The sequence below is a fragment of the Echinops telfairi genome, unplaced genomic scaffold (assembly GCF_000313985.2).
Source record: "Echinops telfairi isolate 266 unplaced genomic scaffold, ASM31398v2 ScPeMD7_7467;HRSCAF=8505_1, whole genome shotgun sequence".
NCBI lineage: Eukaryota > Metazoa > Chordata > Mammalia > Afrosoricida > Tenrecidae > Echinops > Echinops telfairi.
In genome coordinates this window covers 30,492,848-30,564,550 of record NW_022111368.1, presented here as the reverse complement: position 1 = coordinate 30,564,550, position 71,703 = coordinate 30,492,848, and the positions used below count along the sequence as shown (strand labels likewise).

The following is a 71,703-nucleotide window of genomic DNA, read 5'->3' as shown; positions in this document are numbered from 1 at the left end:
TACTTTTTGGTCTCCTCTGTCCCATGAAGGTAGCAAGACCATTGCGTGCACTTATCTTTAGGAACTTTCTAGTTACAGCGTCGAATGTAGACTTGCTCATAAGAAGAAGACCACCTTGCTCTGTGTTTGTGTTAGTCCTGTGTGTTTGTTGAGGGGAGTGGTACTCGTGTGCAGGAACGGGGCAGAAAAGGAGGACGGGGGTCAGAGGACACATTTGGCATGCAGTCGGACTGGAAGCTAAGGCAGCCCTGCAAGTGGGAAGAAGGAGAACAGCATTTGTGAGGGTGACCGGGGCGTATGAAGCTCTCATCCTTGCTGTCGCACAGTATCAAAATTTGGGGCTGCTGAGAATGATGAGGGCTGTGAGAGGTGGAGGTGGGGTATAAATGACTAAACTTGAGGGACTCCATGGAAAAATCCTCAGACCAAGCCTCAGTAGAACCTGCCTTCTGGCGGCAGTTGGCTTGGGTAATAAGCCTGGAGGTGGTGAACAGGGTAGACAGAAAGCAGTGCGTCCTCTTTGCATGGTCTGTGGCCCAGAAGTCACCATGGGCTTAACTGACCTTGCAGAAGAACCACACTCAATAATGACTGGAATTGAATTGCCCTGGAGAGGGGGACCGGGGCACCAGCCCATTTCAAGTCAATGTAGAGGGCGAGAAGGAGGACGTGTAGGTCCACCTGCTGCACGAGACCTCGTTAATGTATTGAAAAGCATGGACGACACTTTGAGGACTGAGGTGCGCCGGACCCAAGCCATTGACCCAGGCAAGTCCATTGCCTCATAGGCCTGTGAAAGTCGGACATTGAGTAAGGAAGACCTAAGGAGAATTAGTGCCTCTGAATTATGGGGCTGGTGAAGAATATCGAAAGTACTATTGGGTGTCAAAAGAATAAACAAACCGGTCTTGGAAGAAGTGCAACCAGATTGCTACTTCGAGGCAAGGGTGACAAGCCTTCATCTCATGTACTTTGGACATACTTTCCGGAGAGACTAATCCCTGGACAAGGACATCATGCTTGGTAAAGTGGAGGGAATACAAAGCAGAGGAAGGCCTTTGACAAGACAGATTGACCCAGCAGCTGCCTCCGTGGTCTCAGGATGGTGCAGGACCAGGCTGTTCCTAGGGTCCCTGAGAGTCGGACTGATTCCCAACAATAGACCAGGTGCTACTACTGTCTAGGTGCTAGACGTTGTGTCAGAGTCTGGAGAGAGAGGCAAGCATGTGGCAGTCCTCGGGGACTCCAAGTCTAATCGGAGAGCTGTACAGGGTTCTACCACGAGGCCCCTTCAGATGGGACACTGGAGGAAGGGTGTGGATGCTCATGAGGACCGGGAAGCCTTCGAGAATGCCTCACCTTTGTTCTGAGTCTTACAAGATGAGCTAGATGTCTTCAGGGGAGGAGGCAGGTGGTGTTCCGAGCATTCTGTACAAAGGGACAAAAGGGTAAAAGGGCATGACCGTGTTTGAGAAACTGCAAGGACGCTGATTGTGGTGAAGCGTAAGGCCAGATGCCTCCGGATGGGAGGGGGTAGCTGGCAGGGCCCACCCGGAAGGGCTTTGCAATCCATGCTGAAGAGCTCAGATTTCTCCTGAACAAGGAGGGTGGGGGGGCCTTCAGGCAGAGGAGGGACATGAACAGATGTGATTGTTACGAAGCAAAGCCAGTTAAGGAAGGTCACGGAGGAGGAAGAATTGCAAAGGTGGACAATGGGGAAGTGCAGAAGGAATGTAAGAATGAATGTGGGAAGAAGAAGTGGCCACTGCTGGCCAATCCAGCACAGAGGTCACAAAGCAAACTCAGAGGCGTCCACTGGGCTTTGGAATTAGGAGGCCTTTGGAGGCTTTCATGAGGGAAGTTTGAGTGGAGTTTTCAGAGCAGAAATGGCATCTGTAGCAAGCTGCTGATGAAGTGGAGGATAACCAGGGAAGGGAGGGAATATGTCCGCTGGTTTGAGAAGGTTGGTTTGGAAAAGAAAAACACGAGGGAAATATCTAGAAAGGGACCCAGAATGTGAAGGGAGGATAATGATGTGCTAGTTATATATTAATATTTTCGTAACATGACGGCTGAGGTTCCTCCATGGAGGGGAAGGAGACTGTGGGAAGTTGACAGAGACAAAGAAAAAGGAAGTTGAGCAAGCACGTCTAAAACAGATCCAGCAAGTAGACACCAAAAGCCAATTTCCGACTTGTGCAGGGAGCTTTAAATCACACATAAGGTTACGTCAAGAAGTGTTGCTAGTAGGCTAACACATCACACGTGCACAGGTTTAGTCCCAACCAAATAGGTTCACACCTGTGTCTGCGGGCAGGTTTTCTCAGCCACACATTTGTCCTCGGCTCACAAAGATGCCTGCAAGATCAAAAATACTTTTTCTGCCACGGGGAAAAAAACCAGTGTTTTGAAGTCAGATCTAATATTAAAGTTTAACACATCTCAAATGGATACCTTTCCAAACCACGGAGGCTTTGCAACAAGGATATAGGGATGCTGCTCCATTGAACACACCAGTGTTCAGATGGTTCAAGTGTTTTAAGGACGGTTGGAAAGACTTCAAAGATGAGCCAAGAGAAGGCAAACCATCAACTTTGGCCAATGAAGAAACTGTGGCAAGAATCCAGCAGCAGGTGGAAGAACTCTGTAGAATTACCATCAGTGCAAAAGCAGGGTTGGGATCTCACATCAACTGGCATTTTCCTTTTTAAGCACATATCTTGACTTCAGCAGGCTTTCTGCTAGTGGGGTGCCCAAAGTTCTGTGAGATCTCTCCATCAGCTTTTTAAGCAAGATCGAAGCCCAGGAAGACCCTTTTGTGGGACCAACTATATTGTTGGATTTGCCAATATGACCCTTAAAGTACTTTAAGGGTGGGTGGGTGGGTGGAGACTTTGAGGGGGTCGATGGGGCTAGTTATATTCAAGGCAGAGAGATCAGTTCAGAAGTTTGTGGTAACTATTTTAAAAATATTGAAATTCTTTTCTCAAATGATAGAACAACCATTGGGTCTTATTTCGAAGAAGTTCTCAGAAAAATTGAAAACTGTGTTATCAAGAAAAAAGGAGAGAAACTTGGCACCCAGAACTTCTTTTTCTCCCACGACCACAAAGTAGCTGCTCGCTCATCAAGGTTAACAAGGCAGTCCTACGAAAATTTCTGTGGGAAACCTTACCAGACCCAGCCCTGTTCTGATTCAAAGAACGCCGAGAACAAAGATGACCTTCGTCCCTTGAGGATGCCAAGACTGCGCTGCGGGCTGGTGTAAACCAAAGAGCACAGAATGTTCTGAGCGAAGGCCGAGGGAAACGGGAACACCACTTTCAGAAGTGTGTAGACCTAGATGAGGGACATGTCGAGAAGCCATAGCTTCACATTTTGATTTCTATGGTTTCTATGATTTTGTAGCAATACTTTTTGATGTACATACTCGGCTGTGTGTATAAGCTCTGTTGCCCTGCTGATCTCACTGCAAAAAACCCTGATGGGGCTGATAAGTATAGATCATAAAAATAATTCACTAAGAAAGAAACCTCTAAGTCACAATAGAACAGACAAAGATAATACTTAATTGATGGTTTTTCCTCGTAACTGCATCCATTTGGCACATATTACATTTTAAGAAAGGTGAGATGCGTAATGAGAATACAGGGTGGACTCAGGTATGCCATGTAGATAATTTTGTTGATAATTACTGAAAGGATTTTTGATGCGGACCTTTTGGTAACCTGAGACGTACCGTATTCATCATCTCAGAATCTTTATTCCCACTCAAACTAGAGATGAACCTCCATCAGATATGTACAACCACAGGCACCAGTTGAGAAATGGAAATCATTTCCGTTTTGGGAACATGGGTAGTGAACAGATTGCCACCCGTTTTGTTTGAGTAGATCCAGCACCCCTGGCCATAGGATACATTCTACAAGTTATGAATCTGAGACCTGATTAAATGCTTGCGGTGGGTGGGCTCAGAAGCCCAGGGCCCTTCAGCTATCTGGTGAGTGTACACTTTTCATAGGAAACGAATAGTTTGGCATATTTTGCCATCTGCCTTGTGCCTGCTCCCCAATATCTTTCATAAGAAATCACACTATGAACTTCTTGAAATTCATACTTTTCCCTGAGTCACAGAAACCGGCTCAGAGAAATCTGGAAGAGCTGCAAACACTCCTGAACTAGAACATTGAAACGGGATGTTCAGTTCAGTTATGATTTGCAGCTGAGTTACTTTAATTCAAATGTTATACATGATTTTGAACTCTAAGTTTCTTTTCTCCCTAAAAACACTACTTTTAATGGTTTGCTAAATATGAAGTGTGGTTCATGTGTTTTTTGAATTAGGTCAGAAGACAAAATTTCTTACAGCGGGGATGTCTCAATTTTGTGGTGAGAGTCAATGGTGTTTTCATTTTGAAAATAACCAAAAACCAAACCCAATTCACTGCCATCGGCTTAGTTCCAACTCACAGTGGGCCTACAGGACAGAATTGAACTGCCTACCTCGGGTTTCTCTTCATGAGAGGAGAATGTCTCATCTTTCTTGCATGAGGTTGCTGGTGGGGTTACTGCCAGCTTTGTCGTTAGCAGCCCCAAACATAACTAACTTACTCTACCACCTGGACTTCTTGAAGACATGGATATTTGTCTTTTAGACAAAACTTTAGGACCATGTATAGTATGGAGTCCCGGTGGCATAGTGGTTATTGAGCTGCTAACTACAAGATCAGCATAGTGGTTATTGAGCTGCTAACTACAAGATCAGCAGTTCGAAGCCACCATCCAGCTCCATGGGAAAAAAGGCTTTCTGCGCTTGAGCGCAGTTACAGTCTTGGGAACTTGCAGGGGCAGCTCTGCCTGTCCCACAGGGTCACGATGAGTCCGAATAGACTGGACGGCACTGAGGCATGGTCATGGTTTGTCGTTTCTTTTTCTTTGAGCTACAATTGAATCCTCCGAGTTTTAAGGCGGCTTCCTGCTGATTAAAAAGAGTATTTGTATAGAAGATTTATTGAAGTCTGTTTGTGCTTATCTAATGTTGGGAGGCAGGATAAAAAAGTAAAAGGAGGCTTATTAAGTATACACATTTCTCTTTAGAAAAGGTATATGTGGGGGTAGGTGGGAGAATGGGAAGAAGCAAAATTTATAATAAACCATGTTTATGCTTTAAGTGGTGTATGTGTTTTGATTTAGAACCTATCATTAATCAGTGGTAATGTTGTGTTGGGCAGCAGCAACTGGCTAGGGAAATATTTTGATTTCTACTTTATTAGCCCAAGCAAGATAAAGAGCCTGAGCCAGGAGTGTTTAAATCTCTACTGTTCAGACTGGGGCTTGGAAGGAAATAATTCACCAAGAGAGAAACCTCTAAGTCACAATAGAACAGACAAAGATAATACTTAATTGATGGTTTTTCCTCATAACTGCATCCATTTGGCACATATTACATTTTAAGAAAGGTGAGATGCGTAATGAAAATACAGGGTGGACTCAGGTATGCCATTTAGCGCTCCTTGGGGTTTCCAGTTTTACTAAAGCATCTTTTCTATGTGGCACAGTGTCTCAGTGCACCTTCAACCACAGGTAAGATTTCTCCTCCCCAAGGGGAAGAGCATGGGTTTCATAATTTGGTTGTCTGCATCTGGAAACTAGAACTTCAGACGGTGCGGACTGTCCACATTGATTTATTTGGAGATTAAAGGCATCCATTATCCCTTGTAAAGGTTGGTGAAAGGTTGGACTGTAAATACGTGGTACTGCATTCTTAGACCTTTGGTGTCTAGCAGTTGGTAGTCGCTAATGCTATCAAATGACTAGTTTCATTTCAGCAGGCTCTCGTGGAATGAATGTGTTCAAATACCATCTGGTAAATGACTATCCGTGGGTCTCAACAGAAACCCCACTACTTTGCCAAGAAATGTAATGCTAAAAGCGAGGCAGTGGGTTCAAAAAAGAAGAAAGAAATTACCCTGCTTTCTACAAAACTAACATTTTAAATAAGTCTGCATTTCTCTTCAGGTTCACTTTTGCTAAGATAAACAGATATGAAATCACCACAGGGCAAAACATTACAAAGGGAAAAAAAATCACCGCCTCTTACTTTTCCTAAAGTGACATCATTCGTGGTGACACATGGGTGTCTCTGCACATCCATTAGCCGCTCATCCGGCCAAGGGGCGATCTCCTTTGTCTTGTTATTGGTTTACATGTCCTCCTGCTGTAATGAACCAGAGCTGCATGTTTGAGGGCTTCTTGTAAAGAGCCCTGCCGTCGGAGGCCATGGCCAGCTCTCTGGTTTCAATCAGTTGTCCTTGGTTGGGGCAGAACCAGATTTCCTTTCTTTGGTTTCGTGGTAGCAACGTCACTTGCCAGGGGTGACACTGTCCCCACACGCTTCAGCCTGGGGAGCCAGCTCCATCCGCTCCTCTTTCGGGGCACTTTTGCAGATCTGCCACTAGACCGATCTCTTGACTGTTCTGTACAGAACTTAACTGTGTGTTTCCTCCAAAAGGGTTCCCAACCCCGGGTGCAAGCGTGATTACCTAGGGTGGCTAAGTAAATAAATAAACCAACATATAAATAAATAAACAAAACCCATGCCCAGAGGTTCTGACTCCACTGTCCTGGCCCAGCTTAGGGCCCACCCAGCTCGTTATTGGAAGAGACTCCCAGGTTAGTGCGATGCACGGCAAGGTGGCCTTTGGTGGCTGGCACTGCACTGACTGGACAGCATTGATAAGTAGAGGTACTACAGAGTGCCTGACCTTTTGGGATGCAATGTAGCCGGACTAGTAGCACTGAAGATTTGTGTGATACTGTAGCAGCTCAGCTGCTGTGAGTCTATTTTAATGGTTGAACACTTGACTATGAATTCAAAGGTTGGCAGTTCCAACCCCCTCAGAGGCATCTTGTGCGCATGGGCTGGCAATTTGTTTCTGAAAGATCATTGCCTAGTGAAGCTCATTTCTACTGACACACACGCAGGCCACCGTGAGGCAAACCCATAGGGGCCCCAAGTTCTCACCTTAGTTCAGCTGGTTGTGTTCAATGGCCTCAAGTTGGTGCTGCCGCCTAGGGACCTTTGATAGCCTGTATACCACAGACAGAAACAATGCCCCGCTCTGGGTCATTCTCACAGCTGGTAGTTCAGTTTTACTACTCTCTCTACTTTGGTTTGGGGCCTTGGTTGCTCACCCCCTCCCCCCACACACACACTCCCATCTTCTTCCCCCAAAAGTAAACTCACTGTTATTGTGTTCATTCCGACTCATAGCGACCCTATAGGAAAGAATAGAAAGGCCTCTGGAGGCAGGGGGCGTGGGGAGGAGGAAGGTTCTCAGAATGTAACTTTTTATGAGATGAGTAAGCCTCATCTTTCTCTGAGGTGGTGGCTGGTGATTTTCAACTGCTGACCTTGTGACGAACAGCCCAATGGATAACCCACTACACCACCAGGACTTAGTTGTCACATTAATAAAATGGTAGGAAGTCAGAGATTGGATTTTTGCCTGAAATTCAGGCACCTTGTAGCACCCCTATCAATGCCGTCCATTCAGTGCAAAAGAAGAAATTGCCTCAATTTGCTGTTGTATCAGCACAGATGAGGTTCGGGGAAGCAATCAGGAAGTAGCTAGGGTCCTTGTGGACAACAGTTGTTGGAGCACGCTCTGCAACCATGTGGAGGTAGGGATCGCTGGACCACATCCTGGCATCAGGACGTTTGTGTTGTAGAAATGCCACAGCTCCCCTCACGGAGAAGTAGGACCACCATGTCTTCTTTGTTCTCACTGAAGGGGTCCAAGGGCCTAGACTCCTTCCACGAGAGTAAGTGTGCTGTTGGTCCAGAGATCAGTGTGGGGGACTAGCAGCTCCATGGGAGCCCTGACACACTCTGCAGGAGGCCCAGGCCTGCTGGTGTCAGCTGTCCACATCAGCAAGGTGTGCACAGGTAGAGGCCCAGGTCTCACCTCTGGGACAGTACTAGGCATGGAATGGCTAGTTCACACCCTGGCTTCCTGGAATGACCCTTTCTCCCCATACCTAGCTAGGAGAGCAGCTGCACCTGGTGCCTGCACACAGCCTTCCTCCTGCCTCTGCCTCTCTTTACCATGCGGCTCCCAACTGGGGCTGTTGTTCCCTGACCACCTCTGCCCTGGAGGCCAGCCCAGCTATCCATGTGAGAGAAGTTGGTTCCCTTCACATGTATCATCACTGTGGACCTGCGGAGGATAGGCAGCTAACCACAGTGGCCTAGTGCTCCTTCCTCACATCTGATCTATAGTCTGCATCTGTAGTGAGAGTCTTTAAGGAGAACCCCCATAGGTGGATGCTCACAGCAACAGATAGGGAAATGAGAGTCTCTGGGTAGCACCAAGGTGAAGCACTTCACTACAAGCTCAACACCCCACCCCCCCGCCCCCCCCAGACACCGTGCAAGAGAAAACTGGTGATCTGTCTCTTAAAGGCCACAGCCTAGGAAACCCCAGGGAACAGCCTCCTCTTCACACACCAGGATGGCCCAAGGCAGACTTCACTGCAGAATGGAATAGAAGATTCCCTCATTTCTGGTAGCTGAGTTATTAAGGAAGACTGTCCTTCTCACATATCTGGGATAAATCACCCCAATGTTTTCAGTTTCTTTTCATAGCCTATGAGTTAGTCCCCCAGTATGGCCTGTGCCTTGACATGTCACACATGAAATTCCAGCCAAACCCATGGCCACGGGGGAAATTCAGACTTATGTATCGTGACCCTCTAGGACAGTGGTTCTCAACCTGTGGGTCGTGACCCTTTTGGGAGTTTCATGGCCCTTTCACAGGGGTTGCCCAGGACCATTGGAAAACACATATTTCCAATGGTCTTAGGAACCGAGACACTGCTCCTCTATCCGTCTCCAGGCGGGTCTGCCCACATGCAGATACGCCCACTGACGAGTACGCTGAGTGAAGACAGTTACCTATGCTACACCATGCTTCAAGACAAAATTTCATTTATTTGTCATTAGAAATAAATACTTCACAATATATAATTACATATTGTTTTTGTGACTCATCACTATGCTTTAATTATGTTCAATTTGTAACAATGAAAATACATCATGCATATCAGATACTTACATTATGATTCATAACAGTAGCAAAATTACAGTTATGAAGTAGCAACACAAATAATTTTATGGTTGGGGGTTACCACAACATGAGGAACTGTATGAAAGGAAGTTGAGAACCACTACTGCTCTCGGACAAACAGGCCATTGGCTTTGAACCACCACATCAAGGTCAGCATTCCAGCGTCTCACCCACCATGCTGCCAGGGATGCCTAGCCCCCACTCAGAACCTAAGTAAACAGCAGTGCTGACTCTCATCAAGCCCCTGTGGGTTTCCAAGCATTGACTGGACAGCAGTGAGTTTGGTTTGGTTTGGGGTCCACAGGAGGCCCTCCCTAAAGGCTAGTGCATGCACACACACGCACACTCACACACACGCAAACGTGTGGCTGCCAACTTTGAGGGGTTCCTTTCCTGGGCTCCACCACGGTCTGCAGGTTTCTGGGAGCATCTGTTGCAGTGGGGCCCGGAGCAGCCATCTCCAACCTCACGGTTCATTCCCATACAAAGTGACGGACTCTGGAGAGTGACCGGAGGACCTCTATCCGGGCCTCTCTGACCAGCAATGGATGACAAGCAGAGACGGGCTGCCTTAAATGGCAGATCTAGTCCCTGCAAGCCTGCGATTCCTGGAACCAACGGGAGTGAATGGGGTCAGCGGTAGCTTCTTCATTGTAACATCTGGCAAGCAGTTCATCCGGTCTATCTGCACCAAGCATTCCACAAAACATTAGCAGATCTTCAGAGCTGCTAGTCAAGTCTTGATCCATGGGTCAGAATGCTTCCAAATGCCCTTTCCTCCAGCCTGGTAGGCAAACGAATAAGCTCTGGATTAAACCCAAACAGCCAGTTTATGGAAAGTCTTGTTCATCTGCTGGCATTTGCATCTCATTCAGTCAACACTGTGTGTGCATAGGATGGAGCGCCACATGCATGTGTCACTGTGTTTGGTGCACAATCTTCTCATATTTGTGCAGGGCTGGGTCTGGATTAAGGAGCCTGGGTGGTGTAGTGGTTACTCATTGGGCTGTGATCCCCATCATGGGCAGTTAGAAACCACCAGTAGCTCCTCTGCAAGAAGACTGGGCTTTCTTCTCCCATAAACAGTCTCAGAAACCCGCAAGAGGGTCGCTATGAGTCAGCATTGACCGGACAGCAGTGAGTTGGAGTTTGAGGGAGTCCTCTGGTTGGACCAACATCATATTCAACTCAACACATGGCCATTCCTCACCTACTGCTATCAAGTCCATGCCGACAGGGTAGAACTTCCCCTGTGAGTTTCTGAGACTATAACTCTTCACTGGAATAAAAAGCCCTTTCTCCTGTGGAGCGACTGGTGGTTTCAAACTGTGACCTGTCGGATAGCAGCCTAACTCATAAACACAACCACTACACCCACAGTCTTACTATACCTGGGGGTGTACTGATGATGGCACCTTTCACACCACCTGGTGGACTTTGGAGTTCTTCAAGAATGCTTTCTGGTTCACAGACAAGGAGCCTGAGGTCTGGGAGGGGAGTTCTTTTCTTTCAGTTCTAGAAGGACACTTCCAGATTAAATGAAGTAGCTCTTAAACCTCTCTAGAGCAGTGGCTCCCAACATGGGGTGTGAAATCATCCAAAGAGCATTTCATACTGCCACTGGAGCCCCACCTCAAACCAATTCAATAAGCATCTGTGGGGGTGGAGCTGGGGCTTTGTGTTGTGTGTGTGTTTGAAAGCTCTCCAGATGTTTTGAATAAATTCACAGCCAGATTGGAGAACCTGTGGTCTAGAGAGCAGTGATTTTGAAACTCTAATGTCCATGTGACTCCCCTGAGGCTGTAGATTCTGATTTAGTGGGGCAAACGCCCTGGCAGGAGATTCTGCATTTCTAACATGCTCCTGTCTAATGTTGGGGCTGCCAGTGTTCCCCCCCACCACCACCACCCCCACCCTTGGCAGTAGTAATTCTGTATCCCACATTGGGGTTTCTCTCTTCATCTCCACATCTGCAGGCTGTCATTATGGGTCAGCAGGATTGGACAATTTCTTCCCATCACCATTTGTCCATTGCACCCCACCATCCCTCTTCTATCACCTCTTGGTTGGAGTGGTAGGTCCCCAGATGCCCTCCCTCACCACCCTCTGCTATCTACATTACCTCCCGAAGGGGCTTCCTCATTGCTTGCCTCTGCTGCATTGACTACACAGAAAGCTCTCCCACTCCTTGGCCGACATCCCAGAAGACCCCAAGACCCTGGGTTCCCATCCCCCCGCTCCAGGCGCTTGTGGAGGAAATGGATCCAATTCATTTCGGTGAGTCCAGCATCCAGCTCATCGCCCAACAGTCTCTCAGTGAACACTTGTTGAATGTGACAAAGAAGCCCCCAGCTAGACTGTATATGGCCAAACAAAGGCCTCAGCTGGCCTCCTTCAGATCGATCATCATAAACATTCCTGGGAGATTAGGCACCGGGCTTAAACTTCCCACTGGAGGGGAAAGAAAAATAAAAGTTGATCACATTTAACAAAGTAAGTGCTTATTTCCTGTTTGGGTGGGTGGTTCAACAGACTCAAAGCCGGCGACGGGGCAGGAATAAGGGACGGATGCTGGCAGCGATTTGAAAGTCTGCTTTCGAATCCGGGCTCTTCTCGGAAGCGGGAAAGACGGGGCTCCGGTGCAGGGTGCAGACGGCCCGTGGGGAACCTGGTCGGGCGAGAGACGGTCGCAAGCGCGGGAGGGAGCCGCGACCTGAGCGCGTGAACGAACTTTGGCGCGGAGGGAGGCGCGCCAGCCGCAGCCCTTCGGGCTCCCGAGTGCCCACTGGGGCCGCAGGCTTGGGGAAGGGGGCGGGGGCGGGGGAGGGCAGGTCCGGAGCCGAGGGGCGGAGGAGGGGGCGCGGTGTAGACCGAAGGAAATGAGCCAACCTTTTCCTCCCACTGACTCGGGCTCCTCCGGCGGCTGCGGGGCTCGGCGCGGCAGTCCTCGAACGCAGCAGAGGCCGGGACCCCGGCTCCCTCGCCCAGTCCCAGCCTTGCGCCCACTCCGCTGGGAGTTCTCTCCGAGGCGCCCGCGCTGGCTTCGGGGCCCCCGGCAGCGCTTTGTCGCCTCCACTCCGAGGTCTCCCGGTCCCCGGGTTTGGCCCGGCGCGTCCCCAGCACAGCCCCCGGAAGTGCGCCCCGGCGGCCCCGGCGAAGGTAAGGGGTGCCGGGGAGCGCGCCCAGGGCGCGGGGGTTCCCTGCGTCCCGGGCAGGCCCCGTCTCCCCAAAGCGCTCTTCGAACGCTGCTGCTCCGGCACGTCTGCCCTGCCGCTCCCGCTTTGTTCCCGCCCGCTCGCCCAGGTGTGGTAGGCTGCCCCCTTCCCTCGGCAGGGGTGGGGTGGGGGCTCTGCTTCTTTTTGCCCCCTCTTCTCACACGTCCCTGTGGGGTCCCCCGCCCCCTGTTCCTTTTTCTCGATTTTACAACTCTTGCGTGGCTTGGGAGCGCTGCCGTCGCGCCTTTCCAAATCTGGGCGCCTCTCTCGTTCCTGATCTCCGGGAGCTGGGGCGGCGCGTGGAGACCCGCCTGGAATCGTCCCGGCGCCCGGGGAGCTCGATACCCGGCTCTTAGCCAAGGCAGCCGACTCGCCGCGCGCATTTGGCGACCACCCAGACTCGGAAATCAATGGATTGAGGAGTGTATCAGCTATTTGAGGCGCACCCTAAATTCTCTTTAGGACACTCAACTAGTGGGGAGAGGGACCTTGAACTCGTTGCCGCTCCTTCCAGGGTGCCCTTCCGGAGTGGGGGAGGGAGGATCTCGAGTTTGAATTGGGTGGCTTGGGGAGGGGAGGCGAGCAAATTACCACTTAGCTTTTTACCCCTTTAAACTGCTGGAGTTTCACATCAAGCGGACGAGTAAGGACGTGTACCCCGGGTTACAAACGAGCAAGAGAGACGCAGGGAGGTTAAGGAACCACCCCAGGGCCACACCGCTAGGAAGGGGCCGCCGCCGGGGTTGAGCTCCAGCTGGTCTGAATCTCACAGCCAGCATCTCAGCTACAAAGGATCCTCCCTCCAGGCTAAACAGGAACCAGCTTTACTCATACCAACGGGTCAGTTTGTTTGTTTTTGAGCAACTACATCTTCACGCTGTTCGAATTTAAGCTCAAGTAACCTCTACTCCCAGTTCAGCGTTTGAGTGGCTAACGGGCTTGGTATGGGGCGGCTAATAGAAAGACTGGGTGTGGGGCCACCCTGGGGAGCCTCCGTAGAGAAACCAGGTGATCCGGTTTCCGAAAAACCAAGCCGTTCTACCTTGACACGTGGGTTCTGAGTTCAGAGTCCACTTGACCGGTTCTTATGCTCTCAGCCGAGTGCTGAGCACGAAGTTCTTGTTTTCAAACTCTTCTCCTCCATCCCTTGTCTGTCATCCAGCTTGTCACCAAGTCTGACATTCTGCCTCCGAAGGCTGACTTCCCTGAAAAGCTGGCTCTGGAGTGAGTGCTAGCATCCCACTTCTGGCTGGGGCTGCTGACTTCACCTTTCAGTTGCTAAATTTCCTTATCTGTAGAAGAAGGTTGAGCGTTTAAAGCTGGCGGTGGTTCTCCCTGTGGGGAGTGTGTGTGACTTCCCCCCAGGGGACCTTTAGCCCATTGCTTAGTGTTACCTTGGCTGCTTACCCACAAGGTCAGCATTTTGAAATCACCAGCTGCTCTAGGGTAGAAAAACACGCCTTCCCGCTAAAGTAAAGACTTACATTCTCGGAAGTTCACAGGGGCAATGCTACCCTATCCTAAGAGTTGGAATTCTACCCTACCCTGAGTTGGAAAAGACTAGAAGGCAGCGAGTTTGAGTTTGGGGCCTTTGGGCTTGTCCCACGTGAGGGATGAGGGGTAGGAACCGAAGAAGAGTGTTATTGCATCTGGTGACCCAGGGATGCTGCTGAACACCCCACCTTCTCCAGAGCAGTGTCAGCAAAGACTTACTTGATTTATCCTGCCTGAAATATTAGTGACTTCAAGACTGGTTTCATGAAGGTTGACATTCTTTCCAATGCTAATCCTCCACTCCAGTTTGGCCAGTTGTAGCAGCCTCTGCCCGAATCTCTCCCCTCCATCATTCTGTTGGTAAAATCACCGGTCATGAGACTGCCTTAATGTCCTTGTTGCCGGCCCTCCCTCCCAGTGTGAACAGCAGGGGAGGAATCTGCACATGTTTTACAAGCACCAACAATTCCTGCATATTAAAGTTCCAGAAGTACTGTTTTACAGAATAACATCTGACCTCTCACCTTGACATAAAGGCTTTTCCTGATGGGCCTCCTGCTACTTCCCAGACTCACCTTCTGCCCCCTCCCTTCTGCTCCTGCTACAATGTGCAACTTAATATTCACTTGGCGTCCCAGGGCCTGTCTTTCTGGAATGCTCTTCCTTCTGCTTGGCTGACAAATCCCTCATCATTCTCTGAGACAAGAGCTCAAGTGGCCTTCCAGGTGAAGCATTCTGCCGTTCTGGCTGAGAGCGTTCTGTTGCTCCCTGGCACTTTTATTTGTTTATTTCGGTGGATCTTGTTTGTAGCACTCACTGCACTGGGTAGAGAACCCAGGCTTGTCTCACCACACTGGTCGCTCCGTTCTTAGGACCCAGTGCAGTGCTGTGCTGTGTTGCTGGCGGTAGTTAAACTTCAGGGCTTGAGAGCCAGGCCATGGTCATTCAAATCCCAGCCCTGCCGCAATTTATTAACTCTGTGACCTTGAGCAAGTCCTTCAAAGCCTTATTGGTAAACTAGGACACCAGTGCCTTTCCTGCAGATTCACATGACTAGCTAATGGGTCAGTAATGGTTCATTTGAATATTGAAGGTTGACTCTGTGCCCTAGTCCCTGGGTGGGCAAATGGTTAAGCCCTTAGCTGCTAACCAAAAGGGTGGAGATTTGAGCCCATTCAAAGGTGCCTCAGAAAGAAAACCTGGTGGGCCACTTCAGCAAAAGCAGCCATTGAAAACCCGATGGGACTCAGTCAGCTCTTTTGTGACTGGACATGCATGACGTCACTGTCAGAGCCAACACCATAACAACCAGTTAACTCTTTTCCAGTCTGTGGCTCACATTTAGCATGTCATTGTTTTAGTCATTTCGTCCTCAGAAGAATTCTTTAAAGGTGGTGCTTCTATTGCCTTGTTTCTTTGGGTTTTTTTTTTTTCAGATTCAGAAATTGGCACAGAGAGGCCAAGCAATTTTCCCCAAGTCACACAGCTAATGAGTTATGGAGCTAGAATTCATATAGACAATTGGACCGCAGAGGGAGAGACTTAGCCCAACGCTCAGCTGAGTGCTCAGTTCATGTGAGCTGAGGTTTGCTGAGACATTAATGAGAGCCAGAGTTCACCAGGGTTCTCACCTCCACCACACGGTACCATTATTTTCACACCTTCTGTTCTCTCCTTGTGGCCCTGCCTCAGTCACAAGGGGGCAACTGGGCGCCACTCCCCAGTCACAATGCTGGGTTCGCTCCAATTGTCTTGATGTAAAATGGAGCCCTTTTTTCCCATTGGCCCTCAGTGGTCTTGATCAAGGTGAGACTGGCATCAGTTGTGTGGGCTTGCGCCCCGTCCCCACCCCCCCACCCCCGCCCCCGTGTTAGGTGGAAAGTCTTATCTCTTAGAGATAGAATTTCTAAGGAAGTTTAATGACCCACATGGGATGTTGGTGGCCCTGGTTTGGAGCTTGTCACTGGTTCTGTATGTGACATCAGATATTAGGCCATACCTGATTGCTTCTCCAGCTTGGAATCTTCCCTGACCCCAAATGCAGCGCTGGCTTTGAAAGCTGAGCCCCCTCACTGCTATTCCCTTGGCCACTTGCTCTGTAGACCGGACAGCCTGACAAAATACCTGTACAGTTGTGTATTCTGACTTCCTCCACAGCTGGCTCATACAGCTGTAATCCCCCTGAGCTTGCTTATTTTGGCAGCTTGTCCCCCAGACTTCAATGGGATTCAGGCACTTGGTGTGTACAAGGCCCTGAGACTTCGATAGGGGTCAGAAGAGCACTAAAGGATGCTTTTGAGCTGGGCACTGCAGTGAGAGTGCTCCTGCCCACTGATCCACTGCAGACTCTTCAGATCCCCTGACACACTTCCCTCCCTTCCTAACCCTAAACTCGTATCTGGCATTTTCTCCACTCCGGTTCACCAGCAGGCTGATCTGAGAAACACAGTTCCCCCAGGGCTGGCAACTGACGTGAAAGATCCAAGCTCCTTGGGCACTACTTGTTTTTTAGCTTGGCCCCAGCAGTCCAGGTTGGAATGTCAGGTTGGTACCAGGTCTCCAACCAAGCTCACTACCATCAAGTTGATTTCAACTCAGTAGTGACCTTGTAGCTCAGGGTAGAACCACCTTGTAGCTCAGGGTAGTCCCCTTATGGGGACTGTACCTCTAGATGGGAGAAGACAGACTTACCATTCTTCTGGGGGAGTGGCTGGTGGTTTTGAACTGCTGACTTTGTGGTTAGCTGCTCAATATGTAACCACTATACCACCAGGGCTCCTCGGGTGCCAAGTCTACAGACTTCTGATCTCCTATCTTGTTGGCTTCCGTCTTCAGCAGCAAGCAAGCATCTTAATGAATAGCAAGCAGATGCATGATGAGACTGGTTCTGATTTTATGTGGCTTGGTCCAGGGAGAGACACCTTGCCCTGTTTAGATCCTAGGCTGTTTCTTAGTGATATGCATTGGATGAGTCTCTACCCAAACCCATGTGGTCCTGTAAGAGACATTCTGTTTTCAGACTAGAGTCTGAGTGATGATGTGATCTTGAGATCTGAGTACTGATGGGAGGAGTTGGGTAGGCTTGGAATATAGGTGGGATGAGCAGCTCTGTGTTAGAGGCTAGAAGACAGGGTCTGCCTAGTTACAGGGGGCAGTCACAGCCTACATAGTGTACTGGACGTGAAACATGATCAGCCTGTGCTCAGTAGGAGAGATCTGAGCAGAGAAGGAGGAGTTCACCCTGAGAGGGCAAAGGAACCAGACATTATTTGCTTGGAAGAGTCAAGAAAGACTGCAGAGAGGAGAGGATGATTGAGTTGGGTCTTAAAATGGATTTTGTTGGGACTGGGTTGGAAGTGGTGGACTAGTGAGCAAGGGGCATCACAGACAGAATCAGTGTGTAGGTGGTATGGCGCCAAGAGGGGGTCTTCATCTGCGTAGGGATGTGGTGGTGGGGAGGAGTCCTGGTGATGTGTGGGTATGAGCCGGGCTGCTGAGTTGGCCTGCACTTGATGACCGTGAATTTGTCGGATGGGGGTGGGAAGATTGCTGGAGATGGGCCTGGGGAGGCGGCTTTGACTTTTCAACAGCTTAGGAGCCCGGTTTTTTTTTTGTTTGTTTGTTCACTATCAGACAATAGCGCGGGGATTTAAAGTTCAGGTGTGCCCAGCTCTGTGAGTGGCTCTGCTGGCCTCGTTTCTTGCTGGGGCAGTGGCAGTCCACAGGGGCTGAGGAGAAACACTGCCTGCAGTGAGCAAAGAAACCACAGTCAAAAACAAAGCTGAGCTCAATGGCTGTGGGTGTTGTTTTGTTTCCTAAGCCCTGGCTGATGAACTGTGTGGATGACCCCTCCTGAGTCTGGGCTTGTGAATGATTCTCTCTCCCTTTCTCCGGGCACTTTATCTTTGGAGCATTCAGAAGTATGTATGAATTGCTAAGTTTCCCAGGCCCAAGAGAAAGAGAGTGAGCGAGAGCCAGGCTGGCAGGTAGACATGGAGAGGCTCAGGGCTCGGCTCTGTTGTATATAAATCTATTTGGACGTATCTAGTCAAGCTCGAAGTGGGAGGAGCCATTTTCTCCTCCTTCTAGTTCCCTCTGCCCGTTTGGCAAGTCAGGACCAACATACTTCCAGGGAATTGTGTTCTCATTTGCAGAGTTTCTCTGGGAGCTCAAAGGCTGCTGAGTGCAGTGATTGTAGGGGGCCCACCCCCATGTAGCCAGCTTCTGCTTGGTGATTGGATAATGGATGTAGCTGCTTCCCTAGGCCATCTGCAGGCTTCTGGTCTTCATCCATTCCCAGAGTATTGACTTCTGGCTGCTAACCACAGGGCCAGCAGTTAAAACCAACATCCGCTCTGAGGGAGAAAGACCAGGCTTTCTACTCCCGTGAAGAGTTACGATCCCAGAAGCCCTCGGGGCAGCTCTACCCTGTCCTACAGGTTTGTACGTGTCAGAATTGACTGTGTGGCAGTGAGGCTTTTTGTTAGTTTGTTTTGCTTCTGTGCCTCTCGGGCACTTCGCACTGCCCCTGATTCTTAATCCCAGTGACCCTACAGGACAGAACAGAAAGACTCCCTCGGGCAGCAGTTCTCAACCTGTGGGTCATGACCCCTTTCACAGGGGCCACCTGATTCATAGCAGTAGCAAAATGACAGTTATGATGTAGCAACGCAAATAATTTTATGGTTGGGGAGTCATCACAACATGTCTGATAGGGTCACGGCATTAGGAAGGTTGAGAACCACTGCCCTGGGGTTTCTGAGGCACGACTATAAATCATCTTTACAGGAGCAGACAGCCTTCTCGTTCTCCCGAGGAGTGGCTGGTGGTGGGTTTGAACCACTGACATTGCTGTCAGCAGCTCACCATCTCACCAGGGCTCCTCTCAGTGGCCCTGGGTGCGGGGGAGATGAGTGAATGACTGGCTTCAGATGAAGCGCACATTCCCAACGCTCCTGAGGCTCCTGGTCTGATGGGAGAAGGACAAGAAAACACATGCAGCACATGGACTGGGTCCGGACAGGGAGGACGCAGGTGCAGAACGGGAGAAAAGTCAGTCAAGGACCAGGGAATGGCCGCAAGGTGGCTCCTTGTGGTTGGCTGGGACTGCAGTTAGCACTGCACACCCAGACTGTGTGCCATGCAGGCCTGATGTGAAGGACTCCAAATTTGTGTGTGACATGGATTCTCACAGTCCCCCTTGGAGGGATCAAGGAGGAAATGGGGTTGTGCCCACAGCTGAAAAGCAGAGCCCTGGCCACCGGACTCTGAGCCAACCCATTGCCCGGACAGCACTCAGTGGCCAGACTATCACCAAAGCTGCTTTTAGAAAAACCCCACTGAAAAAATCTTACCATAGTGAATGATGGGGGAGTGCGGAGTGGAGACCCAAAACCCATTAGTAGGCCACTGGAGATCCCCTGGCAGAGGGGTCTCGGGGAGGAGATGAGCCAGTCAGGGTGCGATGTAACAATGATGAGAAATACAACTTTCCTCTAGTTCCTAAATGCTTCCTCCCCGCTCCCACTACCATGACTCGAATTCGACCTTGCAAGTCTGGCTAGACCAGAGGATGTATACTGGTACAGATAGGAACTGAAAATCCAGGGAATCCAGGGCGGATGAGCCCTACGGGACCAGTGGTGTGAGTGGCAAAACAGGGAGGGTAGAGAGAGAGTGGGTAGGAAAGAGGGAACCGATTACAAGGAACTATATGTGACCTCCTCCCTGGGGGATGGACAACAGAAAAGTGGGTGAAGGGAGACGTCGGACAGGGCAAGATATGACAAAATATTATTTGTTAATTTTTGAGGGGCTTATGAGGGAGGGGGAGCGGGGAGGGAGGAGAAAAAGGAGGACCTAATGCCAGGGGTTTAAGTGGAGAGAAAATGTTTTGAGAATGATGAGGGCAATGAATGTACAAATGCCTTTACACAATTGATGCGTGTATGGATTGTAATAAGAGTTGTATGAGCCCCTAATAAAATGATTTAAAAAAAAAAGACCCAAGGAAAATGTAATGCACTTTTATATAGAGAAGATGGGTCATAATTGTTCCATTAGTTTTTTATTAAACACAAAAGAATACCAACTCAAAAAAAAAAAAGAAAGAAAAGCCCACTGTTCAAAAGGCAAAGATATAGGTGTGGGCTGAGGTAGCAGCAGTCATTTTCTCCCTCTTTCGCTCCCCTCCCTGGTCCCAGAGGCTGTGTCCCAGGCAGGGGAACCTCTGGTCCCCAGCACTCAGCTCTTTTCCCTCCCTCCTGGCAGCCCCTCTTTGATCACTGAGGCTGCCTGTACTTTGTCCTCCACCGGGACGGGAGGCGGAAATGCTGCGAAGCAGAGAAGTAGCCATAAACTTGAGAGGAAAGAAGGCTTTTTGTAAAACACCTGCTGTAATTCAAGCCTCTCCTCTTTGGCCCTGCACCCTCCTGCCCATGTCACTCAGACAGGGCGGTGACTGTGTGAACACACTGCAGGGGATCCGGTTTCTGCAGGGGGACCAGGACAACAGGGCTGCTAGCTGCACTGCCCTGCCCCAGCACAGCCGCCTCTGTAGACTCCTTTCGCTCACTCCCTCATCCTGTCAGGATGTCTCCTGTGGAAGACTCACCCATTCCTGTCGCTATCCTGTGTGTATCTGGCCCAGCAGCCTCTGAGCCTGCTCCTCATTGGCTGGAGTGAGACAGGGCTGTGAACCTGGGTAGGTGGGACAGGGAATAGGCAGGGCCACTTGCCTGCTGTGAAGACTCAGCCCCATGATCTCTCAAAGGGTCAGTTGCCTGCAGTAGCAGGGAGGCTCGGCCCCCACACTCTCCAGCATTGGACTGCGTGTCTGAACAGGGTGTGTCCTGAGCACCTTCATGCAATACAGGAACAATGACTTGGACACTCAGAGCCTGGAAAAGACGCATGTGAGGGGGAACAGAGGCTCTGTTGAGTGGGCTTTGTGTGCCCAAGGGGATGGCTTGGTGGCCTGTATGAGTCTGCTCAGCTCAATGTCACCTTCACTGATACTTGTGTGTGCCAGGTACAAGTCTAAGTCTTGGGGAGCTAAAGACAGAGAAGCCATTCCTCCTTCCCAAGATGCATTGCCGAGACAGGCAAGGACATCAGAGATCAGAACAGCCCACGCCTCATGAAGGCCAATTCTCTGACAGCAGGAAATATGTCCTGTTTCCTGAATCAGCAGAGTGTAGAAACCCTGGCACATAGTAGGTGCTTGATCAGGGTATGTGACCCCCACCTTAAAGTATTGTGTTAGAGACAAACACAGGGCTGTAGCATCCAGAGGAGGGACACCTCAACTCAGCTTGGGAGGGTCAGCGAGTTGGTCCAAAGAAGGCTGAGAAGGAGGCATCTAGGCTGACCAGAGAGCACGCATCCTGGGCAAAGGAAGCCCTGAGAAGTAGAGCAGGGCCAGGTGGGCCAAGAAAGGAAGGCAGGCAGGCGGGTGATGGGGCCGGAAACCTGTAGAGGAGCCAAGGAATCACACTAGGAAGGGCCTTCTAAAAATGTTCAACTTGACTCTGAAGGCACTAGGGAGCTCCTGAAGGATTTCACACAGAGGAGAGGCTGAGTCAGTTTCTCGATAAAAATAGGCCTCTCTGGAAATGGAGCGGTCATCAGACAGGAACATGACGGGAAGCAGGGAGACCACTTAGGAAGCCAGGACTGTTTAAAAGGTGGAAAAGCCTGCCCTTTGCCATCCTACAGCCCTCAGCTTCCATCCCAGCCCCATGGCATCTCTGTGTAACTGGGGCTACTACTCGTTGTCTTTGAACCTTAGTCTTTTCATCTGAAAACTGGGACAAGAATTCTTAGCCCCAAAGATGGTGATGAGGGTTAGTGATGATAGAATATGTGAAGTGTTTTCTACAGCAAGTGATCAATAATCGACATTTGATCATAGTGGCCAATATGATTGATGGTGGTGTTGTGACTTGTTATCATCCAGGTGTGAAATGATGAAGTTCTTACTCAGACACTGGCGATAGGGGTGGAGAATTGGGCATGGACTTAAGAAAGAGTTTGGCAGTAAAGTTGACAAGATTTGATGACTAATTAGATGGAGGCGTTAAGGAGGGGCAGGAGTCTAGCAGGACTCTGGATTCCGGCCTGGGGAGCCAACCACAAGGATAGTGGAGCTATTCATCAGGAGAGATAGTCGAGGAAGAGAAGGAGGGGAGGAAGCGGCGTTTACAGGAAAAGACGAGGGAGCTCAGTTTCAGGCTTGCTGAATTTGAAACATCTCAAGGAAGGCCAGGGAGAGATGTGTAGGGTGGGGGAGGGAGGTTTTTAGGTTTGACATTCAGGAGAGAAGTCTTAGAGAAGATTCAAGTGCAAAGTTTGAGCTTAAATCATGGCATGGACCATAGGTTCCAAACTTATTTGGCCTATCCCCTCTTTAAAAAATAAAATAAAAATTACACATTGTCCCTTGGTAATGAAAAATTTTTGTATTGTCTCCCATAATCCAGTATAAAGTGTAGCTATCTGCATTTGCAGCCCCGCTGCATCATTCTATAGGGTCGCCCTGAGTCAGAAAGGACTCAGTGGCAGTGAGGTGCATCATTCTAGCATCCCCCAGTGGGCGGTATCGCCCATTTTGGAAAACACTGGTATATAGACCCATTACTCAAAGAGTGAGGAAGTATGATGCTGGTGAATGCTTACTGGGGGTGTGCATTAAACACTTTATATGTATTAATCCTCTCAAAAGCCTTGCTGGGAAGGGCTGATGTTATACCTGTTTTGCAGATGAGCAACTGAAGCGTAGAGATGTAAGTAACTTGTTAAAGATCATACCTAGGATTTTAAGCCAAGATAGTCAAGATCCAGGCCCTACTGAGGTCTGTACCAGCTTGCCTCTGAGAGGGGAGGGCTTCGGGTGCAACACTGACCTCTTCAGGAGAGGAGAGGGAGGGTGCATTCTGGGGAGAAGGGAAGCATTTCCGGGAGAGTTGGCTCAGTATACCAAATGCTGTGGGAGGCAAGTAAAGGAGGCACGGGGAGTGAGAACGCTGATGGTGACTTGCTCAGTAGAGTTTGCGAGATGAGGGGAATTGAGGAACAAATGGTATTTGAGGAAGTGGTAAACGCATGTACTTCTTTCCCGAAGAAGGGACTTTAACAAGAGAGTAGATGGTAGCTAGCGATATTAAGTAGAGGGAATGTTTTAGAGACAGGAAGGACTCTTTCACAAATAGACTCTGCCTGCCTGTAGATGAAGCTCGATGTTTCCCTTTGCCACAGAGGTTTTCGGTATTTCGCCCTGTGTTCTGGGTGTCTGCTGTGTAGGTGGGGAGAAGTTATTAGGATGCTCCTGACTTTAGTGTCAGAAAAGGGTCGAAGCCTTTCCACATGCAGCAGGTGCGGCGGATTGTGATGAAGACTCTGTGGGGAGTGGGGGTTGGTTCAGCCACTGCAACCAAACCTGCTGTGGAGTCGATCCAATCATTTCAAAACCCAGAAAACAAACCCACTGCCTTCGAGTCGATTTCCGTTCCGAAATGAGGTCGAATAGGCGTAGCATTAAAGAAAAAGACGAGTCGTTGGTCTGTAACTTGGGACTGTGCCTGTACAACACATCACCATCTGAACTTGACTTTGAAATATTCCGGAGAGACTCCAGTACCCTGCATGCCTGTAGGAGTTGGCATCCTGTCTGTTGGCAACAGGAGTTGGCATCCTGTCTGTTGACACGAACCCAGACCAACGAGTTGCCATCAAGTCAGCTTTGACTCGCGGCCACACCACGAGGTAGAGAAGAGCAGTGGCCCCCTGGGTGGTCAGTGGCTGCTTTTCAGGAAGGAGATCACTAGGGCGTCCTTCTGAAATGACCTGGGCAGACTCGAACCACCAACCTCTCCATTGGCAGCTGAGTGTGGTGGCCATTTGCACCATCCAGGGATTTCTTTGTAAACATCAAGAGGTGATCACAATCATGGGTGGAGCAAAGCCTTGAAGATGGAGGAATGGGGCACAGTGTACAATGCCGGTGGAGCTAAAGGTGGCACTGGCTTTTGCTTGGGCAAAACCTACCTGATCCTCTGAACAGTGGGAAAGATGATTGGGGATGGAGGTGAATTTGTGGAAGGAGACAGAGTACTGCTTGGATCTTGTAGGAAATGTTAAGCATGTTACAAGGAGGTTGCTGGGAGCAGCCTTCTACTTGGAAGGAACCTAGATGACTTGGCTGCTGCTTTGTTACCTGACTTAGAGGACACAGGGACAACAGGCTTTGAGAGGATATATTTATCCAGGGCCAAAGACAAACCTCTGTGTCTTACCACATAGGGTTCTTTTGTTGCTCAGACCAGAGGTGATGCCATAGAGGGTAAAAACTTGGCTTAAACAAGAAAGTAGACTTTGCCTTGGTTCACAGCACTGGCATCCCTGAGGCTCAGGGCTAGAATTAGGGTTTGGCGTCCTGCATTGTAAATTTTCCTTGGCTGAAACGGTATCTTTACTCTTCTTGGAAGCATCTCAGTAAAATGCACACCCCTTTACAGAAGGCCTTTGTGGCTGGAGCTGTTGCCTCAGCCATCCCAAAGACACACTGTCCAGAATCAGAAAGGCCATGCAGGAAATGGCCTTGGGATATTTTTTTTCCACACGAGGCAGAGGCTCAGATAAATTATTTGCTTCATCTTGAGCCTTCAGTTATCAAGACGAGTGAATGGTGCCTCTTTCAGGAGACGCATTTTAGGTCACATTTGAAGCTGAAGGTTACAGCAATGCTGGAGGTCATCGCAAGGCAAGGAAGAGTCCTCCCTGCCTAGTCTCCTCCCCAGCCTGTCTCCCATCACTTCTATCAGGGCGCAGAGTGCCTTGATGAGTGTGAAGGTGATGTGTGTGAGTGCATTTGGCTGGCTGTGAGTGTGATGGACTGACACACTATCTTTGGTGACAGAAGGAAGATGCTGAGAATTCTGGATTCGCCCTTCCTCGGTGGACAAGAGTAGACAGAGGCTGCCCTTCTCCGGGAGAGCAAGGCCCAGATACTGTCTGGGTCCATGCAATTGCAGACTGTGATGGAACACCGTCCCGAGGGTGGCTTTCTGTGGATTCCACATGGTCTAAATTTGCTCTCACGGGAAATAGCCATGCAAGTCCTTGTTCCAGAGAGAGTCCAAAAGTGAGCGCAGAGGGCTCTATAGCCAAATATCTAAGTCAGATCTCTCCATGATACTTAGGCTGATCCAACCTTCTAGATCACGGGGAGCCCGGAAGGTCTGCAAGGCAGCATTTGGTGTGCCAAGGAAGTAACAGCTTTGACCTCTTAAGTTCTTTCACTCGGAATGATGTTTGATTCATCATTCAAGTGTTTTGTTCTTATTCATTGAATCACTTTTCAGGAATATTTTCTCATGGACTTTACTTTTTAAAGTGAGTTGTAGATTAGATCTCTCTGGCCCTCTTTTTGTGTTCCACTCAGTACTTTCCCCAGCGTGTGCAGCCACTGTCAGTTTCTATTTCTCGAACATCTTCATCACCATCGAGAGAGACTCGGCCCCTTTCCAGCAGTTGCGCCTCATCCCCTCAGTCCCTAACCCCGAACAGACTTTTCACTGTTTTCATTTGCCTTTCTAGGTATTTCATTGATTGGGATCCTCTATTTGTACCTCTCTGTCTTATTCAGTATGTTGTTGGTTTTTATTTTAGCACTCATTTTATTGGGGGCTCTTACAGCTCTTATATAACAACCCATACATCAATTGTATCAAGCATATTTGTACCTATGTTGCCATCACTATTTTATAGACATTTAGTTTCTATTTAAGCCCTTGTAATCAGCTCCTCACTCCCCACCTCCCTCCCCCTCATTTGACTTCTTTTTTTTTTAATAGTTTTATTAGGGGCTCATATGACTCTTATCACAATCCATACATACATCAATTGTGTAAGGCACATTTGTACATTCATTGCCCATTCAGCATGTTTTCAAGGTTCATTCCTATCATAGCATGCACCAGAACTTTACAGAACTTCCTTGTATGGAGATATCACACGCTGTGTGCTGACTCATTTGTTGATAGACACTGGGTTGTTTCCACCGGTATTTATTGATGTACAAGGCTCTGTTTGAGTCCCTGCCTTCAAGCTTCTTGAACTTGAAATGCCATGTAAGAGTGGAGTAGCTGGGTCGCATAGTCATTTTATTTTTCATTTTTTGAGAACCTGCCAAATGATTTTCCAAAGCGGCCACATTATTTTACAATCCCACCAGCATTACAGGAGGATACCCACTGCTCCAGAACCAAGACGTTACTTTGTCACTTGTCGGTCAGTATCCACCCTGTTTTCTGTGATCTAGGATCTCATTGTGGCTTTTGGTTTGTAGTTCCCTAATGACGGAGGACATTGACCAATTTTTCTTCTGCATAGTGACTACTTGAGTATCTTCTTTGGAAAAATATATATTTAAATCCCTTGCCTATTTTAAAATAGGCTTTTCCCCCTCTACTTCAGTTTCTTTATATATGAAAGGGCATAAAAACAAAGAAAGAGAGAAACAAATAAAAACAACAAGGAAAAACCTCGCGTCAAAGTAGAAATACTCCTTAGGACTTCTGAGACTGTAAACTTTATGGGAGCAGAGAGCCTCATGTTTCTTCTATGGGGTGGCTGGTGGGTTTGAACCCTTGATCTTGCCAAAGCAGTCCAACACCTAATCCATAGCTCCATAGGACGTCATGGCTTCAATAAACTGCTTGTGGAAAAATAGAATTAAAAGAAAATGGGATTTTAAATGAGCTCTTTTAAACCCCCTCATATTCTGGATATTAATCTCTTGTCAGATATACGGTGAGTAATAGCCTTCCATCCATAATACCTTATGTGACCTATTTTAATTCTAGACTTGGTAGGCCTGTGACTATAGCCCCATTTTGGAGGGCATTATCTGCTAAAGAGCAGAAACAGGATGAGACTCCGATCTGACCTTAGTAGATGGTGTGAATTGGGCCACACTCTTTAATGATTATCTTGGTTACTGTTATTTTAGTGAATGTAAGGAATATGCTACAACTGAGAGCAGAAAAGCTGCTTCTGGAATGGCCTGGGAAAAAGCTTGACTGATGACTAGGATACCAAGACCTGCTGGAAACATCAGCCAGACTCCCCAGGTCCTATATGCATAAATAAGATACGGTCCTGAAGTGGAGAACAGATGATTATATTTGGGTATCATTAAAACGGTGAAGGGTTATGTTAATTTGATTGCACGAGTGATTCTTAATGTAACTCCCACCAAACTACTTTTTCCTGAATGGGTCCTGTAAGAAGGTTGTAAAAGATACTGATTCACTATGAGTAAGTGTGAGCAGGATTCCGGGCAGTGCCATCCTGCTGCATATAAAGTGAGCCCCCTGAGAAGCAGGGGATTAAGCTCATCACCAGAAGAGCCAGGAGTAGAGCAAGTTTTCTGGACCCAGCATCTGGTTTACCCCTGCTGACCTTCAGATTTTGGACTGAACAAGACCCACCATCATGTGAAATAGTTCCTCAAACTTGTGTGAGTTTTGATGGGACATTGCAATGATGTGCAGAACCCGAAAATGTGGGGGAGTATATACACTCAATGGAGGAGGAGTGGGAAAATGGAGCCTAAACATCATTATGGAAGAATTGGGCATTTGAAGCATCATCAGTCCCTGATTCCTTGGGACTAGTCTGATTTAAATTCTTCTAAAAGAGATTATTACTCCATATGGTTCTCCAACATCTTCTCCCATTCTGCAGACAGTTTCTATACCTTGTAGATAAAGCCGTTTGATGCACATCTATAATTTTATGAAGTCCAGTTGATCTTAGTCGCTCATGCTTTTGATGTCATACTGTCAGAATCCATCGTCAGAAATGAAGTCTTTGCACTTTACTGTTTTTTTATTAAAAAAATGTATTTCTTATACTTAGGTTATTGCTTCACTTTGAGCTATTTCAGAAAAATTAGCTTAAAAACTAACTAACTAAAAAAACGATAGATCGCTTTTTGTGGTATTGACATCTGGTGAGTCTTTGGATCTGGACACAGACCACCTTCTCATTCATTTGGGCATCCTTTAATTTCACTCAGCAGCCCGCCAGTCCTCAGTGTGCCAGCCTTCCATTCCCTGATTCACTATATTCCTAGGCATTTCATGCTTTTAAATGGAATGGTTTTCTTAATTTTTATTTTTGATTGTTCATTGCTGGTGGACAAAGGTATAACTGGACAAAGGTAAAACTGATTTTTATGTGTTAAGGTGATAGTCTATAATACTGCTGGTCTATACCAAGGGCTCAAATGTACAAATGTGCTTGACACAATGGGTGGATGTATGGATTGTGATAAAAGTTGTACGAGCCCCCAATAAAGACGATTTAAAATGTATATATGTTGCTGGTTTCATTTATTCGTTTTAGCTCTAATATCTTTGTTGCAGATTCTGTATATAGAATCATGTCCTCTGTTGAGAGAGTTTTACTTTTTCCTTCCCAATTTTGATACATGTTAATCTTTTTTTTCTTGCCTAGTTGCTCTAATGGTGTAGTGGGTTATCCATTGAGCAGCTAACCACAAGGTCAGCAGTTCGAACCCACCAACTGCCCTGCAAGAGAAAGATGAGGCTGTCTGCTCCTATAACATTAAAGCATCTAAGAAACCCAAAGGGACAGTTCTACTGTCTTACAAAGTTGCTGTGTGTCTCAAAAGACTTGATGACAGGACATTTTTGTTGTTATTTGTTATTGTTTTTGTTTTGAGTTTTAGAATAGTTTTGACTAGGTTTTCTAATACAATTTCTAAATACTACCAGTGAAAGTGGGCATCCTTGTCTTGTGCCTGATCATAGGACAAAAACTCGTCTTTATTTTTTGTGTGTAGTATTAGCTTAGCATTTTTCACAAATGTCACTGATCATGGTAAGGAATTTCCTTTCTGGTCATAGGATGCTGAATCATCAAAAGGTGTTGGACTTTGCCAAATGGTTTTTCTGCGCCAATTGAGATGATCGTGTGTTCTTTTCCTTTGTTCTATGAATGTGCTGTATACATTGAGTGACTTTCTTTGTTGAATCACCTGCTGCTGCTGGGTGGAATCCTTTCATGTGGATTTTATTGTCATGGTCTTGTGAGTCCTGCCTAATAATTGGGGGCAACTGTGCCAATAAGGTAGGGAACCCTGGTGATATAGGGCCTTCCCATTGGACTGCGATCCACATGGTCAGCAGTTCGAAACCACTAGCAACTCTCGGAAGAAAGACTGGGCTTTTCTACTCCAGTAAACAGTTATGGTTGCAAACCAACTGAGTCAGCATTGACTTGATGCAGTGAATTTGGTTTGTGCCAATAAGGTGCTTGTGACTCACCAAGGGGATTGGACAACCTGCGAATCACGCAGATAAAGGGCCTGGAACCCCCCTGGGGTGTGTGGAAATGAGGTCCACAGAACCCTAATGAGGGATTTGAACAGTTCCACCATCCTGCTAGGCTTAAAAGAGAAACAATTCCAGAGCAGAGAGGGAAATGCACCACCATCAAGAAGAACTAAGGGTGCAGCACATTCTTTGGGCCTGGGTTCGCTGCCCCAGTCTTCTAGAAACAGAGAGAGGGAGAGCCGTCACACCTGAGAGGGTGCAAGACGGCAGGAAATGGTGACAGGGACACAGCAGCAGAGAAACAGGCGACCAGCAGGTGATGACGGTGCAGTGGGTGTGCCAACCCACGGAGTGGAGGGTTGAGTGCCTTCCGGACACCACTTGCTGGCAGAGTGGGTGCCTCTGCGCACTTATCAGCACTGTAGAAATTGCTTTGCAATACTTCCCTGAGCAGGACAGAGGCCAAGCCTAAGAGCCAAGGGCTGGAGTTGGCCCTACCTGTGAGCATGACTGAGAAGAGGCTGTCCTGATCGAAGTGTTCCTGAACCTGACTTGTACCTTGTTATTTCGCTAATAGACCCCACGACTATGAGCATGCTCTGGGAGATCTGGGTGGCCATGGCAGCAAATTATCAAAGCCAGCAGAGAACTAAAGAGAGGTAGTGATATGGAATGGATGATTGGTGTCCACATTGGCAAAACGCTTGGTGATACATGATCTAGATGACCTCCTGTCATGGTAATCGTCAGTTTGAGTATCTCTGCTTGGGAAGTTAGAAGAGGTCAGATGCCTCTCCCACGCCATTCTCACACTGGTATTCCTAGGAGAAATCTGACTTTGTCACCATGGGGGATCATTTTAATATACTGCTTGTTGTATCTCATTTGCAGTATTTTGGTGAGGACTTTTGCATCAATATTCACAAGAGATAATGGTTTGTCGAGCTTGTGGTCTGGTCTCTTCATTTGACTTTGATGTCAGAACAATGCGCGTCTAATGGATTGAATTAGGAAGTGTTCCGTCCATGTATGCTTTAGGGAAGAGTTTGAGCAGGATGACTGTTAATTCCAAATGTGTAGTACAATGCACCAGGGAAGCCGTCTTGTCCTGGACTTATTTTTGTTGGGCATCTCTATTCATTCACTGAAAAATAAAAGTAGCTACTATGTAGCTGGCTCCAAACTAGGTAATATTAAGGGATCAATGAAGCACATAGTATTAATCCCTGTTTCTTAGAGTGTGCTAAAGAGATATACAAATAGCTACATGATGACAAACTATGGTAAGTGCTATCCTGGAAAAGAATACGGTGTCACATAGGAGAGGATAAGATAAATAAGAACTTAGACTGGAGATGTCTAATGGACCACAGGTTGACTCTATATAGAGTCTCCAATCCTGTGACTCCTTACAGGAGTAGACAACCTCATCATCCTCTCTCAGAGCAGCTGATGGGTTTGAACCATCAACCTTGTAGTCTATTGCTTGCCTCTCAGCACCTCCAGGCCTCTCAATTGACTGTTCTGCCTTGAGGAAGTTGTGAGAAATGGGCTTTGGAATTGACAGCTGTGTGAACAAGATAGCATGCATATTCAAGTTATTATGAGTAAAAGAATACGGGAGCTTGGAAGAAGAATATAGGGAATTTTAATTATCATATTGGCTCATGAAGACTGTAACAATTGTTTGCATGTATTCACTACAAGGACTCTTGGAGAAAGAAATAATTAGTTTCTTCCTCTGATTTCTTTTGTTGGCAGAAAATACCTCCCTGTGCCATCATGAAATGCTAATTATGTTATGATAAACAAACCCCCAGAAATCTCAGTGTTTGTTTTTCTCTCATAATCCTGTCTGTCCATTTGTTGTACTGTGGTGGCTTGTGTGTTGCTGTGATGCTGGAAGCTCTGTCACTGGTATTTCAAATGCCAGCAGGGTCACCCAAAGTGAACAGGTTTCAGCACAGTTTCCAGACTAAAAACAGACTACAAAGAAGGACAAGGCTGCCCATTCTCAGGAATTAGTCACTGAAAACCTTATGGACAGCATTGAAACATTGTCAGATACTGAAATCTCCTGAAAAGAAGCAGCACGTTGTAAAAGATAGAGCCAGAAGATGAGCCTTCCAGGTCAGAAGGGACTCAAAATAGGACTGAGGAAGAGCTGCCTGCTCAGAGTAGAGTCGACCATAATGGTGTGGATGGAGTAAAGCCTGTGTGACTAAGCTCTCTGGGACAGCGTTTGTTAGGGGGCATAACTTAAAATGGGAAGAAACGGCTGCAAACATCAACTAATAATTAGAAAGTGGAATGTACAAAGTATGAATCTAGGAAAGTTGGAAATTGTCAGAAGTGCAAGGGAACGCATGGAAATTGATATCTAGGCATTAGCAAGCAAAAATGGACAGGTTTTGACCATTTTTAATCAGATATCCTTATAGTTAACCATGGGAATAAAACAGTCAAGAGGAATGATGTTGCATTCATCATCAAAAAGGACATTTCAAGGACATTTATCTCGAAAGGCAATGATGTCTGTGATAGGATATCCATCCAAATTCAAGGAAGTCCAATCAGTGCGACTATTATTCAGAGTTATGTACCAACCAGTATTCAGTCTGAATATGACCTCAAACATATCCCCCCTGAATTTCGAGAGCATCTCAAGAGCAGATTTGGCGTATTGAACACGACTGACAGGAATCCTGAAGAGCTGTGGGATGGCATCAAGACCATCATATAAGGAGAAAGCAAAAGGTCATTAGAAAGAAAAAAATCAAAAAGATGCCCGAAGAGACTCAGAAACTTGCTCTTAATGCTAAGGCACGTGGGAGAAATGATGAAGTCAAAGAGCTAAATCGAACATTTCAAAGGGGAGCGCTAGAAAAACAAAGTAAAGTGTTATAATGAAATGTAGGAAGACCCAGAGTTAGAAAGCCAAAAAGGAATCACACATTGCACACATCTTAAACTAAAAGAATGAAAGAAAAATTCAAGGCTCAAATCGTAGTATTGAAAGATCCAGTGGACAAAATATTGAAAGATGCAGGAAGCATCAAAAGAAGATGGAAAGAATCCACAGTCACTGTACCAAAAAGAGCGAGTCCATATTCAACCATTTCAAGAGGTAGCATATGAGCAAGAATCAGTGGCACTAAAGGAAGGAGTCCAAGCTGCACTGAAATCACTGGCCAAAAACAAGGCTCCAGGAATTGATGGGGTACCCGTTGAAATGTTTCAACAAGACGGTGAAGCACTGGAAGCACCCATTGGTCTATGCCAGGAAATTTGGAAGACAGCCAAATGACTGGCAGAGGTCCACGTTAGTACCCATTCCAAAGAAAGGTGACCCAATAGAATGCTCAAACTACAGAACAACATCATCATTACCACATGCAAGTAAAATTTTACTGAAGATCATCCAGCAATGGTTGCAGCAGTACAGTCAGGGAACTGCCGGAGCCCCCGGCCAGATTGAGAAGAGAGCGTAGAAAAAGGGATGTCATTGTTTATTTCAGATGAATCCTTGGCTAAAAGAGAGTAACAGGAAGATATTTACTTATGGTTCATTGTCTATACTAAGACATTTGACTGCATGGACAATAACAAACTATGGATAACCTTGAGAAGAATGGGAATTCCAGAAAATCTAATTGTGCTCATTCAGAACTTGTGCATGGATCCCTAAGGGAGTTGTGTGAACAGAACAAGGGAATACTACATGGTTTAAAAATAAGAAAGGTGTGTGTCAGGGGTGGAGCTTCTCACTATGCTTAATCATTTTGTATGCTGAGCACGTAATCAGAGAAGCTGGATTATATAAAGAATACAGCATCGGGATTGGAAGAAGGTTTATTTACAGCCTTTGATATGCAGCTGACACAATCTTGAAGTACTTACTAATGAAGATGAAGGATTGCAACGTTCGGAGTGGATTAGAACTTAGTGTAAAGAAAGCTAAAATCATCATGACTGGAGCAGTAGGGATCATCATAATAAACAGAGAAAAGATTGCCGTTGTGAAGGATTTTGTCTTGCCTGGATAATACAATCAATGATCATGGAAGAAATCAAATGACGTATTGCATTAGGTGAATCTGGGGCACAAGACATCGTCAGAGATTTGAAAAACAAGCATGTTCCTTTGAGGACTGAGGTACGCCTGACCCAGGCCCTGGTGTTTCCAGTTGCCTCATATGCATGTGAAAATTGGACACTGACTAAGGAAGCCTGGTGAAGAAGGATGCGTTTGAATTATGGATTCTCGTGCTGGTGAAGACTATTGAAAGTCACATGGACGGCCAAAAGAACAAACAAATCTGTCTTGGGAGAAGTACAGCCAGAATGCTTCTAAGAGGCAAGGACGGCGAGACTTGGTCTCCCATATTTTGAACATGTGAAGAGAGACCAGTCCCCGGAGAAGAACATCGTGCTTGATAGAAGTAGCAGCACAGCACCGAGGAGGAAGGCCCTCGACAAGATGGGTTGACCCAGTGGCTGCATGGGTGGGCCCAAAACTTAAGAACTAGGGTGGGAGGGCACAGCCTCGTGCTGTTGTCCGTCAGCTCACCGTGAGGTGAGTTGGCATGGACTTCGATGGCACTGAACAGCATCGCTTGAAGCCTTATCAACAACAAAAATATGGCGTGTGGCATGTCGTAGCCCCCCGCCCCCCGCCCACTTCAGTTGTTGGTTTTTATCGTCCACACGGTCTCTGCCATCGGAGTGGTTCAGAACATGGCCCGGTCCTGTTGAATTGGTTTGGTGTGTGTGATTAGAAGTTAGCCACACACTCCAAAGTCCAAACAAGCAGTAGAAAGAACAGTCATACTTCCCATGATGCAGCATGTGTGGTCACGTATGGTTGTGAAGTTTACTACTCTGTCATTATGAGAGCCTGTGCCAACTGGGTGCCTCCGTGTCTTGCTTGGCATTTAATTGAACCGGGCACATGTGAGCCAGGGTGGGTGGTCTGTACTTGCTCATTCAGTTTTGAATCATGAGAAGACTTGCATGGATCTGAATTGTTAAAAGATCTTCTTGGAACGACAGCTATCCTAATTAATGACACATCTACATGTGTCCAAACATATTCATGGTTTTGGCAGGAGAGCTTTTATTCTAAAATGGGCTCCGGTACCTTAACTTGCAGCTCAGGGGTGCTGCGATTTTTCGCATTTGGCTTATCACACATTTGAGAGAGAGACGGAGTGTGTTTACAGGGTATAATGTCGTTTCAGAAATGTTATTTGAAGCAAACCTTGGTAATACAAATGACTGAACTTCATTGTATCAGGGCCATTGTGGATTCAGAGAGCCTGGGCTGGGCTGATTGGAGGGCCTCCCTGTGGTGATCAGACAATGTCTTCTCCGCTCTGGGCTTTCACTCCCCTAATGCTCAGCAGTCTGACTGCCTTGAATTGAGTTGGCAGTGAGAAGATCCTGTGTGGTCCTCAGACTGGCTTCCCCTGGTGACGAACAATCAGGAAGGCCTTGGGCAGAGCTGCATGTACCACAAAGGCTTCCTCTCAGTCCTGCCAAGGGAGGCTGGCTCATTCCACCTACAGTGCATTTTTCTGCTCCTCCTCATCCAGTTCCCTAAAGGGGCTGCCTGGGGTTTCCAGACCCTTTGCCCCCTGGGTTTTGACACACCCTGCTGGCTTCCTGTGATGAATTTAGAAGTTCACTTTGGGATTAAGAGAGCCAAACAGAAAAGTCTCTTACAATCAAGGATGCTTCTTATTTCTATTTGTGCCTTCCTTGGTGGGGCAGGATTTCTGCAAGCTCTACCCATGTATAGACTCCCCAGGTATAGAAGACTCAATGGACCTGGAATACGGTCACTGATGAAGAATGCTGACAGTACCATGGACCACCCGGAGAACAAACACAGCCATCGTGCTTGGAAGACTCCAGGGTGGGGCGACTTCATGGGATGCACTTGAGGCATGTTATCAGGAAAGACCGTCCCTGGAAAAGGACATCATGGAGGGTCAGGGAGAAAGAGGCAGATCTTCCACAAAACGGATGGACATAGTGCCTGCAGCAGTGCTTGGAGTTGGAACCGACTCCAAGGCACACAACCACAACTACAACACCACCAACGGGTAGATTCGTGATGGGAAATCCTCCTGGCAGTTCCTTGAAGCCTTTGCTTCAGGTTTGTTTGCATATCCTGCCCTTAGATCCTCCAGGGAAAGGCCACCAAGAAGTCACAGAATGATTGAAGTCCATGTCCAGTTGTCCTGGAGAGCTCCTCCCGTTAGTTAGGGCTTCTTTTCATCCGGTGCGTTCTTGCCAGCAAGGGCATCTCTCCATCCTTTCAGCCTTTAACGGTCACCCGGAGGCGAGGATGTGGCCACAGTCTGCCCTTCTAAACTAATTTTCTCAAACTATTTTAGTTTTTTACATTTCTTTCTTTTTTAAAAGTCATTTTATTGGGGACTCATACAGCTCTTATGGCAATACATACTGGTACATCCATCCATTGTGTGAAGCACACTTGTACATTTGTGCCATCATTATTTTCAAAACATTTTCTTTCTACTTGAGCCCTTGGTATCAGCTCCTCAGCCCCCCCCCCCTCTTTCCCTCCCAAATCCTTGATAATTTATAATTTTCTTTTTCATCTTACGCTCTTTTTACATTTTTTACAAGCTGGTCAAGCTCATTGTTCTTGGAGAATTTGATATGTGGCCACTCTTTTCAGAGAACTTATAGACTAATTTTAAAAATGCATAGAGCACATATTCTTTGTACACAGGCTCGTAGCACGCTAATAAAGGGGCGGAATTCTTGAGTTACAGAAGTGGCAGTGTGGATGGAAAGTTAAAAGAGATAGGAGGTAGAATTTTCAGAGCAAGGCAGAGGATGGACCCATGATAAGCCTCTGTTTAGATACAAATTTGTCTTTTTATATAGAAATACACATTTTATGTAATAAAAAAGTCGATATAAAATCATAGATGAGCATCATATTTGAACATTTTTTTTCACATGCAAAATCCCTCAGCCAGAGTGATAGGAAAGCATAGGGTATTGTGGAAACTTGCCTTCCTCAGGCTGCCCCATTCAAGGCCCAACGTCACATGCCTCTGAGGCCATGGGAAAGACCCTGGCCTGGGTCAGGGCCATGTGGGTCCTCAAAGTAACATCCTTGCTTTTCAACACTTTGTGATGCATCGTTTGGTCCCTTGACTGCTGCGACCCTCGGGCCACTATCAACTGGCCTTTCCGACTCCTTGGTGCCTGCATCATCCTCAGGGGTGGGTTCTGGAATGCTCCTCTCTTGGTCTTAATTTTAGACCCGGAGCACACCCAGCCAGTAGCACTCAGGAGTTTGAGGTGGCCACACACCACTGCACCTTGCCTTCACTTGGTTCAAGGTGAAGGTGTCTTGGGATCTTGCTCCCAGCTTTTGAACCTTCCATTGGATTCGGCTCCCTCTTCCTGGCTTAGTTGTTCCTATGACTAGAAGCCTGGCCTTCCTGCGACACTGGAGGTCTTTGGGATGAACTGTGCACTTGTCTCCTGTCTTGGCTGTTGCTGCCCCATTCCGTTCCACGGGAGCTTCAATTGTGTTCCTCATTTGTGGACAGTCGAATTAAAACTGAAACTGGAAAGAGATCTGGAAATGTCCACAGTCTCCATGGCTGATTTAGTCAAATATCTTCAATCACTTTTTTCTCGTTGTCTGAGAACTTCACATAATTAAAACCATACCCAGCCAAGCACTAAATAAATTTTGCACATGCTGTTTGAATTACTGTGCAGTCTTACCCCAGTGTGGCTTTCTCAGAGATTAATATTTCACTGAAACATCCCTCCGAGTAGGCAAAAGGCAGCAGCTGTGGAAGCTCAACGTTTGCTTTATACCCTGAAGCCCCAGGACCAGGCTGCTTTCCGTGTTTCTCAGATGTGCTGCTCTTGTGGGGGTGAGATCAACACGCTCTACTGGCGGAGCCCACGCACCGTACGTGAGACAGCCTCAGCTTGAGTTGACATCTATTCAGTTATAAAATGAGAAAATGTGCTTCTGGATGCCAACTTGTAATGTCACCAGGTAAAAGTTACATTGCCGATTTCTTGAGTAGTACCTGCTATGTGCTAGACATCGTCCATATTCTGCATCCTCACAAAAGCCCAGTGAGTCTGCTCTCTGATGGGTAGCAGGGCCTAACCCTGAGACTTCCTTTTCCAGGCTCCAGGGTCCTCTGGTTTCCTGAGTGATGCGGCCAGAGGAGGTTTGAGGGAGGGTAGTACAATAAAGGAAGTCAGAATATATTTGCTCCAGTTTGGCTCCAACGTCCACTTGACAGGTTTTCCATGGTTCTAGATTCTTTCTGGTGACTCTGGCTCTCGGGTTTGGTCACACTGCCCACCTTCTGTGTTCCTTTAAGTATTTAAGTGCCGGATGTTTTTTGCTGCTCATCTTGGGTCACCTCACATCCCCTCCCATAAGAACTTGGTCCAACTAATTTTGTTTCTATTTCCTTCTTACCTGAGAACTAACTCTCTTCCTTCTCTGCCCCTCGCTGCTATATTAATATATGCAAAAAGGGAAGATGAAAAAGTATTATTTTCTTACTCCACAATTGCAATTGCTGTTATTAACAAAAACTGAACTGTGTTACGTACACTGTTTTAAAATCTATGTTTATTTTTTAACTTGGCAATATATTGTAATGTATACCTGTGATTTTTTATGTTTACTCTTTTATAATGATAAAATATAACAAAGCCTTTGCCATCTGAACTTTTTTCACATACATAATTCAGAATATTAATTATATATGTCATGTTGTACAACTACCTGCTCCCAAATTTTTCTGTTCCTCTTAACAGAAGTTCAGTGATCACCCCCACCCATAGGCAATGAACTCCCCTTTCTCCCTCCCTCTTAACTCTGGTAACCACTAGTAGATTTGGTTTCTTTACGTTCACTAGTTCTAGCTATTTCATGGAAGTGGGATTGTGTAATGATTGTCTTGTTTTGACTGACCTGTTCCACCCACCATAGTGTTTTAAAGATGTAGTCATAGCTTTGTGTCTGTTAGGACTTCTATTGTGTTGTTTAGTGTTCTATTTAGTATTTCTCTTTATCCATTTGTCTGTTGATGGGCATTGAGGTGATTACCACCTTTTGGTTCTTATGAATCATTCCGCTACAATGCTGACCATTGATGTCGAAGTATCCACTTGTGTTCCTGCTCTTCAGTTCTCTGGAGGGATTTGATGTAGGAGTGGATTTCTGGATCATGTTGTTATTCTCTGTGTATTGCTTTGAGGAACCACCGACTGGTTTCCACAACAGCCGCACTGTGCGCATTCCCACCAAGCCCTGGATGAGGGGTCCCGTGTCTCCAGATCCTCACCGACGTGTGCTGCTGATCGTCAGCTTCTGAAAGGCATTCCAACTGGAAAGCATCTTTGTCACCGGTCGGAGCCATTTTCAAAGCTCAGCTCCGCTATAACCTGCCTATATTTCTATCTCCTGTAACCAGTTCCCTGCCTTAACTTCCATCATTTGTAAATATTTGAAGAGATTGCTTTTCTCCCCTCTGAAATTCTAACCGCTCCAGTGAGGAGCGAATCATTTTAAAGAAGAGGGAATGGAGAATAAGAAAGGTGATCCAAGTGGCCATTAGAGAGAGGAATTGTAACCCTCAGGTTTACACCCAGATGTTTGCCTATGTCTGACATTCTGTCTGCATTTCCTGAACATCTGCTGTGCTCCAACTTCTAGGCAGCACAAGACTCTAGACACGAGTCTCATATACCCAGCGCCATCCGCTGTCCAACAGCGGGGGATACTATCTGTGTTCATCTGTGACCAAGCCAACACACTGGACACTCACAACGTGTTGGTACCGTGAATGCAGTTTTCACTATCTATAGAAAGATTACATATCATAATACTAGATTCTCTCAGGGGAAACTTTTCCCTCCCCAAAGTAGCCCTGCCTATTCATATGGAGTCCTGGTGGCATAGTGGTAGCACATTGGTGACCACATGATCAGGAGTTTCAAACCACCAGTCCTTGCGGGAGAAGGATGAGGCTTTCTACTCCCTGTAAATGGTTACAGTCTCGGAAACCCCCAGTGGCACTTCTACCCTGTCCTACAGGGTCACCATGAGTCAGAATTAACTCAATGGCAGTGAGCCTGTTTTTGTTTATTCTAGGTCTGTATACGGGCATGCCACAGTTCAGATGTTTATGTAGTTCACTGGTGGGGGGCTTGCACAACCCCTGAGGTATTTGCTCTGCCTTTGCACCCTCCTGGGCTTTGCCTTACCTGGAAGAAGGACCTTGCACAGGATTTCCTAAGCCTCTGTTGCCCACTTCCTCCATGCTAGCCACACCCGCAGGGCTCTCTTGCCTCTGTACTACTTGGATCCACATTGCCCAAGGCTGAGGGAGAGGAGAAGATAGGGGAGCCATGGGACACACACTTAGACCTATCTTGCCCTTCATTCAGTGTTTGATCTTCTGGCCCAGGAGAGCTTCAGGCTCCTGGGCAAAGGATGTACTCCACTCCAGACTCTTCTTGATGCCAGTGAGATCTTAGTGGATCTCGTTGGGCTTGCTTCTTATATAAACCTCCAACCAAACCAAGAAAAGGCTGTTTTGGTCAATTTGATTCTGACTCACGTTGACCCACTAGGACAGAGCATCACTCGATAGGGCTCCCAAGGGTGTACTCTTTGTGGAAGCAGGCTGTTACATTTTCTCCTGCAGTGACTGGGGCCTCAAACTCAACACTCTCTGCCATCGAGTTAATTCTGAATCATCGTGGTCCTGTAAGTCAGAACAGACTGCGCCCGTGGGTTTCCAAGACTGTAACTCTTTACAGGAGTAGAAAGCCACCTATGTCTCCTGGCTGGTGGCCACTCTTTCTAAATTTCAAAGTATGGTCTTTATACTAGTACTGCACAGGCACCAAGCCTCTCATTCTATAAACTCCAAACCTCTCAATTTGCATAGTGCTCACTCAATCCCTTGTAAATCACTTAATTGACATAATAAAACTGACCCAATCCTTGGAAGATTGCTGACCAGCCAATCATTTTCAGAGAGTGAAGACCACGGCTAGAACAGTCATATTGCATCAGGCGGATCAGTCCTAACGTGTCTCTTTTGCCTCACAGTGCCTGGGTTCTGTTTCCCAGCACTGCCCAAGCAAGTCTCATTTCTCTTCAGTGCTTAATCTCTTCGGATTCTTCTCTTTTTTTGTATTTAGAATGATTTTTATTCATTGAACTGTCATTTGCATAAAACCATGTTCAGGATTTATGGTGGTGGTACACAAATTAATTTTTTACAATAAAATGTAAAATATTTATGTTCAAGTATGAACAGAAAAAAGCTCACAAGGATCTTATAAGTAAGGACATATTTTTGTGACCATTTTATAGTTTTTACCTTTTAAAGAATTAAAAATATTATTCTATACTTAAATAGCTTTCAAGATAACTGTCAAATAATTTTAAAGGGTTGTTGTCCACAATTATAGGATAATTGGGTGGTCTTATAACTCTCAGAAATAGTTCATTATTTCTTGCCACAGTAAGGTTTAATCTGAGATAGAAAACCCAGTTTAGGCAGTAAGTACTTCTAAATCCATGTCACTCATTTAACGCTGCAAAGCTTTAGAACCTGCAAATTTCTCAATTAGCTAAAAACCTATTTTCATTGAAATTTTTGGAGTGATTTAAACAAGAGCATGGTTGAGCTAAACTATATATACATCAAAACAGCAAAAGAGATGCAATTCAGATTTTTATACTTTGAGCCATTAGTGCAGGTTGTCTTGGAGGAGGGGCAGGCAGATGATCGAAGACTATGCGGTGGTGCACTGTGTAGAGCAGAACAGGGAGGCACATCCGATCCTATGATAGGCAATTTGCCTCTTACAAAGCGTTTTATTACAACCAAAACAAAAACCGGACTAGGCTTTTTGGCTGAAGCGGAAGGAAGTACTATCTTTGGGCCAGATGGTTCGAGAGAAAGTTGAAAGTTTAGGTTCAGTTGGGCTCAAGATGACTATCATTGACTGAAAATACTGCATTAATTTTTCAGTTCACCTTCTTGAGTTTTTGGCTGTTGGGGACATTCATATTCCTGTCAGTAGTGGTAGCTGGGCACGATTCAGGTGGTCCTTTGTAATCTTGACTTGGATTGTCTTCACTCTTCTTTGCACTCTTCTGAGCATTGTAAACCGAGGCAAAAACGAAGCCCTCCAAAGTTGGGGTTATTCAAATAGCAGCGCCAGGCATGGAAATCTACAACCGGTTGGAAAGCCTGAGAACTTCCGACCACTGGAGTCCCTTGCAACCATTCGCATCGTAGCTCCATTGAGCATCACATTCCTTCCGAAATTCTCATTCGACCAGTAATTCCCACGCCCCTCACAGACTGGCCATCTCATCCATACCCCCTAGAGAAAACGCGATTCGCTGCGGGGACATCTGCAGCGCGACCGCTCTGTGACCCGGGGTCTAGGCCTGGCCAGCCCACACCTTCCGACGCTGCTGCGGCTGCTCACCTGGGGGACACCCGGCTCCGAGGGGCCATGGCCAGGAGGAGACCAGAGCAAAACCCCCCGCCCAGCGCAGGCTCTGCTCTCTCTCTCTTCGGATTCTTGAGAAAGAAAACTGTCATTATTTCTTCCTCCAAGATTCCTAGATGGAACATCCCATCACTCCAGCTGTTCCTCATTGGAAAGCATTTTAGATCCCCCTGTTCTCCTGCCTGGATCTTCTGGGTTAGTGCTTCTCAAACTTTAAGGTGCAGATTATGATTGAGGAGGTCCCTGACCCCTCATTTTTGATCCCCGCATCTGCATGTGGGATTTGGACAGTAAATAAGGAAGACTTGCAAAACCGTTGATGCATTTGAATTACAGTGTTGGCAAAGAATATTGAAAGTACCATGGAATTCCAGAAGAGCAAACGCATCCGTCTTGGAACAAGTAGCTAGAATGCTCCTTAGGAGTGAGATGGCGAGACTTTATCTCACACACTTTGGACAAGTTATCAGGAGGGACCAGTCCCTGGAAACGTCTGTCATGCTTGGTGAAGTAGAAAGGGGGACTGGGGCGGTGTTTTGTTCTGTTGTTGTTCATAGGGTTTGTACTGACTTAATGGCACTACGAACAACAGTGATGGCAGAGATAATGCATTGAGAAACATTTATTAAACTACCTTGAGATCATTGCAGATTATCGCAATTGTGAAAGTTCATAGTTTAAGTAGATAAGAACAGTGGATTGCAAGAGAGAGATGGGGCTGGGTTGGGAGAGGAGTATTTTGGAGAGAAAGATTTTGTATACATGTATTCACATGCAGATAACATTCCCATGTAAATAATATTCCCAGATAACATTTTTTGCAGATAACATTCCCATGTAAATAATATTTTCACACATGTAATATGCATAGTATGCATAGGAAACACTTGGGGTTTGCACCATTTGCAAAAAGTGTGTACCATAACACGTGTTATTTGTGTAGAAATACAATATGTGTGAGTATATCTGTATGTGAATGGGTGTACATATAAATCTATAGAGACAGAAAAACAGATCCAGAAAGAGAGACTGAGAGTAAATTTGAGATTTAGAGTAATACGGACATAATACCTCTATTATCTATATCTCTGACTTACAAGCTGTCTGTCTACCTGTCAATAGAGAGATTGAGGTCAGTCAAAAAAAAAAAAAACAAAAGCTAAGAGGCTGAATCCTTGATGCCAACGGTCCTGTAGGAATAAGGAGATGGCGCTTCGTCAGGACAAGGGGGCGCGCTTAACCTGTGAGCAGGAGAGCGAGCAGCTGAGGGGTGGAGTTCAGCCGGTTGTCAAGTGAGGGCTTTCGAAGGCTCCTGGATGAGAACAGTTGGAGGGATTGGCTGTGCTGTGTGGACTGTGTGGAGGAAGAGCAACTTGGTAAGCCTGGAGAGAAAGGAGACTGAAGTCTGTCTCCTAGGATGAGAAGCAGGAATGGGAGAAGAAGACGACTGCTGTTGGGTGCCATCAAGTTGGTGGCAGCGCATAGGGACCATGTGTATCACAGAACAAAACCCTGCCTGGCCCTCCACCATCCTCCCATTGTTAGGTTTTGAGCCCGTTGTTGCAGCCACTGTGTCGATCGTCTCCTCGAAGGTCTTCCTCATGTTTGCCGCCCCTCGGCTTTACCAAGCACGATGTCCTTTTGCAGGGTGCCTGTCTCTCCTGCGAACGTGTCCCAATGCTGTGAGACGCCGTCTTGTCCTCCTCCCTTCTCAGGAGCCTCTCTGCTAGTCTCTCTCAGAGACAGCCGTGTTTGCTCTTCCGGCAGTCCACGGTACTTTCGGTGTTCTTTGCCAGCACCACAACCCACAAACGTCCGTTCTTCTTCAGTCTCCTTAATTCAGTCCTTGGCCAACTTTCCCACGCATAGGAGGCAAGTGAAAACACCACGGCTGGGGTCACACTGCCGTTCGGCTCTAAACGGTATCTTTGTTCTTTAACACTTTCAAGCCTTCTTGGGCATAAGATCCCAGCTGGCATGTGGGATTTCCAAGTTTCAAGTCATTCATTCAACAAACCATCACTGAGCTCCGCTGTCCCTGTGGGAGAATTAAAACCCAATCTCGGCTTTGAAGGAGGTCACAACCCACACTTTATAAAAGGAGCCTGTCTAAGTCTAGAATATTCCCTTGGAAATGGTTTGCTTCCATGGGTTGGATGTGAAGGTGGAAGGTGGAAACACTGGGAGCCAGGTGGCAGCTCCATTGTGTGTGCCCCTTCACCTAGCAGTAAGAGTGGGGGCTCCCCTCTGCTCTTTCATTTCTCCAGGACCATGTGTTTCCTCTCCTACCCTGAGGTGGGGGCTCCTTTTCTATTTAAGTCTTTGTTCCTCAGACTGAGATCACGCAAGGGTCAGCCCATTCGTGGTGTTCATTCGCGGAGAGTAGCGTCTGAGCCTGAGTGAGTCACAAAGACCTGATTCTGGGCTCTAGAACAGAGTCTCCAAATAGCTCCCCATCCTTCTTGGCAAGTTTCTTATGCTTGTCCGTAATTGCTTCACCAGAGAAATGGAGCGAGGAGGAAGGCCCCAATCTTGTGAGGGAAAGAGGCAACTGGGGGAGTACCTACCCTCACTCACTGCCAACAAGCCAATGCTGACTCACAGCGACCCCGTGAGGATTTCTGAGACAGTAGTGGCTTATGAGAAAGCCCCATACCTCTACGGATGTGCCTGAACAAGCAGAAGTCTGGGTTCTGCAGGCATTCCAAGGATGCCGTGTGGCAGATGAATGAGTCTGTCTGTGGAGCCAGGGAATCACTCACAGCTGGTGGGACTCGGTGACTGATCTCATTCTTCCTGTGTGCTTAAATGAAGCTGGCAGCATAAAGGAGCTATGTGGGCTGCAGAGGGCCCCCCCCCCCCAACTTCCCTGTCGGGACTCCTGACTTCTGGTGGGAAGGTGCCCACTGTGAGAACCCACCTCTCAGCATTTCTGTGCTTTAGTATCTACTGAACGTTCCATGAGACTTCAGTCCATGGCCCATCAGGGCATTGCTATTGGGAACAGAAGTCCCTCCTTTCCTGCACACTTCCCTGATGAGCTACCCGATACACATCCTGCTTTAGCTGTGGTGTGGATTTTGGCTGAGGGCAGGGAAGAGGAAACACATCTTTGAGCCTTTACCTCTTGTTTCCTTCCTGCTGTGACCTTGGGAGGCTGGCCTCTCTGCCTGTCTGGTCCACAGTGCAGATTGTTAAGCTCTGGCAGCAGGTTTCCCCCATTCAGGAGGTGCTACTCCATCTCCACAGACTCATCAGACATGCCCCAGGCTTCTCTGCTGGCTCCTGGCTGACACCAGGTCCGAGGCATGATGCGATCTCCAGGGATGTGGTAGTCGTTTGAATTGTGTGCTCTTGTCTTTTCTTCCAGATCTGAGACGCCAACTAGGACCAACCAAGTTTCAGACTTATTACTGCTTGGCACCAGGAGCATCAGGGATGAACTCTTACCAGCTGCTTCTCGGTTCGTGACAGCACATCTCTCCAGGTAGCTAAAGCGATAACTAGATTATCACCCCTGAACAGTATGTAATGGCATAGTCACTTGCATGGGGGCTTACAGGTTAGGAGACGCTCACTGCTGCTGCTGCAGTATAAGATGGAATCCTCTAGCACAGGTATGTGTCATTTCATAGTTTGTTATTGGTAGATTATACTGAATGTCAATGAGTGAGCTCAAGACTCCCAAACTTGATTTGTCACACTGGCAATGAGGTTCCCCCTAACATGAGCGCCAATGAGAATGACACAGAGTGCATGCAACTAGCCAAGAAATATCAGTCACGGTGATCTTGAGAGAGTGGTCTTGCTTGTTTGTTTGGTCGTTTTCATCAGGACACTAGGGTGAGTTCATAACGATGAAATTCTGCATGTGAGTGATAGACGCTCCCTTTCCTCATGGCCAAGGGTTACTGCCTTGCCATGAAGGGTGGGTAGCTATTCAGACTCGTGTTCCGGATGTTTAACAATAGCCCTGGTCCTTTACTTTATGTTGACAGTAGATGCTGACGTGTTTTGGTTGCAGGGTGGACCTCTAGTAGAGAGTGTCCAGATCTGTCTGCTCCATTAAAGAGGGGCTGGGGGTGGGTTTGAGAGCAGGATTATGATGTCTGGGGTTCATCACCTCGCTAGTGTTCACAGATCTTGCCTCATTGCAGATGCTCTGAACAGAATGTCTGACCACTCCTGCTCTCTGGCTTCATTTCCTAACTTTCAAGGTTCTGTGCAGCCACGTGGAACATTGAGATTTATGGTAGAGTTTAGCCCTCCTATAAGATCAGGCTTATAAAGAACACAGCAGTGAAACTCCTCTATCTGCTGCTCCATAGATAGTACAGTTCCAGGCTGAAGGAGGCTTGTCAGAGTGATATAGAGCAGCATTTCTCAAACTCGACCAGGAATCCCATAGAAGTGGACTTTATTAGTGCTAAAGAGTATACATATCTATCTAACAAGCTCCTAGTTAATGTTGTTGCTGCTGTCGTTCAGCTATACTTTGCATAAGAATTTAGGGTCTCTAAACCCATGGGTCAAAGAGCCCACTCCTTTTTAAAGTACATTTTTATGGAAATACAACTATACTTACTTATTTACATATTGTTTTGGGTTGCTCTTACACTACTAACATTGCAAAGCTGAGTAGTGGAGGCAACAAATTGATAGCTCACAAAGCCTAAAATATGACGGTGTAAACGCCCCCCCCCCAAAAAAAAAACCAAACAAACCCACAAACAAACAACAACAACAGAAAAAAGCTCTGCTGGGTTAAGCTAACAAAATACATGTTTTTCCTGCTAGGCAAGCATCCGAGCAAATTCCCTCTGAGTTAGTGCACTCAGTGGCATTGCCTGGGAAGTTTCTCTTTGGTCACAGTGAATTTTTTTGTAAAGCAGTTTCACTTGACCCTTGTTTTTTGTGATGGCCAATTAAAGAGAACAGAGTGGAGCTGTGAAATTTTGTTTTCCTGCTTGGGGAAAGATGGCACAGAAACTTTTGTGATGTTGAACACAGCTTATAAGGACAGTGCTTTGGGGAAAAACTCAAGTCTATAAGTGTTTTTCTCATTTCAAAAACCGTGAAATGTTGATTGATGACAAGCCTTGTTCTAGACGCCCATCAACTTCCTAAATGGATGAAATGTTGACTTGTGGTGCATTTGGAGTTGTTTCACCAGGACAGACTGTTAATCAAGCTTCTTATTTCTGAAAAGATTGCATGACAGTGTGCGACAGAAAAAATGCCTGATTTGTGGCAGATGGGGGACTGGTTTTGCCACCAAGACGATGCCACCATCTCAGTGTACCAGTTTTTAGCAAAGAACAGCATGCCTCTCTTGCCCCATGCACCTTACTCCCCTGACCAAGTGACTTCTCTTAGTTTCCACGAATAAGAGGGGTATAAAAGGACAGCAATTTGATGACATAGAAGAAGTGAAGGAGAAAAAAAAAAGAGGGAGGTGATGTCAGGCATCAAAACAAATGAGTTTGAAAAATGTTTCCAAGAATGGAATGGCAGATTTAACAAATGTATTAAGTGTAATGGAGAGTACTTTGAAGGTGAGAACATTGTTTTGTAAAAAAATTAAATACATAGCTTTGTGGGGGTTACCCCATCGTATGTTCTTACTGGCTCTTTCCTGTGAAGTGTGCTACTTTTGACCTACTCTGGCTTCTGCAGTGTGGACCATAGAGCTTCTTCCAGGTTATCCCAGATCATTCTTTAGGCTGGGCCATCCAGAGATTGTTTTTCTTGACTGGCAGCCCTTCTCTCCCTTCTTGTGTCTGGCTGATGAAATCTAAGCTGGAAGCACAGGGGATCCAGGGCAGATCAACCCCTCAGGACCAATAATGAGAGTAGCGATACCAGGAGAGAAAAGGGAAACCAATCACAACGATCTACATATAACCCCCGCCCTGGGGGATGGACAACAGAAAAGTGGGTGAAGGAAGATATTGGACAGTGTAAGACATGACAAAATAATAATTTATGAATTATTGAGGGTTCGTGAGGGAGGGAGAGTTGGAGGCGGGGGGGGGGGGGGGGGGGGGGGGGGGGGGGGGGGGTGTGGGGGGGTGAGGAATGAGGAGCTGATACCAAGGGCTCAAGTGGAAAGAAAATGTTTTGAAAATGATGGCAACAAATGCACAAGTGTACTTGACACAATGGATGGATGGATGGCTTGTGGTATGGGTTGTACCAGCCCCCAATAAAATGATCTGGAAAAAAAAAAATAGACATGCAAGAAGAATCTCAGAGCCACAGTTAGATGTCTGTCTTGCTCATGGCCCTCAGTCCTTATAAAGCACTGCTGGGAACGATGTCCCTGACATCTCTTTCAGAACCATTAGTCAGCACTCTATTTCCAAGGTGGTTCACCCTCTACCACACTCAAAATACTCTCTGCGACTTATGATCATAAACATCATGCCTACTTACTGTTTTTTTGTTTTCTTTTTCCAATCAGGCATGGATAATGAAGACCAAGAAGATATCTTTTTAATTCTAGGAGCTAGACATATAAGTTGATAATTAACAAAACACTAACTTTGGTATAAAATTAAAAGAATATCTGGATACTTTGGTAGCCAAAAACTGTTTCTGTGGGATTCATAGGAAACTTCACTGTACTGGGATTATGACAGCACTTTTTAAAGAACATTTAGTAGACAGATAGGAGAGGGCAACAGGGAAGGACATTTTTCCAGATGGGGGAAAGCCTGGAGAGATAAAGGTCCCTGATGTGTTTGGAAAACTGAAGACAGCTGCTATTCTTGGAGGACTAGAGTGTGTGTGTGTGTGTGTGTGTGTGTGTGTGTGTGTGTACATGTACCAGAGGAGGAGATGAAGTAGGACTGAAGGCAGATCAGGTATCATGGAAGAAGAGGCATGCTATGTTAAAAAGTTTAATGGAGATTAGTTAAAGCTTTGGCCTATGAGGTGATGCAGTCAGCTTTGTACTGTAAAATGAGGACCTGCTACTTTGAGCAGGAAGAAAGTGCTGGCCGAAGGGCAGGCAGCAGAGTGATGTGCACGTCCCATAAATGAATTGGCGAGCCTTGCCCTCGCATCAGTAAATAGAGGGCGTAAATCTGAACCAGCTTAACTATGTCCCCAGACATAGCTCAGTATCTTCTCTTTCTTCTTTGGTCCTGAAGTCCTCTGATCTGAAGAGCAGCCTCTGAATGCAGGGAGGTTCTAATTATGGACGTTTATCACCTTTAGGAACTCTAGTGATTGTTGAAGGCCAAGTACTCTGACTCAGAGCTGCAGGCCCCCTCAGCAGTAGCTCACCCCTTCTGGGTGGAAAGCTCCCTGAAGTTCCTGCTCTTGATCTTGTTCCTCACCATGGGGTCTCTGTGCTCCAGTGGTCACTATTGTCTTACCAGGGGGTTGCTTTCCTAGCTTGAGTCTCCTCTGGAGCCTGCTGGTTTCCACAAGAAAGGTGTGTCTGTTTGTTCCATCCCCCTTAGACTCTCAGCTCTCTCAGCCCCTGTGTGTGTCTCCTATTGCAATATCCACTATCTACCTGGAATCCGTGGTTCCTTCCCTTGAGCCTTCTGCTTCTCTAGCCTTCACCAAGCCTGCCACACATCCACACCCTGCCTCGGTTCTCTGTCATTACTCAGAGTAGCATTGGACAGGAGTCATGATGGTCTGTACCATTTCATTCCCCATCCGTTCTGAGAACTCTCTGGGGAAGCTTTGTTAGCCACCCAAGTGATAGTCATGGTTGGTTTGAACTGCAGCGGCAGCAGCTGGGAAAAGGATGGGCTCCCCAGCAAAAGGCCAAGCTGAACACTGAGCTCCCACAGTTCCTTGCTTTGAACCCTGGTGGGCAGCGTGTGCTCAACTGGTCTGCATAGGCACCAATGGGGTCCAAGACCTGGGCACCGGGAGCAGTCTTGAGTTCCTAAAAGCTTGTTGCACTTTGGAACCAGAACTGGTCTGACAGCTGTGAAATCACAGGGACTTGCCTTGGGTGACCTTTGGGGTGAGGCAAACCGATCCAGTACGGAAGGGCCATCAGTGCAGGCCCAGGGGAAATCAAGCCAGGAGAGGGCTAGGCTGTGCTTGTGGTGATACGGCAGTGATGAAGGTGACTATGGTTTGCCCTCCATGGTCTTGGCCTCAACAGTGAACCCCAAGGAGAAAGACATGAAGAAAGCAGGGAAGGGTAAAGGGGGAAGTACTAAGCAGGGGAGGTGGGACCCCAAAACACACATGTGAGGAGTTACTCTTTCTTGAAAGGCAGAGCGTTCACTTGTGTAAAGAAGCTAAGAGCGGTGGTCCTTGTGGCCCCAGCAGGACAAGCTGATGGGCATTTAGGAAGCTGGCTCTTTACTGTGGAGCCCAGGCTCCCTGGAACGCAGCCATGGGAGAGCAGATGTGTGCTGATCCCCTCATTTCTGTGCTCCCACCAGGAGGAAGAGAAGGCACCCGGATCCAGCAGCAGCACCCACTGAAAGCCTCCTCTGGGGACGGCTGGGAGGCTGCCCTGCAGCCTCAGCGCATGGAGATGGCTTTACTCAGCAACATCCTAGCGGCCTACTTCTTTGTCGCAGGTAGGTGTCCTGAGCCAGGACTGAGGCCTGGGACTGGGTCCCAGTCTCTGTCTGGGGTGGCCACGTCTGACTTCACACTCCGAAGAGAGGTGCGGTGTCGTCCCAGCAGAGGATCTCTGCAGTGCTGAGTTTTCAGATGAAAGACCTTCCTGTTGGGGAGGCGGGCTCCGCATTCCCTCGTTTAGGTTCCGAGAGTTCTAGCTTACAAAACGGTGGGTTTCCGTACTTCTCAAGTGAGAGGATAAAGTAGCCCAGGGCCACTGCCAGCTTCTGTCATTATGTGTTTAACTCCTGATGGGGAGATTGGGGGGTGGGGGGTGAGGTATCCCTCTGCACTGTGATTTCAGGGCAGGGGCTCTCAACCTCAACCCGGGTTGCGAAGGTCTGTGTCTTTGCCGAGGCGGCCGGAAGTGTTTGATAACCTTTGGGCAGAATGGAGACAGAAGGTGAGTGGAGCTGAAGAAGCTGTGTTGGCTGAGTCAGATCTTTGCCATGTTGGTGGTTCAGAGTTCTACTATTTGTAGAACATCAGGCACACCTGGCCGAGTTTCTCAATAAATGGTCTTTGAGGGCCGAGAGCCGCCGCACCGAAATCACAGACGAAACAAAAGTAAACAAAATAAGTAAGTAACCTTCAAACAGCGCAAGAGTCCTCCGATCATTCAGACGGACATTTTTGTGTATTTTAAAATTATTCTTTTTATATGAGCAGAAATGCCCGTCTGAATGGTCAGGTGACTCTTGTGCTGTTTGAATGCTATTCTTTGATTTAGTTTTGTTTTGTTTGAGGTCTGTGGAAGCGATGTTAAAGGAAAGCACTGGAGTTCGGATGAGATTTCCCTACAAAGAGCACTAGTTTTACTTTCTAAATGTCTAGCCAGGTTTGCTGTGGGGTGACCTCACGCTCACATGCAAAGGGGGCATTTCTCTTTACAACGGCCTCAGTTAGCTCCTCACCCCATCCCCGCAGTGCCTGGATCATGCTTAACCCGACACTTTAATGCCAGAGGAATCCCAGCTTTGCTTGTTTTTTGGAGCTAGTGAGAAAGGGCATTTGGAGCTGCCAAAGAGATGCTCGAACCCCCAGAATCTTATTGTTCCAAGCTGTCGAACAATGCTTCTATGACACTAAAATCAAGTTCAAGGGCAGTGATGGTTCAGTGGTAGAATCCTCGCCTTCCATGTAGGAGACCTGGTTTGATTTCCAGCCAGTCCCCCTGATGAGCAGCTGCCGCTCAGCCTCCGTGGAAGCTGGTGAGTTCGTGTGACCCCGCCGCGGTTTCATTGGTGTCTCCAGACTCAGGTGGATTTGGAGGGAAGACTGGGAGATGGAGTTCTGAAATCAGCTCGTGACACATTCCTCTGGATTACAGCAGTCAGATGTGCGTCTCCTCCTGCGGGTGGTGCAGATGTGTGCAACATTTTGTTCTGTTGTGAAGGGAGCCACCATGAGCTCAGGGCCAAGTCACTGGAGCTGACAGCAAAATTAAAGGGGGTTGGGAGGGTGCAGGCGGGAGCAAGTCCAAGGTTACCCCAAACCTTGACCTAGTAGTTTCCAAAACCTCAAAGATCACCTGCAAATCAAGTGTTGCAAGAAAATGTCCTGAGGGAGAGCAAACAGGATACTGGACTTTGGTGCTCTGCTATGCACAAGAAGTACTTGTCTGCCTCCTGTTTCAGTCAGCATGGCCCCCCATTTGTGACCTTTGGATGCAGAAACTCATGGAGAAGTCTGGTGTTTACTGTGTGCCTCGTGATCTCGTCAAGGCCCACAGGGTACATGGCCCTGTTTGTCTCTCTCCTCTGGCCTCCTCCCTCCTACCCCGTACTCTGCAATTAAAACCCTGCCTGAGAGGCAGGCAGAAAGACTTCTTTCAAATAAGGACGGGCTGAAACAAAAAGAGAAAGCAAAGAAATGGAACCTAGAGGGGCCAACATGAACCCCGACTCAGTCAGTTCATTTGATCACTGGAAGCTACTTCTGAAAGTGAAGCATCCAGATTAAGATGTTAGTAAGTTAACTTAAAGACCTGACGGTGAATATAATACAGTAAAGCCGGCGCGAGCTGGAACCGGTGAAAGGCGGCAACCTGTTGGAGAAGCAGCACAAATGTATTTAATACTAAAATGAATGATAGAAAAGTGGTCAGACTGCACCCTGGCAAGGGTGGAGAACTTGCAAGACCTGGACTTACAAACCAGTCCCAGGAAGTTTTTAGAGGCAACATGACAGACACAAATAAGCATTGCTTTTCAAGAAGAAAATCGAATAAGTAGGTCAGAAGTTGGATAATGGATGGGCCTAAGGAGCCCTGGTGGCATAGGGTTTATGAGTTGGGCTGCTAGCCTCAAGGTCAGCAGTTTGAAACCACCAGCTTCTTTGCAGGAGAAAGATGGGGCTTTCTAGTCCCGTAAAGATTTACTCTTGGAAACCTGTTCCATAGGGTCACTGTGAACCAGAGTGGACGCAGGGCAGTGAGTCTGGCTTTGGAGAGCCACGCTGCGTCAGCACAGATGCCATGGCGCCTCGTTTGTGTTTGTTTTCTTAAGCTCTCTCGTTTTCTCCCAGTCTGCTCGTTGTCTCTGGTCCTATCCGGGTGGTCCCTCATTTCAGCCATGCAGGTGCTGAACCCAAATGCCACTGAGTCATATTCCAGCTCTTGGCAACCTGGCCTGCCCGTGTCTGTCAGGGTAGACCTGGACTTCAGAAATATCTCCCCACGCTTTTCTTCCGAGGATCCTCTCAGTGAGCTGGAAACGCCAGCCTTTCCGTGAGCAGCAGGGGCCTAACCACCTGCAACTCCCAGAAACGCTTTGCTAACGCGTACAGCTCCCTCAGCTCAGGCCTTTGCCTGCCTCTGGCAAACCCACCTCCCCGAGTGAAGCCGAGTGACTGCTAGTTCCCTCTGTCTTTCCTTCCTGTGCACTGGGGCTACCACGTGCAGCTGCAGAGCCGCCGGTGGAAGCCGCTGGACGCACATGACCTCCAAGGAGCCTCAAGCACAGTGCTCTCACCCTTTTATTTGCTCCTCTCCTTTCTTTTCACTTTGATTGTTCTTCACAGCTGTCCTTTCAAGCCTTGACCATGCCAGTTATTTAAAGTATCTTTTTGTCAAAATGCCCCTTAAAAGTAAATTATAAATGAAGGGCGGGGGAGAAAAACAAGCCACCATTTGGCATTTCTGAGAAAGGGCTCAGGTTTATAGCATGGCTATGACAGATCAATGAAAGAGACATGTCCCCAACACAAAGCAGACAAAGGATAAGCATCAGCGAGGTGTACACAAAGGAATGCAAATCAATGCCTCAGGGTTCAGTGAAACAAACACAGAATGGGAACAACACTGAGATGAACGGGTTTGCTTTATGAAGTCCAAGACTTGAATGGCTGCCTCACAACCTTTGGGGCAAGCCTGGGGAGAGCAGTGCTCACACAGAGTGCTCATGGCACTCGGACCCACCACCTTACTAGGTGACCTGCTGTACTCACTAACAGCTGTAAAAAGAGGCTTAAAACTTAGCCAGCATGCTCTTTCCAGCAGTTCATCTGAAGGAAATACTGAGCGCTGCGGGCTGAGCGCAATCCATCTAAAATCAGTTGATCGTAGTAGAAGCTTAGGGGGAAAGGTAATGTTAATTGAGATATGTTACTATGAATAGTTAAGCAGTGTTGACAAACCAAACCGATATAGCCGAGTTGTTTCTGACTTATCACAACCCTGTGGGACAGAAGAGAACCCTACGGTTGGTACACCTTTGCAGAAGCCGACTGCCACCTCTTTCCCCCTTGGAGCAACTGGTGGTTTTGAACCACTAACCTTCCAGTAAGCAGCACAATGGTTAATCCACTCTGGCCTAGAATATGTTAATAGTCAATATCTATGAAGTGCTGGGAAGTTAATGAAGCCTGTCCCCTCAAGGCATATGCAACATAATCCCATGTGAGTGTATAGGAAGGGGTGCTTCAAAGAGTTCATGGAAAAATGATCACCTTTCAGTTCCATTTTTTCAGCAAACTTTTTGAAGCATCCTTGGGTATCCATATGTATGTGTAATAATTTTTTACTTCAGATTCTATCTAGTCAATAGTCTGGATTATATCTAGTCAATATTCTTTCTCTAACTGCCTGCCAAGTCCACAGAGTACTGAGTAGGAATTGGAATCTTTCTTTCCCTGAGTCTGGTATGAGGGAGACGTTCTCTCCGTAGTAACCTGAGCCCACTGTAAGTAATTAGTGAGAAAAGTATTGTTTACACATTAGAGCCCCTGAGGGCTATTTGTGTTTTGTGTTCATCTAGGTAGACTAGAGAAACAAAATTCATAAGCACTCTTAATTTATATAAGAGAGAGTTTTATATAAAGGGTAATTGTACATTAAGCATCCCTACTCTGTCTAGCCCAAGCCCCTAAGTCCGACATTAGCCCATATGTCTGACATCAATCTACAAAGTCCTCCTCCATCTCACAAAACTCACGCAATGACGCTGACTGCAGGAAGAAAGCCGAATCAGTGAGCATATAAGCATCTCAATGCTGGCAGGGGTCTCCACATGGTTTCTACAGCACCCAGGGCTGCATCAGGGTAGGTTCATGTGGCTTCTCCTCAGGGATGTGTCACAGGAAGTGAGCCTTGCCAGCTGAGGCAGAGAACTGGCTAAGGCAGCCGCAACTGGTCCGACCATCAGAGAACCAGAGACCAGACAGGCGAGGCTCACCAAGCCATTTATCTCTCTGCCCCTTCAATTAATCCCACATGTGTTCATCGGCCAGGTTGGAACAATAAACCTTAATTATCATGTTTCTCCAACCAAAGTGCAATGCTCAAGGCTTTTCAGCCTCTCAGTAAAGGTTTAGGAATAAATACGGTAACCACTTATCAATTGATAAAAGGTATAACATTTTTAGCACTTGGAATACCTCTTGTTGAATTTGATGAAAGTGGTACTGCTGATGGCAAGATAATGGATGTAACCCTTTTGAAAGCTCTTTGTCCATGTGTAACTGAACGAGGACAATGGACATCCCCTTTGACAAAGAGAATCCTTTTCTGAGGCTCCTTTATAAAGTACTGAGCACAATAGAGAAATAAACACACACACCCCACACAAAGAAACAGAACAAGGCACAAAGATATTCTTCTTAGCATTATCTTGAATTAAAGTAAAAACACAACCACCTAAAGAGCCAAATTTAGGGAACTCTTTTTGTAAATGGTGGGCCGTCCACTGCATAAAATGTAAATGCAGCCATTTTTAGGTGTGGTTTCAATGTAACAATGTAACACATTGTTTATGTCACAAAGGAGAAAAATTATGTAACAGTTATGTCACAATGGAGATTGTTACATCTATGTAGATTATGTAACAATGGACAAAAAATATTAGATACTCTATTGTGTGAAATATGTGTGTGATGAAAATGCATAAATTGTAGATCTACTCTGATGGTACTAGAACCCAATGAATATAAATAATTAACTAAATATCTATATGAAGGTGTGTGTAGACAACAACAAAAGCTTCACTTAATGGGTAGCACTGTTCAGGATTATTTTTCTATTCCTTATTCTTTTAATGTGTTTATATATAGTATAGATATGTTAATGTATATATGTATGTTTAATGTTTCTATACTGTATGTATATATTTGATATATAATCCATATGATAGGCTTAAAAATTTTCATGGAAAAATGGAATGAAACAAGAATAGAATTCTTCCACAAACTTTTCAAAGCCCCCTGGGGGGAAGGGTGGTGGTGGGTGTGTCTTGTGAGAGCCAGAACTTGGCTTGAATGTTTTACTGTTCTGGGCTATGTCATAAGAACTAATTGTTCTTGGATTAGGGCTAGAGTTAAGTGCAAGCCAAATTTCATTAATGCATCTATGGTTTATCTTTGTGTTTGGTTCATCCACCTTAGGAGCATCATTGTCATTTTTATGTTAGAAAACATTAATAATAACCCCCCTGGGACATCACTTCCACTGCTATCAAGTCAATGCTGACAGTCTATATATGTGTGTAGTTACCAACTTATGACGTATTTGAGTTACTCTCAAAAAGTGAATTGCTTTCATGACCATCACTTTTTTTTGTTTTGATACATCTTACCTTTTGTAATAAGTGACATAGACAGTGGTGCATATTACTGATTGTTTACACATACTGTGTTGCTCATTTGCTGATCTCAACATGCTTAGATGTTCACTTGAAAAATAGCCAGTTCCAATCTATTTCAACTAATCCACCGACCATTGAACTTTATGCATTCTGTTTCATTTTTTGGTGGCCTCCAGTTTTCTGAGGCTCAGACCTTATGCAGTCCACATTCCTCTCTTCATGGATGCCTACGGCTGTTCTCACGTGAGCCGTGCCCCATCTGTAAATCAGGATGCTCAGAGCTCGGCTGCGTTCACACCATCCTGGTCGACTCTACTTTGAGGGGAAACACTCCCCAGTTATATTTTGAGTGCTTCCAACGTGGGGTGCTCATCTTTCAGCACTGTCTGGGCCACTGTTCTGCTGCTGTGCATCAGGCTTTCAGTGGCTAGTGCTTTAGAAATCAACAGCCTGTGCCTTCTTCATGGTCTGGCCATGCCGCTGCACCCTGTGAATGACCCTGCTGGTTCTTCAAATACTGGTGACTTAGCGGTCCTAGCACCATAGCAACATGCAAGCCACCCCAATACAACAACCTGACAGACAAGTGGTGGAACTTGAGTAGACACGATTTCATTCAGTGGATACTTGTGGGACCCTGTGAGCCGGGCTCAGGGTTGCATTCCTTGTGGAATCCAAATAGACTCATATAGATTCTGCCTTCAAATTCCTGTCATGTGGAACAGACGATGGTCATGTAAATAATTAGAATACAACTACATGAAGTGCTGCCTAGATTGGAGGGGCTACTAATCACACTCCTCCCCACCCCACAACTTCAGACCCCCGAGAAGCATCAGCTACGGTGTCCGCCAAGCACACGGACAGGAAGCTGTCGCATTGCAGGTCTTGCTCATAGAAGTGAAAGGTGGGAGGGGAGGGCAGGATGTGGCTTAAGAACCGAAAGCCCTCTTGTGAGGTTCTCACTGCCTGCCATGAGAACTGAAGAGGGTTGAGGAGAGGGAGGAAGGTGACGAGCACACACAAGAGAGAGATCCAGTCCAGTGAGACCAGCGACTCTCCTTCTCTAGAGGAACCACGTCGGCGGAGGGAGGGAGATGCAAAGAAGCTTTCTGTAGAAGCTCAGCGAGGCAGATGGGAGAGTCTTCCCTCCGCTGTGAGGCACGGTGGGAGCTCCTAGACAGCCTTACAGATATAACACCAGGCGTCTGAGCAAAGAGATGGCCCGGAGCACTCTCTGATTCTGTTACCCAATCCTATGACTCTCTTTCAAGCCTATTTTTAAACCTTTTTCCTTTCCGGCCCTTGGGGAGCAGCAGGAGAGCCGTGGCAGGGAAAGGATGGAGACTGTAGGGTTGGCCTGGCAGGTCTGGTGTGTGGCCCTGTCCCGCAGACTCACCTCACCTGACCTGCCTTCACAGGGTGCAGATGAAATTAGCCCAGGCCCCTTCCTGCCCATAGGAACAATGACTCTGCGGAAACAAACGGCATCAATACGTTTATTTTTATTTATCAAGGAAAAACAATCTCGAGTAGCCCTTCCACTCCATTTCCGGGGTAATTAACAGCTGTCTGGATCTGGTCAAGACCAGAAGGGACCCCTGGCCAAGAGGAAGGGACCTAAAGTAGAAGAGTCACACATGTGTGCACTACCCCCCCCCCACACACACACACACAGCTTCGAGTTTGATTTGTGCCGAAGGATGAAGAGATGGCACGATGTGTATCTACTGAAAAGCCAGCCCTGGGTCACCTGCCCAGACAGCCTCTCTCCTTGCTTTCACGGGGTCTCTCTGAGAATCCAGGCGACTGCTGTAGGCAAGAAAAGCAAACAACAACAACAGCAACAAAAAAAACCGGGAAGCAGGAGGGGATAGACTGTTTAAACTAGAGGAAGAACAGTGGTTTCCCACACTGAGTATGGAAAACTACATAATAGGTACTGGGAATACCCAAACAAGTAATTTTTCTATCAACTATCATTCTGGAGATAGCATGGATCTATGAATCAGGTGGGCCAGCTTTGGAAGTCTCCCTTGAACCTGATCCTTTAAACAAGGGGAGCGTGACCTGCCCACCCTGCTGAACTGTGGTCATGATTTGAGGTAGCAGAGATGACCAGCAGTAGTCCAGATCCTGGAAAATTGAGACAGTCAATACACGATAGCTTGAAAATTCTCTTACTTACCATTCTACTTATCCGCCTCCCTCCCTCCATCATTCCTGCTCTCTTCCCACCCTTCCTTCCTTCTCTCCCCCTTTCCCTCATTTCCTTCTCCCTCTTTGCTTCTTCTCTCATCCTTCCCTCCCTCCCCTCTGGAACATCACCAGGTTACCATCTCACTGTTCTGCAGGCTGGTAGTCAGGCTCGGGGTTGCTGTGTGGATTCCTTCTGAGATTTGGAGCAAGAATGTGTTCCAGGCCCGTGTCTGAGCTTCTGTTAGCTTGACGCTTCCCTTGGCTTGGAGGAGCAGCCTTCCAAAATGTCCTCTTTGACAAGGAGAGTGGTCATAGTGTATCCGGATGAACCCTACTCCGCCATGACCTTATGGTGTCTAAGCATCTGGAAAGAACCCATTTTCCAAACAAGGTTGCATAACTTCATTAACGTGTACAACCAGGAAGGTTATGCTGGAAGCCCTCATGATCTGGAAAATCCTTTTAGTAAATTTGTCTCAAGAAATGGAGACAAAATTATAGAGTTCAGTACTTACCATTGATATGTTTCGCCCATTATTGCAGCCATTGTGTCAGCCCATCTTGTTGAAGGTCTTCCTCTCTTTTGCTTGCCCTCTACTGTACCAAACGTGATTCCTTTTCCAAGGAGCAGTTTCTTCTGAGAATATGTCCAAAGTACATGATATGAAGTCTTGTCATTTTTGCTTCTAAGCAGTCTGGTGGTATTTCTTCAGAGACATTTTTTTTCCCTGCCCCAAACCACCCCCTCCCCCGCCGAGACAATTCTTTTGTTCTTCTGGCCACAATACTTTCAGTATTTTTCACCAACATTCAAAAGCATCAATTCTTCTCCAGCCTTCCTTATTCATTGTCCAATGTTTGCATGCGTATGAGGCGAGGGAAAATACTATGGCTTGGGTCAGGTGCACCCTAGTCTTCACAATGACCTCCTTTGTCAATCAGCACTTTAAAGAGGGCTTGTGCAGCAGATTGTCCTAATGCAACGTGCCATGTCATTTGATTTCTTGACTGTTGTTTCCATGAGCATTGACTGTGGATCCAAGAATTAGTTCTCTGAGCAACATATTAATGCAATAGAGAAAGGCTGGTTTCTGTTGAAAGTTAATTATCCAAGGAAAAATGTTGACTAAGGAGCTTACATTTTAGCTTTCCAGCTCAGGAGTCAGGTACAAGCATGGAGAGGGTATGCTTGTGGGTCCAAAACTGTTGCTGTTACGTTGATTATAGCTCATGTCTATCAGAGCGAAAAGAAGGGTGGGGGAGGGGAGAGAAAGAGAAATTCCTATCAAAGAAATTGCTCCCACATTTGTAGAAGTGGGCAAATTCATGTCCAGGCAGGTTCCAATTCCTCAAATCAGATGATAGGCTGGAGGCTTCTGCTGACTCATGTAGCTGCTGGAGATGATGGACCCCAGAGGGAAACCACAGGACGGTGGCTGCAGAAGCTAATGAACCCAAGGTCATTAGGCCAGGCTTATGGCTACAGGGGCAAATAAACCCAAGTTTGGCAGGCCAGTTAGTGGGCAACTAGTGACTCTCAGAATCAGTAATGGTTGGCCATTGGTGCCAGTCTAAAGAACTAGATGAGAGGGTGCCAGCTGTAAGATCCAGACCCAGTCAAAAGCAAGCAAGCTTTTCCACCAGGTCCATTTTTATTGGAAGCAAGCTGTGCTCCCCAGGGGCTCTTCCTTTCCATTGGCTGGATCAGTCTGATCTGAGTAAGGGTTTTTATCCCACCCTTATCTTCTTATAATGGATTGGCTACTCATAGGCTCAAATAGCCCATCCTGTTATGGAAGTGATTACGTCATAGGGCATTATTAGGTCTTCACCACCACACGGCTGAGAATGCTGGTGTTGCCAATTTGACACAAAACGTTAACTGTAACAAACATGTGGAGAAAGGTGACTGGGAGAACCTTGGTCAGAAAGGAAGATGTTGAGAGACAGGAAAGGAGAAAGACAGGACAGGTAGATGGAAACGTCCTGATCCGCGGTAAAAGATGATGAGTTTTCTGTGGAAATATGCTTTTGTATGCAGTTGGAAAGCATTAAAAAAAATACAACCCTGCAAGCTCACTGCCAGGAGCCCATGCTGACTCACAGTAGCTCTATAGGACAGGGCAGAACCGCCCCGTGGGCTTCTCACACTGTGACCAGGAGTAGAAAGCCCCATCTTTTTCCTTTGAGCGGCTGATGGTTTTGAACTGCTGGACTTTGCAGTTAACAGGCTCCTGTGTAACCACTACATTTCTATATGTGGAAAGCATAGGAATGTATTTTAAACATGAAATGGAAAATTTTAGAAAATGCAGGTCTTAAAGCAGTATGTTTTTTCCTCTTTCAATTAGTTTATATATTCAAGGATAAATGATACTTATTGTAAGAAGGAATGGTTCAGTGTTACTGCAAGAGAACAATTAAATGAAATTTTGATTCCCGTCTCTTTTTTTTTTTTGTAGCTAGGAATTCAAAACCAAATTCATTGCCTCATTTCTCATAGACTCATAGCGACTCTGGGGGTTCGGGAAGCTTGTTCACATAAGCATGTCATTGGGAACAAAGGAGGCCTCGTTGTAGTGAAGTCACTCATATTTTTCAATTAAATTTCATTTCCATGCCCCAAATCGGTTATCTGTCATCGAAAATGATTTTTGATGATTTCTCATCTGACAACGTGCTTGGGTCCTCCTTTGCTTCTGTTGAAAGTCAAGAACTGAACCGACCTAGAAAAGGACAAGTTACCGAGCTGGGGGCGGAGTCTGTGCCCTCAACATTGACATGGATAATTTGAATTTTTTTCTTGCTGGGGGGCTAATTTTGGCCCTTGGGGAGGGGTTGTGTCTTGTTCAAGTAGAGGAAGGCCACTTGTAAAAGTGGGTAGAGGACAGCTTACTCCTTCGGCACCAAACTACAACCCAAGTCTCTGCCCCAGAGTCCACACAGACCCACAGCAAGCCCGTGGGTCCCCACGCTGTAACTGTTTATGGGAGTAGAAAGCACTTTGTAATACAGCTCAGTGGAGGAACGGACAATGACAATGGCCACTGAGATTGGGAAATTGCTTCCCTCAAGTTCATCTATTGGATAGTCTACATGTATCTCTGGGGGCATGTATGAAGACCAGGCATCCAAAGTAAAGATAGCTCAGAGCAGCCAAATAAAGTAGGGTCAGTGGTCAAGTTGGACCGTGAGTGTATGGACAGAAGTTAGCCCTGGGCACCAAGATGAGCGATCACCTCCTATCCCAGCCTAATACAGTGGGCTGCAGAAATTCCATTCTGTTAGCAACCGACAGTGGTTTTGGAGGGAGAGTCTGACTTGCTTTAGAGCAGCTGTTCTCAACTTGTGGGTGACGACCCCTTTGGGGGTTGAACAACCCTTTCACAGGGGTTACCCGATCCATAACAGTCGCAAAATTAGTTATGAAGTAGCAACAATAATAATGTGATGGTTGGGGGTCACCACAACGTGAGGAGCTGTGTGAAAAGGTCGTAGCATGAGGAAGGTTAAGAACCACTGCTCTAGACCAAAAGGGCACCTGTAGATCCTCGGCAGAACAAACGAGCCCAAGAATGTGGTCCTTCTGCGGAAGCCTTGTCTTTATGAACCATAAACCTCGTTTTTTAAGCAAATGGATTTTCATGTTATTCTATTACAGTGTTCGTGTTTTGTTTTTTCACTTCTGCATTGTCATTGAAGCTAGGCTTTGTTAATATCACTCTGGAATGAACCTTTCTCGCTATTTTGGTTTTACATTTCCCACTCATGCTGACTTTTCACCATTGGCCTACTCTCTGAGCCTACCCCAATGGTACTTCATGGACATTGTCATTATTCCATTCAATGACTTTGAACTCATTACTTTTGTTCTGTCCTTATTATTTCAGTTAGTCTACAGTGCTTAGTAAAGTTGTTATTGACCCAAGATCATTTGCCTCATCAATGAGAGAGTCTTTCTCCTTTACAAAAGAAAGGCACATCATTGGATTTAACCAAACTGTAGGTTTTCAACTCCAGAACTCGTATTTGTTACAAGGTGTAAGACAAACTCTTATTTGTCCCATTGGCTAATAGGTCCAATGGCTTGAGAAATTTCTAAGTTGTCTCTACCATCTAGATTCTAGATAATGAGGGCTATTCTAGCCTGTAGTCAGACAACAAGTTGTTGCACACGAATCTGTGCCCTGATAGCTTTGTGCTTGTTTATTTTGACCATGTGGACATGAACTAATCATAGATAAATACATATTGATAAAGAGTTCATGGGTTATCCCAGTCATGACTTCCTCAGGGGATTGTAAATATATGGGTAGAAGTTTTAACCCTTCTGTTGACCTCACAATTTTTGGCCTAGGAGAGTGTCAATGTTAAGCAAATGGATTCTGAGAATACAAGGAGCCTCAGTAGACTTAGTGATTTGTGATCAGCTGCTAACCTGGAGGTTGGTGATTCAAATCTACCCAGAAGTTCCATGGAAGGAAGGCCTAGCAAATTGCTTCCATAAATAGCAAAAACGGTCAAGAAAATCCCGTGAAACTCTGTCCCACCTGGGGTTGCTATCAATAGGAATCAACTCAATGGAAACAGGTAGTTCTTAACATTGAGGCTCTCAACAGCCCTGTACTGTAGGTGGCATCGTAGCATTGATAGCAAGGCCAGAGAAGCACATGGAATAATGAGAAAATCTCAATTATGGGGTATGGAACCAGAGAGATAGAGTACGTTTACTTCGGTACTTTGACTATATGGCCTAGGGAAATAGCATTACCTCTCTTTCTGTTTCCTCAAAGGTAACCATATAGGGAGAAGGAGTGGAGTAAGAAAAGAGAGAAAAGGAGGATTGGAAGGAGAAAGAGAAGTGAAAGAAAAGGAGCTTGATTCTAAAGCTCCAGGCTGACAGTATCATGGATTTAGTTACATGGTAGAAACATTTGGACACCTATGGTTGAAATAACAGCAATTGTGAGAATGGAGCAGGAATGATTGGTGTTTTGTTCTGTTGTACATAGGGGCCGCGATGAGTCAGTACTGACTTGACAGCATCTAACAAGAGCACGATTGAAATTTTTTATAGGTCCTTTTGTAGATGAAATGATAATACAAAAAAAAAGAAATGATAATACATCTGCTATAATCAATTTTACAATGTTTCTCTAATAGCAAGGCTATTCACCTCCCTAGACTGTAGTCAAGGAGGATTCACCAAAGGCTTAATCCATGTGGGGACCCTACAAATGGATTTTGCCCTTCCACTGTCCTCCAATGCCCGCTGCAAAACCAGGTGTTCACAAGTTAAGCTATAATACTATTCCCTCCTTTGGATTTGGATTTTATTATTTACAATCTTGGATCACACAGGCTGGTGTACTTCTGGTTTTGATGCTTCATTTAGGTGGCTGCTTGTTTTAAAACAAACATTTAAGACCGTAGATGATATTCTTTCTGAGAGCCAAGTACCCTCTGGTTTCTTCTCCACTCGTGGCTATAGCACCCACTTCTTCAGTGATCTCTTCATGAGGGTGAGCATTGAACAGGGCCATACGCAAGGCCCTTGTAGTTTGTGCCATATTTATTCATCATACTGTCATTTCAGTGGCACTTTCAGTGAGATTAACATTTATAAATACAGAGCCACATAACTATCCTCTAGTTCTTTATATTTCCTCATCTTACTATTATTGTTTTTATTTGTTTTACCTCATTAATCATGTTAGATTTGTGTATGTTCATTTGTATATTTAAGATAGTTCAGTACATGAAAGCTAAGACAGATAACCCTTCAGAAACTGTAACAGGAGTAATGGTTCCCTGAAGGTATGGGAAGAAAGGGGGGGTGGAGAGGGGAACAGGGAGCTGATAGCATTATTGTCTGTATAACCCCACTTGATGGGATCAAACAACAGAATTGTATGTGAATAGATATATTGGATCGTACAAGATATGGCAAGAAAAACCCCTCAAAACCAAAACTATTGTAGGCAAAAAAAGAGGTTTCCTGGAGGGTAGGGTAGAAAGTAGGGAGCTGAAATCAAGGAGTTCAAGAAAAAAGTAAAAGAAAATGTTTAGAAACATTGTGATAGCAATTTTATAATACTGCTTGATGTGATTGAACTATGGAATGTTATGATGTCTGTCAGCGCACCCAGTAAAATGTTAAATTAAAATATATATTTATAAAAATTGTAAATACATGGGTTCAATATGCCAGATTTAGACTATTATATTGGATGCAATGTAGTAAAATGCACAAGATTCCAAAATGTCTATATCTTTTGGCCCAACCCTTCTGTGTTAGTCTGGGTATGTTAGAGAAACAGTTCCACAGAAACGCATATAGATATAAGAGAGTTTTAGATAAATGTTTAGTGCACATCAAGAAAACATCCCAACCCAGGGCTGCCCAAGCCCACAAATCCAACATTAACCCATATATCCGACACCAATCCACAAAGTCCTCCTCCATCTCACAAAACATACACTATGACGCCGACTGCAGGAGGAAAGCTGAGTCAGTGAATGTGTAAGCATCTCAGCTCTGGCAGGGGTCTCCACACGGCTGCTCCAGCACTCAGGGCTGCATCGGGGTAGGTCCATGTGGCTTCTCCTTGGGCATCTCTGGCAGGAAGTGAGACTTGCCACTTGAAGCAGGGAACTGGCTAAGGCAGCTGCACCCTGGTCCGACCATCAGAAAGCAAGAGACACGAGAACTCGAAAGGCGAGGCTCACTGAGCCATTTATCCCTCTGCCCTTCAATTAACCCCACATGTGTTTATCGGCCAGGTTGGCACAATAAACTGCCTCACCTTCTGCTTCCAGATAACCAATTCTCTAGTGTGCATAGAGAGAGACACAAGGACACAAGAACGTCGACTCTAGCTTGGATTGCAATGGCTTTTAAAAATTTTTTTTAAAGAAGAGTAGTCTAAATGAACTTCTTAGAGCTCTATTACAGAACATTATGTAGGAGTATTGACCTACATGCACAGATCAGGAAAACTCTCTTAGAAATATTATTAAATCTAAAAGACAAATTTGTACTTTATTTGATGTTGTAGATATTCTTCTTCTTCAGCACTTGCTGATAAAGATGAAGGATGGCAGCTTTAGTATGGATCACGACTCAATGTCAGGAAGGCCAAAATGATTACAACTGAACCAATAGGTCATAACATCATGATAAAGGGAGAAAAGGCTGACGTTGTCAAGGACTTTGTCTTACTTGCTCATGGAAGCAGCAGTCACGAGATCAAACGACATGCTGTATTAGGAAAATCTGCTGTACAGACCTCTTCAGGGTGTTGAAAATCAAGGGTGTTACTTTGAGGACTAAGGTGTGCCTGATTCCAGACATGGTCTTTTAAATGGCCTCATGTTCGTCTGAACGTTGGACATCGAATAAGAAAGATGGAAGAAACATCAATGGATTTGAATTGTGCTGCTGGAGAAGAATATTGAAAGTAGCATGGATGGCCAAAAGGACAAACTGAAATATCTTGGAAGAAATATGGCCAGAGTTCTCGTTAGAGGCAAGAATGGCGGGACTTTGACTTATATACTTTGGATGTATAGTCAAGAAAGGAGACCACTCCCTGAAGGACATCATGCTGTGTGAAATAAAAGGTTAGTGGACAAGAGGAAAGCCCTCGTCGAAATGGGATGGGCTGGTGCTGCGGCCGCAACGATGGGCTCAGATCTAGGGAGCATTGTGAGGACGGCGCAGGACCATGCAGCGCTTTCTTCTGTTGTGCGCAGGGTCGCAGTGGGTCCAAACTAATTCATTGGCACCTAACAACAACAACAACAACAACAACATATTCTTCTAAAAAACGCACAAGACTACTTTGAGTTCTCCTTAAAAGTGAATATACAAGTTCAGGACGCACTGCCATTAAGTAGCTTCCGACACATAGTGGCACTAGCACAGGGGAGAACTCCCCGGGTAGGTTTCCTGGACTGTGAGTAGAAATCCTTACATTTCTCAAGGAGCAGCTGAGGGTTTTAAACTGCTGACCTTGTGGTGAGCAGCAAAACCCATCACCATTATGCCACCCGGGCTCCTGCTAGACCACTAGGGCTCCTCCGAAAGTGAATATGGATCACAGGAAATGTGTTTACAGGCTCATGTCTTGGCTCATGTCCGTTTGACCAGGCTCTCCGATTCCTGCCCAGGTGTGTCCCTGTCTTCTCACACTTGCCAGGAGAAGGAAGCTGTTCGCCCACAGGCAGTCTTTCGGTTGGTGGGGTTCATCTTGTAGGCATCCGCACTGGGTTCACGTAGCACACTGCTCACCACTAGCATAAGGTGACCAGATTTTAACATTGGTAAGGCGGGACACCATTGATAAAACTCATATCCTGGCGAAATAGCCACATGGCAGCTGAAAACTATATACCCTATCTTTTCGTGCATTCTTTCAAAAAATCGGGACTTTTTAAAAATGTCGCGGGATGCAGGAAAATTTGTTAAAAATTGGGACTGCCCTGCCAAACGTGGGACGTCTGGTCACCTTACACCAGCATGATTATTTTCTCCTCTCACCCAGGAAGAGCTCCGGTCCCCGTAAATCCCCTGGTGATTACCACGATGAAGTCACTCCAAAATGCCTGCACTGGCTTTAAATGGGAAGTAGGATGAATGATCTATTGCTGTGTCACCCATACCCCCTAAACTCAGTGGCTTAAAATGACACCATTTACCATCTCTGTGTTTCTGTGGAGCAAAGGTCCAGGTGCCACCTGGCTGATTTCTCCAATGGAAGGTCTCTCACAAGGCTGCAGTCACGTTGTCCTTGCGGGCTGTGTTGGCCACCTCAAGCTTGACTAAAAGCTGATCGGCTTCTGAGCTCCCTCACAGGGCCCTTGGTGTGGTCCACTTCCTCCAAGGCTGTTGGCACGAGACTGCGCTGCGCTCCGTGCAGTGCCAACCCTCTGTGGGACTCGGACAACCTGGCTGTGCATGTCTTCATCAGAGCAAGCAAGACATGACAGAGTGAAGGAGCAGGGTGGCAGCCACAGACTCCTGGAACCTCGTGTTAGCAGTGGTGCTCGTTCGTCACTTCTGCTATCCTGGCAGGCCTCGTTTTATCATGCTTCGCTTTATTGCTGGCTGCAGAAAATGTGTCCTTTTACAAATGGAAGGTTTGCGGGAACTTTGCATCCCAGGCCCGTCTATCAGCACCATTTTCCCAACAGCATGTGTCTTTCTGTCATGTTTTGGTCATTTTCACACTATTTCAACATTGGGGTTTTTTCATCATGATATTGCACCCTTAATAGACAACAGTATAGTGAACACGGAGCTTTGTGTTATTTGTCTGATTGCTCTGTTCACCTTCTGAGGTGGTCTGAAGCCCGGCCCACGGTATGTGCCCGCTGTTGACAAGGCAGTCACGAGGGGTAGCTTGTACACAGGCAGAGGCGATTACACAGGACGTGAAACACCAGAAGCATGGGTTTCTGGTAGTCATTGCAGACTATACCTGCTTAAAAGGCAATTCCAAGGTAGTCATTGCAGAAAGTACCTGCTTAAAAGGCAATTCCAATGTTGTACAAGCATGTTCAGAAGCGAAGATTTTTCTGTGCTTCCCAAAAGGGGGCTTTTGGCAAATATATCTCGTAAATGAATGGATTTTAAAGACAGTTGTTAAATAACTTGAGTTTTTCCTTTTTAAAAACTTTTCAGTTTGAAATAATTTCAAAACGGAAGTGGCAAGAACAGGAAAAAGAAGCCCTGATGCGTTGGTCAGTAATAATGCTTTGAATGTAGTAAGTAACTGGTCGTATGGCAGGGCAGACTTTGTAACCATCAAAGCCCAGGACTCTGAGGAGAGGTTTGTGACCTGGACTGGAGTTACACTTGGTCGCAGGGTATGGAGTCGTCACCGCTTAAATCCTCTCTTCTTATCGTCCTCCAGAAAATCCTGAACGGGCAGCCCTGTATTTTGTCTCTGGCGTGTGCGTTGGACTGGTCCTCACCCTGGTTGCCTTGGTGATGAGAATCTCTTGCTACACCGACTGCCGGCGGCGGCGCCCTCCCCGGAGGACCTTCTTGCAGGACAGAGAGAGCAGCAGTGGGAGCAGTGACAGTGAGGATGGCGGCTCGGACACTGCGTCTGACCTCTCGGTCCGGAGACACCGCCGCTTCGAGAGGACTTTGAACAAGAACGTCTTCACGTCGGCGGAGGAGCTAGAGCGGGCCCAGCGGCTGGAGGAGCGGGAACGCATCATCAGGGAGATCTGGATGAATGGCCAGCCTGAGGTGCCTGGCACCCGGAGCCTGAACTGCTACTACTAGGGGGTGGGGCATGAGTGCAGCTTCCCCCGCTGAGCTGCTCGGTGCCACCAAGGAGAGACAGGGTCTGCGCAGGCGTGGGCACAGCAGACTAAAACCCAGTTCTGTTGATAGACCCAAGCGGATGGGAGAAGATGGAATGCCTGCCTTTTTTTTTTATTATGGTAACAGAAAAAAGCAGGACAACTCAGTTTCTAACCAGGAAGGCTGGTGTCTGCTCCTTTTGGACTGACTGTATAGAGGAGACAACCAAGTCAGTTCATCCACCTTTCCAGATCTCGGGATGGTGCTAGCTCACTGTCCCCGGCAATGTGGGTGGAGATTAGAGAAATGGGACTGTGGTTTCTCTGGATTTCTCAGGCTCCAGAAGTTTTACCAATGTCATTATGTCTTATTCCTTTGCAAAAGGAAAGATTGTTACAGCATGAGGGTGCGGGATAGCAGAGTGAACTTAACCCAGGAAATGAAATTTTCTAAAGACTCCATGTTTTGGAGATAATTTTGATCTAGATCACATGATCCATGCTTATTATTTATAGCTAATTTTTTAATCTTCTGTTGCAATGGCAACCTTGTCCATTTTAACTGGCACCTCAGGGATTAAAATCCATTTTTTTAGTATATTTCCCATCTCGTTCATGAACATGAATTGAATTATAGTATTTTGGGAGTTGTGTCAGTGAACTATAAAATGCTAATAAACCTTAAAGGATGAAGGGTTTTATTTTAAATAGTTTATGAAGATATATTAATATGTGTATTTGAGAATGCTGCATAAGAATAAATCTGTGGTTTTTTCCACCCCCACTTCTGGAGAGATGTTTTGCTATAATTCCAGGTAAACATGATTTTAAACATTTTGTGTAAAAACACAAATAACTTTGGATTTCTAGGAAAAAAGGGAACAGTAATGGGAAAAGGTGAGAATAAAGCCCAATTTGGGGAAGCTAAAAAATAAATATTACACAAATTCTCCTTTGTTTTGTGTTTCTTTCTGTTGATTTTTGCTTGACATGAAAACCTGTTATGTTGGTAAGGATGGTGTGTTAGTCTGGGTGGACTAGTGAAACAAATCCAGAGACACTCATGTGTATATAAGAAAGAGCTCAAATATCAATTGTATATTGAGAAAACATCCCAGCCCTGTCCAGATCAAGTCCATAAGTCAGATATTAGCCTCTATGTCTGATACCAATTTATCAATTTTCTTCAGACTCACGAAACACATGCAGTGATGTGATACAGGAAGATCACAAGCCAGTGGGTGGGAAGTCTTGTGGATGCAGTGGCAGTGGAAGCATCTCGGTGCTGGCAGGGGGTCACCACATGGCTCCTTCAGCTCCAGGGTTCTAGCGTAGCTTCACGTTTCTTGTCAGCAAGCATCCTTGCAGGGAGTAGGCATGTGTCCTGTCTCCAGTGAGCTTTTTATCTCATTAGCACCTCCGCTTGAGGTCATCAAGCTGCGACCTGATTGGCAGGCTAAACTGCACCCCTTCATTCTTAAGTCTCAAATAGACAACAGATCATGTAACCACCACAGGTGGTCTTTTGTCAAGGCCCTTCAAAGATTGGAGTGGAGAAGTAGCTCTTGTATAATTGTGACCTTTTCATTTTCTGTACTATGTTACAGTTGCAGTGTGGTTCCATGATTGAGTTATTGCTGGGCAGATCAAAGAATAGAAAGTTTACCTAAAGAAGGAAGATGTTGGCCCTGTGTGAGATAGGGACTTGGCAGGGAAGGAACAGCAGTACGGCAGTGCCACACTTAGAAATGGTTACAGAAAGGAAACATCAAATATATTAGTAAAATAGGGATAACGAGATCTGTATATTGGTTGCCTAATCTTGGTAGGAGTGAGTCCTTGCCTTAGAGCCTTCCTCCTGTGACCTCCCTTGTCCATTGATGTAAAGCCCGTGCCTATGAAAATGTTCAGGAAACGTCCTCTGGTGAGGTCTCCATTGCTCTAGGAACTCATCGTTAGAGGGGCTGGAGGGCTGGCTTAAGAACTGAACCTTCTCAAATCTCCTTTGCCAAGGGAGCAGTAGCTTGTTGAAACCATCTGTGACCAGCTGCATTCTGGGTGGCTCCAGGGGCTAGTAGCAAGTACCAACAGTCTTGTTCAGTGAGGTTCTCTTATCCATTGTCCTTTTAGTCCCTTAGCGAGAAGTGTGGAAGCATCCTAGTCATCTAGACTTTTGATTAACATACTTTATCTTGGGCTGTATCTTTTACAAAAATGAAGCTAAAGACCTGACGCCATCCCCAGCATGCATCTGAGGCTATTACAGGATGATTATTCGGCCTGGGTTCATTGGTGCAGGTGTTTGTGAGGGGACTGGAGCGCCTGGCTTTTCCACTTATCAATATCCTGATATCTTTCTACCACGTCCATGAAATTCCCGTCTTCAGGGGCCTGGAAGCGTTATCTCTAGCACAAAATGGACTGGGTGACAGTTTAACCAGCTCCAATGTTTCCACGTTACAAGAACATCGGCGTCACACCTGAAGAAGTGGGGGGATCCTCTTCGGTTGCCGATTCTCAGGTCTCCCGCTCCGATCTTGCTTCCAGGTTCTGTTTGAAGACAGTTCAGTTTGCAGTCTCCATTCCTCCTGCCGGTGGCTGCTTGTGATGTTGGAAGCTGTGCCCTAATTTACACCCCAGGAAGCGCAGTTCAGGAACAAACTGGTGTGTTGCACTGGGCAAATCTGCTGTAAAAGTGCTTAAAAAAATAGGAGTGGGTGTGGACCAAGTAGGCAGT

General features: G+C 46.4%; 1 protein-coding gene across 2 annotated transcripts; it reads left to right on the top strand.

Annotated features, from left to right (window-relative positions):
* The first annotated feature begins 12,093 nt into the window (after window positions 1–12,093).
* EVA1A (eva-1 homolog A, regulator of programmed cell death) lies at window positions 12,094–69,918 on the top strand. Of its 2 annotated transcripts, XM_045283990.1 has the most exons (4): window positions 12,094–12,287; window positions 45,140–45,256; window positions 50,190–50,330; window positions 68,567–69,918. In XM_045283990.1, exons 3-4 carry the CDS (start codon window positions 50,279–50,281, stop codon window positions 68,944–68,946), a joined length of 432 nt encoding a protein of 143 aa, XP_045139925.1. In that variant the 5' UTR covers window positions 12,094–12,287; window positions 45,140–45,256; window positions 50,190–50,278; the 3' UTR covers window positions 68,947–69,918. The 2 variants fall into 2 exon arrangements, with proteins under 2 accessions (XP_045139925.1, XP_045139926.1); XM_045283991.1 differs by lacking the exons at window positions 12,094–12,287; window positions 45,140–45,256 and adding an exon at window positions 50,678–50,776 and having other exon boundaries at window positions 50,283–50,330.
* The last annotated feature ends 1,785 nt before the right edge of the window (window positions 69,919–71,703 follow it).

Bases quoted from the DNA above. Each gene is read 5' to 3' on its own strand.
- EVA1A (XM_045283990.1), top strand. From the start codon at position 50,279: ATGGAGATGGCTTTACTCAGCAACATCCTAGCGGCCTACTTCTTTGTC. The intron at 50,331-68,566 runs GTAGGTGTCCTG...ATCGTCCTCCAG, and splicing joins GGCCTACTTCTTTGTCGCAG to AAAATCCTGAACGGGCAGCC.